Here is a 72089-nt window from a genome sequence, read left to right as displayed (position 1 = left end):
GCGCTCCTCCTAGGCTTTGGTTGTAGTGGTTTTTGCTTGACATGTACCTCTTCCTCTTCATCTTCCTCTTTCTCTTCCTCTTCATCGTCCTCTTCCTCTTCATCATCCTCTTCCCCTTCCTCCTCGCATTCCACTTTCTCTTCCTCTTTGTCTTCCTCTTCTTCGATGGTGTCTTCATCTTCGTCTTCCTCTTCATCTTCCACCACTTTCTTGTTGGTGGCTCTAGGTTTTGCTTTCTGTTTCTTCTCTGGCTTTTTGCTTGTATTTTCAGCATATGTGTGCTTTGGGCATGTTCTTGCATTATGTGGTTCATACTCCTTGCATATGCTACAAAGTCTGCTGCTTGCTTTCTATGGGTGTGGTCCCTTCTTTTGTTCTATAACTTTGGGCTGCTGTTTTTGAACTTTGGGTTGCTTGACCTCCTCGGCATTGTTTCTTTCTAAGAGTGTTGGACATGTGAGCTTGTTGTGTCCTGCAACCTTTTTGCACACACTACACTGCCTATGTCCAAGTGGCACTCCATTCTCATCGAGCACGATGACTCTTCCTGCAGGTGGTGCCTTTGTTGGTTCAGCAGCGGCATGGAGCATTTCAGCTGCATAATAATGAAGGTCATCTTCAATTTCAGCATCCTCTTCAGCCATCCTTTCGTCAGCATCCACTTGATTTTCTGAATGTATTGCATCAAGCTCTTCCACGAGCCTCTTGAGAACATAGAAGGCTCTGTCATATTGCTGGTCACATCTCATTGCTTTCTGGTTAACCATGAAATTTAGCTGCAGCAAGATGTCTTGCTTCGATAGTCTTGAGCTGCCAGCCGATGCAGTTGTGTTGTAGTCCCTTGTATCAAAGGTTGGTTGTGATTTTGCAGTCTTTGTGTACCGTTTGAGAATATACTGCAGTATGAATGTAGTATGATGTGAAGGCAGAACATGCCTGCATTTTGTGATGAATGCAGAATACATAGTTTGTGAGCCAGCAATGAGTTTCATATATTTGATATGATACTACTAGTTTAGCTATTTAATGAGTTTGTTTTTCCGCTCACATGTGTCTGTCCAAAGCTTGCATTCACACTCGTATATTTCATTCTCTGGGTCAGCTACAACCTGGAATTCATGCTTTGACCAGGAAAATATGTCTTCATCATCATGGCCAGCCTTGTTGTGGTAGTACACTAGATACTTAGTGGGCTCTGTTGTAGGCTTTGCGCGAAATAGCGTGGCTTTTCTCATCCTAGTCCTCATCTGGTGTACACAGCTCTCGTGTACTTGATAGACATGTCTTCCTCGTAGCCATAAGTTGTTTTTGTCACATGATTGGTCTGCACATGTCAAAAAATAAGATATTAGTCGAAGCAGAGTCATGGGTTTCAATTTTTTAAATTCAAAGTGCACATGTTGAAGGAAAACACAATATGATGGGGTGTTTTTTTATCTTCATACCATGCTGGTCATTGTTTGCTCGTTCTCCTTCTGCATCCGAGTTTGTATGCAAGCATTTACCCGCCTAGCAAACTTGTGTAGGTTCTGGGTCCCCTTGACAAATCCTCTCTTGAGCATGTCGCTCATGCTCTCGCTTCATTCTGTGGAAGTCATTCTAGCATAGAAAATGTTCTTGTAATATGCTGAAATCCACATTTTCCTATCACTCCACAGCTGGATCATCATCTGGTCGTTCTCCAGGTTGTAATTGTGCACGAGTTCAGCCCAGGCAGCTTCAAACTCCGTTGGCATCAGCGGCCAGTTTAATATAGTTGTGAACTCCTCTTTGAATGTTTTATACTTTTTGTACAGCAACGCAAGGTATTCCTTGTACTTCTTCAGGGTGTGCCAACGGCATAGCTTGTGGATGGTGTTTGGGAATGATTGTGGTAGAGCTTTCGCCATCGACGGGCACTGGTCTCCATGAATTAAAAAATTGTAACTTGCTTTCTTTTTTGCACTGATGGTGAACTTGTGTTGTACAAGTACTTGATCTTCACAGGTAACAGTATGACTATCTAAAAATGTCACATGTATTTTTCCTTACAGAAGTGTTGTTGAACTTCTGTGGCACCAGTGCTAGAACTTCACAGGTAGCAGTAGGACTACCTAGTAGTGTCACACACAAAATTTTCTTACAGCACTGTTGCTGAACTTCTGTGTTACCATTTCTTGAACTTCACATAAATAACTATATTTTACTGAACATGGTACATATATTTTTCTTACAGCTTTATCCTGGAACTTCTATGAGTCCTGTATTTGAACTTCACATTCATAACTATTTTTTTTTCTAAACACATGACACATAATTTTGCTTTCTTTAACTGTTTGTTGGACTTCTGTGCTAATAGTGGTTGAACTTCTTGCTTTACATTATTTTCAGATAAAACCAAATATACCCAATACAAACCCATAGACTGAAAAGATGATGAAACTTGTAGAGTTTTTTTAACTCACCTGTTAGAATGCAAGTTGGGTGCTTGTTGTTCATGCACCATACAAATGTATCGAACAGTCACTTAAATGACTTTGCATATTTGTCTCTGATAAGGGCAACAACAAATATTGTTGACTACAAGTGGTGATTTGTTCCAACAAACACTCCTAGAGGCATATGAAATATGTTGGTCTTCTAAGTTGTGTCGAATGTTATGCAATCGCCAAAGTCTTGATACGCTCCTCGGCAGCTCGCATTGGACTAGAAAATGTTTTAAATTGACTTGTCCTTGTCTACTTGTATGTCATAGAAAAACTCATCATTGATTGCCTTCATGTCTTTGAAGAATGATACAAGTTTCAATACATCATCCAAATCATCTTTCCTTGCATTCATGGCTTTCCTACAAATTACATGCAAACATGCATTTGTTATTTTTGCTAGCAAAGGGTTTTGACTTAGGATGCTATGCACATTGCAGTATGTGCATGTTTGAATACGTACTGGTTTAGTAGGTCTCGTCCGATCATGCTTAGGAAGTAGCTTCCATCTTCATTTTCAGATAGCATGGACATGATTGTTGTGTACTTGACATCATGGTACTGCAGGAGCTTTACGTACTCCAAAATAGTGGGGTCATAATTCGTGTGTGAGTGCAAGAATACCAGCATGTCATCAGTTTGCATGAGTTGGTGATTATGATTGTACTCAATGTCCACTGCCACGCATGTGTTATCCTCCTGCACCTTTACCCTCATTCTTGCATTGCAGCCTATCCTCTGCGATGTTTTGTTTCGCTTCCTGTCAGCCTCTGAAACAGAAGTTGTGTGTTTCCCTTGGAACGCGCAAACAAAATACTTGTGATTGTCACTCCCTCCTGTCTTCCTGACTCCAAAACCAGCGTGTCTGGCGTATCTGTTGTAAAATTTCCTTGCTTTTTCTACATCTTGGAATCGCATCTTTAGTCTTGGTATTAGATAATCCGGGAGATCCAGCATCTGCAGAAAAAGAAAAAATAATCCAAACGACATGTTAAAATGCAGTTTATGAACTTGTTATCCTCGAGGGAGCAGAAAATTTGCAGATAATACAAGATGCGTATATAAATTATTTTTTCACTTATGTGTGTGTATGATCGCAACTCCACCGGAGTCTACTGCTGTCCCTCTAGGATGTGGCACGGCGGAGTAATCATAGCAGGATGCAGGAGTGGATCACGAGGAGGAAGGAGGGCTGAAGATGGCCTCTCTCTTGTTTGCGTCCTTTTTTCTTGAGGTGGTTGTGGAGGTATTGCGATCCTGGTCTTGGTTTGCTTTTTGTTTTGTGAAGCAATCCATCTACCTTATGTCCCGTACAATTCTGACTTGTAGTAGCAGCAGGATCCAACGGTGGTAGTGTGCAGAGCACTCTCCTCCGTGTGTGTGTTCCTGTTGGATTTGTCCTGGGATCCGGTTTAGTTGCTTCCCTTTGGCATTGATGAGGCACACCAGGATAACCTCCAGAGTTACACGCAGGATTTGAGCTAACTCCCTCCTCCATCGGCGTGGTTGGGAGTCTGGTGGTGGATACAAAGAATCCGCGGGGGATTTCCGGCGTCACCCAATTAGGTGGAGGCGCAAAGTTGTGCGGATAGGGCTGTGACCCAGCATCTTGGAAGTCTCCATGTATTTCGGGTGTCATCCATTTTTGGTCTGGAGCAGGTTGGTAATGTTGTTGGTGTGTTTGAGGTGTGACCCATTGAGGGGGTGATACAATGCGTACAGGCTTAGGATTGTGTACTTGCTACTGGGAACTTCTAAGCTTCTTCATGCGTCTCTCGTCCTGCTGACATAAAAGAAAAAAATGTTTATTGGCACACAAGTTACATCTGCCTATACCTTTGTAACTGAACTTAGCATTATTCACAGCCTGAAATTCTCATATAAAAGTGATGTTCATGTACATATTTTTCCCCTAGGACAGGCATCACACTCTGCACTGAGCTGAGCATCTATCAATACTTTTGTACCTGAACTGAGCACCCTTCACAGAATGAACCTCACATTCTGTTAATCCTACACTATTTGATTACTTATATGTACCTGAAATGAGCACTCTCCACAACCTGAACTTCTTGTTTTGCAAAGGGGAAATATTGTCTACAGTTAAAGGACCTGAACCTTCATGAGTATGAATGGTTGAACCACTAGTGCATACCAACCTGACCTTCATGTGATCACATGCATGTTCTATCTTCCTTTTATTTTTTGCACACAACCAGATACATACCAACCCGAACTCTAGCACACTTAATAGTTGAACTTCACATGGCTTTTCACATGTGAATGTGAAAAGCAGGCAGATTTTCTACTATTTGTAGCCTGGACTAAGGCTCACACACTACCAGAACTTCACATGGATGTAAGCAGGCAGATTTTCTACTGTTTGTAGCCTGGACTGAGGTTCACAAACTACCTGAACTTCACATGGCTGTAAGAAAATGACAAACAGAAGGAAGTTCAACCATACACTAGCTAGAAGTTCGACCAAACTTTTTCCAACAGCTGATAGGCCACCTTAAGAGCAATTCGTCGGGAAGGTAGGAGAGGAATTGCATGGCAATCCATGCCCTGCAGAGGGCGCGAAGTTCATCTGCACGAAGCAAGAAGGTCAGGCAAGGAAAGATTGAAGAAGGCAACAAGTGGGAGGAAGTTCATGTACCACTGCTGCATTTGAAGGCGCCGCCAATGCCGCCTCTACCGCGGAGTTGCTCCGTTGGCCGCACCATTCGTCATAGCTTGTGTTGGGGCCGTCATCTACTCTGCCAAGGCATCGAGCGGTGAGGATGGAGGAGGATGAGGCTTCCGGAAGTCCATGGCGGCTCCACCGCGTCCAGGCGACGCGGGCTCCCTCGCGCCGGCATCCGCCAGCGCTCGCTCACCCGCACCGGTGGTCGGACAGGAGGTGGGATGGAGGGGTGGAGGCGGATTCGGTCGACCAGGAGCTGGAGACGGAGGGGAGGCAACGGATCCGGACGGCCAGGAGTTGGAGACGGGGGGAGGAGCCGGATCCGGTAAAGATCGGCGGCGAAGCACGGGGGAGGTCGGGGATCGAGGGGAGGAGTGGCGAAGAGAGGGGTTTGGTCGGCTCGGGATCTGGAGATCAGGTGGATCCTGTCGGGGCAGCCTTGGGATCCTGTGGGTCGGGCCGGGCCATTCAGAAGTTCGGGAGGGGTTCTATTGGGCCCTTATAGGGGCTGCTGTGATCCAAATAACTATTCTAATCCTGGGATTAGAATAGTGATGTCCTATATATATATATATTTGTGGGTGTGTGTCAGAAACATTTTGCTTACATCAATGAAATTTACATATGTCTGTGTTGCTGGTAAACTGTACCTACTTGTTACTTTAATACGTTGCCAAAAACTTGTTAATTTTACTAGTTCATGTTTAATTAAATATGTTTCCAAAACTGGTTAGTTTTACTAGTTTTATGTTAGTTTCATATGGCTCTTGCACCACTTTATTTATGCTTGCTAACTTTCAAGTTTTCGGGATCCAATTGCAACACCGATGGCACAACAGGTATGTTTTGAAAAACTTCCTTGTTTAACTGGTTTGCTGCTACAACTTGTTGCTCTAATCATGTTACCAACTTCAACTTTTCAGGATCCAATTGGAACTCCAATTGCACAACAGGTACATTTTCAAAAACATATTTTTGTAATAGGTTTGTTGATGTAAGTTGTTGCTCTAATCAAGTTACCGACTACTCAACTTTTCAGGATCTAAGAGAAACTCCAATGGCACAATAGGTACCTTTTGTAAAACTTTTTTGTTTAACTGATTTGCTGCTGCAACCGGTTGCCCTAATGATGTTAATAACTTATACTTTTCAGCATCCAATCGAAAATCTTTAATTCCTTATTTGTTTAACTGGGTTGCTGTTCTAACTCCCAGTTGAGATGTTTTGCTAACTTCAACTTTTCTGAATCTAATCAGAACTATAATGGCAAAACAGGTTAGCCCAAGATCAAAGAGCGACATCCCCATGGACGTTGGATCATCCCAGAGCAGTGGCACCAGCCCAACCGTGGATCATGAATTGCCAACTATTGATGCTCTAGAGGCTAAACTATTGGCAGAAAGAGGGTGTGCTTTTGCACTTAGAGAATAAGTTGACATGTTGAGGAAGCAAACAGCAAAACCACAAGTAGTACCCATGAAAACCATTACATATTTGCTGGATTTCAAAACAAAGCAAGCTAAGACTGACCACATTGTTAAGGTCCTAGAGGAAAAAAGGAAATTAAAATCCCACTTGGTAAATCATACATGAAATATTTTTTCCATCGTTGAATGACCTTTGTGTTGTTTGTTCATGTGATTGATTGGCCATTTGCTTTAGAGATCATGTAATAATTGTTTTTTTGTTTTTTGTGTGTTTTTTTAGCACGAGTCTGTAATAACTGATGACTGTGTGACATTTCGTTTTTTTGTTGAGGAAAAGACATTTCATTTTTTTTGTTATGCTAGACCTACAAATATGCCAATCGGGATGAATGTGCATTTAGCGAAATAGTAGTATAGATGAGCCTTAAGTGGCACACATCTCAAAGGGCCAAGATGCTATTATAGCTTTGCTAAAAAAAGATGCTCTTCTAGCCAAAAATAGTACAGCAGCCTGGCTTATGTATGTTAGTTGATATTATTGATCCATATACTCTATATGTGGTCATATGTCTGTTAGTTTTCTATATTATTGGTTGGTTGACTCGGTATTTTGAATTTTGAGATATCGCTTAGCTTATGAAATTCATATCTAAATGGGAGTACAGTATATTGTGTATGTCACAAATGTTACACTTATGTTGAACATAAAGTGATTTCAAATATTCAAATTCACCTTAAACTGGATACAACCTTCTGAATTCAAGTATCATGGCATTTGCAAATCATATTAATATATAAAGGGGGAATACATCTTTGTTGGGCTTTTGAAGATGTATAAAAACATAGAATGATTTGTAAAGATTCGTATAAGAATACAAAATGTATTCGAAACGTGAATGCTTATTCTCCCAAAATTTGAAGAAGCGGCAAAACACCCACTCCCACGTCGGTTGTCTGAAACCAGTGTTTGTGACATGGAAATTACTGTCTACCCCTGACACGCAAAACCTATCGGCCCGATTTCCACTACTCTCAATAGGGGTAGGTTTGTAACTTCACTCAGACGTGACATGACCGCCTCTCACCCCATTCATACACGGTAGGCGCCAAAACTCATTTGGTCCAAGCTCATCCAAAAGACCTCTCTCTGTCTCCCTCTATTTCCCATTCATACACGGTGGGCGCCAAACAAACTCTCATCGTCCAAAATCGATCTCGTTAAATATTTTAAATAGGGCAGGTTTGTAACTTCTCTCATACGTGACACAACCGCCCTACCTGTCAGCCCCGTTCATACACCGTGGGCACCAACCATGGGCGCAAAAACACCCTCTCCTCGCCCGAAATCGCTCTCGGCAAATATTGGGGAGATGCGAGATTACCCTCCTATCCCCAACCGACAAGACGTTCGAAATTTTAAACGGTGGCTAAGTTCCTAACATTCCCATATTTCAGAGAAGCGCATCCCAAAGACATGTTTCCCCCTACCCCTATCCCTCCATTTTCCCATTTATACACCATCGGTGACATAACACCATCTCCACACCAGCCTCCTCCGTCCGCCACCCCATCCATCACCGCCCTCCTCCACCATGACGGAGCACCTACCGAAACCGTGCCATCCACTTCAAGAGATCAACGTTTCTCATCCACGACGCCGGACCAGGAGCCTTGTGATACATCTCCAATGTATCTATAATTTTGATTGTTCCATTCTATTATAGTATCAATCTTAGATGTTTTATATAAATTTTTGTGTTAATTTATATCATGTTTTGGGACTAACCAATTAACCCAGTGCAAAGTGCTAGGTGCTATTTTCTACTTGTTTTTTGTTTTCCAGGAAATCAAAAGCAAACGGATTCCAAATGCTATGAAACTTTTTGACGATTTTTTTCTAAACAAAAGAGACCATAGAAGCTTCGGGAGGAGACCTCTAATGCCCGGATAATTAAGCTACAGTAATCCTCTACTAATGATGCCATGTCACCATGATTTCTGTTGTTAAACTCTCGTTGATTCGAAACCGGTTGAAATTCAAATTTAAGATAAAGTGAAAAATAAAAGTTTTCAAATTTCAAAACTATAATGTGCAAACTTTGGCAATTAATTCATAAGTATTGCTGCTAAAGAAAGCAAGTTTTTATATAAAAAATTAAGTGCTCAAAGATAATTAAAACAGTGGCTTAAACAATCATTTAAATGCCTTTCATAATTTCTACAATGTTAAACTATTTTAATTGTGAATGAAACTTTTTGTGGCAGTTGGTTGAATTATAACACTAATTTAGAAAATGGATTTAAAACTATAGAACTCAAAGAATAAAAGGTACTAAATTAAAACAGTAGAGAAAATAAATAAGTAAATAAATAGAAAGAAAGAAAAACAAAACACAAACAACAAAATAAAAGGACAACCCCCCCCCCCCCCCCCCCCCCCCCCCCTCCTCCGTTGGGCCTTGGCCCAACTGGCCACTGGGCTGCCACCGCCTACAAATAAGGCCGATGCCCCTCCCTCGGCTAACCCTAGCCCTACCTCGCCCCTCCTCTCTCTCTCTTCCCCGGGGCGAACAGGAGCCGCCTCCCCGACCCGACGCCTCGCTCGCCGGTCACCCGAGGGCGCCGCGCCGACAACCGCACGCAGCCATCGAGCCTTCCCCGTGCACGTTGTTGCACACCGCGCGGCTCTGGTTACTGCTTGCCGCCACGCCCCGCCACTCGAGGCCGAGCCTGCCTCTGGCCGCCACCCCTGGTCCTCCCCCTAAAGCCCACACACGACCGCGACGCCGTCGAAAAGATCATCATGAGCCACCATCGCCGGTGCCTCCGAGCTCGCTATGAGCTCGTGCTCGTCGCGCCCGTGCCCCTGCTCTGCGTGTCACGCTCGTGCTCACCTCGGGTCAGCTGCATCCTACAGGCCTCCCCACCGAGCCACGGCCTTGCTCGCGCGCCCCGTCGCTCGCTGCATCGTTGCTGCTTTTGCCGCCTCCAGCCTCACCCCGTTCGTGCCCTGTAGCAGCGCTCCACCCGCACAGCTCGCTCACTGACTCCACCCTGGTTTCGCCCCGCCTCTACCCTGCTCTGCTGCTCGGGCCGCGCCCCTGCACCTGCTGAGCTATTGTTGCCGCCTCTGTCCGCGACTGCGCCTCCGCTCCGCCCATGGCCTTGCTGCAGCCCCGCGCACTCCGCCGCCCGCCCTAGCTACCTGCCGCGCCCCTCGGTGGCCATGGCCGATCTGTGCCTGGGCTTAGCCCCTGGGTGGCTGGCTGGTTAATTAGGGGAGCTAATCCCCTTTTTAAAACAAACCTCCCCTCGTGAGTATGACTAGTGGGGCCCGCCCACTTAAAAAATAGAAAATACTATAAATAAAATAAGAATTAGTTAATTTTTAGTTAATTAGCTTAATTACAATGTGACACGTGGGTCCCACCTGCCTAGTTGACCGGTCAACCATGGACCAGTCAACTATTGAGTCAGCAATTGACTAGACCCACAGATCCGGTTTGCTATTTTTGAATTTGATGCATGTTGCACTATAGGAGTGCTACGGGTTTGCAAGTTCGACTTGAGTACTTTTAAATTGTTTCCATGGTTTAGTGCCGAAATCTTCATCACAAAAGAACACATCTACAATACCGATCGCATATAGGAAAATTGAACTTTCTGTGTCTACTGTTGTTTTTTATAGAGTGGACTTATGTTTTTCTTATGTACTTGAACTATTAAAAGTATTTGAAAATTGCCACTGTCACACTTGTCATACTTGAAAATTTAACCACACTAGGCACCCCCCAAATCCTGCACAACAAATCATGTTATATGTATTTTTCATGAATTGGTGATTGTTCACGTACTGAACCGAGAGCACCTAGTTTGTGTTTCAGAAATTAAAATAGACATCCTGAGCACCTCGTTTCAGAAAATGTTTGTCCTAGAATTCAACAGTAGAGAATATAGATAAGCAAACACCTATTTTTATGGACAATATACCATTTTTTATAGTGTTCACGTGACTAGCGGCACCGGAGGTGACCTCGTGTCTCCTGCTGCTGTAGGTCACGAGGAACAGGTGCTGGATCCACAGGGAAAAAACATGTGCAAAACATTTTCAAAACCATCTAAGTGCCACAAACCAAAACAACTAAGTTAGCTCTGAATATCCCATCTTCTACCTGTGAACCACCATGAGATACATAACCAGGAGAAATCAAAACCTGTGTTGTCAGTAGGTTCAATCGGCAGCAATCAAAACCCCCATTCTGGACACAAATCCCCTCAAGACCGAAATGAACTACAAGATAACAATTGAAGACAGGTCCATGGATTATGGTCTTACCAATCTCATAGCCTAAATTCAACATTTAACCTATGAAATGAACACCCGAATGGGTAGCCTCACAACTTGACAAATGCCAAATTTGAGAAAAAATGGTCAGGCATACATCTCCAAGTGATGGAACGAATAATAGAGTGACCAAAATTAACATAGGGTATCTTTCTTCACTGTTGTTTTGTTCCAGTATGCTATCTCTTTTGTTTACAAAGTTACTACAAAATACATTAGCAGGGGCACGGAATGATCATACCAACAAGATGAAGTGAAAACGCACACTACGATGAACTGAAGAAGCACCAGATGTTGAACTGAATATACTGAAGAGAAGGAGCATGAACGTCCAGGGGAGGTTGGGAAAAGTTGAGATGGGCACCTCTGGAGCTGCGACATCGAACGGCTTGCCGCTGGGTCATTGAACGACCCAGGGTGGAGGATGTGAATGGACGGGGTGGTGTGGCCATGGAAACGACGGTGGTGTGGCAGCGGAAGCCAGCGTAGGTTGGGGCGGGCCAGCGGCCGAAGCTGGGTTAGAAAAGGTGGCAGACGAGGGAGGTGGAGGGGTGAAGCCGCCTTCCATGCCGGTGGTGATGGCGTGTGGTCGTGCCGGCGTGTCAGAGGTGGGAGGTGGGTCGGCCGGCGCAGGTAGCCGGCCAGCAAGAGATGGGGCGGGGAAAGCTGGCGCAAGCTGGGGCGGGTGCGGACCAAGGCCATGGAAGGTTTGGTGGCTGCGGGCATGCCAAGGCCGGAGGCCGGGGCAGCCAGCGGTGGCCGGGGGTGCCGGATCCGCGTTGGCGGTGCAGAGGGAAGGTGGCGGCCGCATCGAAGCGCTGGGGGAGTGGATGGGTGCTGTCAGATTATGGGTTCCGGCAAACCCTTGAGAGGTCTGAACTCTAGGGTGCGCACGAAGAACACTCTGTCCCCGACTCGCTCGCTCAACGATCCCACGGCCTAGCTCGACGAACCCAAAGAACAAGAGACACGGGGGTTCATACTGGTTCGTGCCACCTTGCGGTGTAATATCCTACTCCAGTTTGTGGGTGGATTGCCTCGAGGGGCTGAGGATGAACTAGTACAGTGGATGAGCACCCTCGGGAGGTGAGGTGTTCTTGAGCTCGATGAGCTGGTGGGTGTGAGGGTGATCTGAATGATCCTCCTCGCTACGGTGGTGGCTAGGTCCTATTTATAGTGGCTTTGGTCCTCTTCCCAAATGTTTAGGCGGGAAGGGATCCCACAACATCCAAGTTTGAAGGGGGACAGCTAGTACAAGATATCCTGACAATAGTAGTCTTCGCTAGCCAAAGGCTTCGGTGGTGACGCTGCTGTGGACTCCGCGATGACCTCCGTCCTGCCGTCCTGCTGGTCTTGGTCTTGTTGCACCGATATGGAAACCTTTGCCTAATGCCTTGGGACCCCGCGCCTGCGCTTTCCTCCTTAGCACCAAAGAGGAAACTGGTACACTGCGCCCGCGGGCGCCCGCCTGGCCTTGGTCGTCATGCCTCACGTCATGCGAACCTCATGAGATGCCCCTTGCATAGATATCTCCGCTCCTCGGGAGCCAGCCTAGTGAGGCTGCCCCCAGGGAGGTCTTGGTGTCATCCGCCTCGCGAGGGTCTTGAGTTGTCGCTTCTGAAGCTGGGCCATACCGGGCCATTGATGGAGCCACGCTCGCGGGCGGCAAGCAGGCAAGTCTGGGCACCCCTGTTCCCAGGACACCGACAGTAGCCCCCTGGCCCAAGGCGCACTCTAACTTGGCTTCGAGGCGAAGCCAAAGGGCAAGTGCGGAGCGCCGCGGGCCCCAACCACCTACGGCCTCGATCGACGCATGGCGATAGATGGTACGTGGGCGCCTCCACTTCCCCACGCGGCCTTGATATCCGCCAGGCTAGGCGACCGCCGTTGTCAACACAGCTCCCCCTCCATCGCTGGGAGCGCGCTCCCACATCTCCTCTATCTTCCAGAAAACGGCGGTTTCCTCCCCTGGCCTGATCTAGCACCAATCCTTCCCATCGCCATGTCGCCGAGTCAGAAGAAGAAGGGAAAGAAGAAAACCCGCACCTCAGCCCAAGCATCGCCGGTCTTCAAGCCCGCTCGCCAAGGTTCGCCCAGCGCTCGCCACCGATTCCAATGAATGGAGGGCGACGGTGGCTTGGCCTACTACCCGCGCCGCGATTGATAGGATGGCCACCGAGATCCCCATCCATCTTCACGCCCTCTGGGCTGGCCTAATTCCCCCTTCTTTGATTTCTGCAACATCATGCTCTCGCATCATCAAGTCAATGCGCTGCACATGGACCCTTGGTCCATCATCATCCTCGCCGTCTTCGCCTTCGTATGCGAGGCTATGGTGGGAATTGCCCCTTCCGTGGCTTTGCTTCACCAGTTCTTCTCGTTGCATCTGACGGATGCCCACCAGCGCTCGGGGTGCGTGGCTTTCCAGTCCGTTACGGCGACGGCCGGCTCAGGGATCAACTTTGAGATCTCACCAGTCGTGGATGGATTTCGGACGCGCTGGGTATTTCTGGATGCTGGTGTGCTCAGCCCTCTGCTACTTCTCCCACGGGCGTCGGCCGTCCCGAGCTCCAGCTAGGGGCACGCGAAGCTCGTTGACCGGCAGCTGACCCACGTCTGGTGTCGGCTGGCCAGATTGAAGGGCCTTGGGGTGACGACGCTCATGGTGGTGGAGTTGATCCGGTGCCGCATTGCTCCGCTCCAGCGTCACTCCCGACCGATGTGGACCTTCTCCGGCAGCAGGGACCCCATAAGGCTCCACGTGCCCGCGCTCCCTCCTGCAGTGCTGCAGACGGTGCTTGAGCTCTTGACGGGCGACCCGGGGCCGGCCGACCTGCCGGAGGAGGGTTGCCTCTTGTACTGCTGCTCGAACAAGGTGGAGTTCGTGAGGTAGATGCCCCCCTTTGATGAATGGGAACTGCACCCGGTCGGCCTTGAAGGGCCCCGCGAGAGCCCCGTTCTTGTGGTTCCCCTGCCTACCGCCACCTTGGCGCTCACCCCGGAAGCGGGTGCAGGGGGGCGAGCACCGTCGACTGCCAGCGAAGTGTCCGCCGAGGAAGCGATGTCGGTCGTGGCCCCCGAGGTGGCGGCTCCTGGGGATCGGGCAAGCTATCCCGAGGCAGCAACCGTGGGGACGGCACGGTCCGAGGCTCCTGGGGTGGAAGCCCCCGAGGCTCAAGTGAGCTGTCCTGAGGCGGAGGCTGAGGGGCCAACGCAGCCTGACACTCCCGAGGTCGTCCCCTCAGGAGCCCCACCAACTGCCCCAGGCGACGGCGATCGCGCCCAAGGCTTCGGCCAGCTCTGCCTGAATTTCGGAGCACTCCGCAAGAGGAAGGTGCCTCCAAGCTGCAATGGTAGTGCCTACCGGCCGTTGAAACAGAGGAAATACATTGCCAAAGACGAGTAAGTATCTTATCTGCGTGATTTCCTGAGTGCCGCATCCCCTCCTGACCACAACTCTTCAGGGTCCCTTCGGTTGGAGCGGCGAGATCTCCTGAAGAGCGGCCCCCGCCAGTCATTGGCTCGCCACAGACTATGAGCTCCCCTCAGCAGGCCACTACGCATGGCTCGGGGTCCGTTCCTGAGGAGGGTGCACCGACTAGGAGTCTTGATCCTGCGTTCTTGTCGTCCCTCTTTCACTGCCCTGTCTGGGGTGCTGAAGGCGTGCCTGGGGCTCCTCCATTGGTCATCGCCCGCAGCTGGGCAGCCTTAGCCCTGGCTTCTTCTTCAAACCGCGAGGCCTCGTGCTGCAGTGCCTCTGCCGAGGCCCGAAAGGTAGCAGGGAAGGCGCCGGCCTCCAGCCCCCTGCTAGGAGAAGGCCAACCACATCAGGCCTCCCCGATGGTTCCCGACGCGGAGGACGGACCCGGACGCGCATTTCAACTTACTCGCGGGTGCGGTGCTGTCCGCCACGAGCTCTTCCGGGAGGCAATGGGTGTGCTGAGCCGGCTCGGGGAAGAGCTTGTCGATGTTGACGTTCGCCTTGAGACAGAGGGCCTTCGGCTGGTGGACGAGCGGCATCAGTTGAAGGTGGCCATCAACCTCGGGCGTCTTCAGCACGAGCAAGCCCGTGCGAAGGCCGAGGTGTCCCTTGCGATCTCACGTGAGGCTAGCGCCTGGGCCTTGGATGAGGACAGAGAGGCTGATCGCCACCATGAGGCCGCCGAGGAGCGCGAACATGAGCTCCGGGCCTTGAATGCTACCCTTGAGCAACAGGTCGAAGCACGCAGGGCCGTCTTGGCATCAGTTAGGGGGGAGCCTTCCGAAGAGAAGGAGATCCAGAAGCATGAGGAAGCGCTGATGTTGGAGGCCTCGGAGCGCGGCCTTGAGCTTGAGCGGCTGGAGACAAGGGAGCGCCATGTGGCCATGTCCGAAGATGCCGTCGCTGCACGCGAAGCCATATCCAGGAGGAGGTTGACCAGAGGGTAGCGAAAGCTCGTGCGGATCTTGTCAATGAATACGACCTAAAGTTGAAGTTCTTGGAGGCCAAAGCTGAGGGCAGGACAACCGCCCTCAGGTCAAGGCTGGACGAGGCGGAGCAGCGCGAGAGGACCGCTGCGGCAGCCCAGACCTCTGCCCTGGATGATCTGGCCGAAGCTCGTGCTGATCTGCTCTCGCTCCAGCAGCAGATTGATGGCGCCGCGTCCCTTGCGCAGCAGAACATGGAGGAGGCGTGTCGTCGGCAGACACTGCAGCGCGAGCACGCCCCCATGTTCCAGGCCCTCAGAGTGAGGGCCAACCGAGCACTGGGTGTCATCTGCGAGGAGAGCGTCCCTCATCCCCGCGTGGAAGACTACGCCAGCCACCTCCATTTCTTCACTGAGATTGTGACGCGCCTGGAAGATCGGGCTGTGAGGGCTCGCGAGCTTGTTAAGGAGAGGACCTGGGGCCTCCTTGGGCGCGCGTTCTCACGCGTCTTCAGCCATCTCCAGAACCTCAACCCCCACTTTGAATTTGACATTGCCATTGCCCCAGTGCCCGAGGCTATCCGGGACAACCTATCACACTAGGTGGACAATCACGTGGACGCCCTGGTCAGGGCGTTCGCCACCATGGACGACGCGGTGGTGGTCGTGGTGGATGAAGACGGCGCAGTCGACGACGGCAAAGACGACATTAGCGACAGTGCCGGCAGCGCTTACGACAGCGACCAGGACGACGCTGCGAGCGGCATGTCCAATTAAGCCCACATTCCTTCGCTTGAACCTGCACACAGAGACTTGGACACGGCCCCGCAGGGCGTGAGAGCATTTTGGAGGAGGAGCCATTCATGTATGTAAATCGATGTTTCTATCTTTTAGGCCGAACCTGAAATGCGCTTTTGCGAGCTTGCGACCCCCTCACCAGGGTTGTTGTTGTGACTTACCCTGATCCCAGCAGGCCTTGAGCGGGCTTTGAGGTTGATGATGCGCCCTTCTCCTGAGGGGGGCCCTTTAGGGGCTCGCGGAGTTTTAGATCTCCCAAGGAGCCTACTGATCCACCCGAGAGAGCCTCACGAGGAGCAAATGCCAGACTATGGCAGGGTGGGCGCATGGTGGTCCTGTGGCGATTGTACTCTTGATCCTGGGGGGGTTCGCCACCCGGGGTTGCCCGAGCGCGGTCGACGTGCGCGTACCATGCTTAGCCCCCACTTGTGAGGCACTCGCAAGGGGAGGGGTAACAGGCGCGAGCCTCGAAATAAAGCACGCAACCAAAATGCAAGAAATCGACAAGAACAAGATAAGACTCGCCCCACGCTTGACAACAAAAAAGACTTCAAGTTCAATCCAAAAGGGCGGCGAATCGAGTTATAGAAAAGGGGAGGAAAGCAAATGGTCGCGTCTGGCACCTAGCAAGTCTTCTTGTCTTCCCACCAGCGCGGACCTAAGTGCTTTCACTGGCTATGAGCATAGTCATTGGGGGACAGTGTCGATGGTCAGCGTGGAGCATGGTGCTTCCACTAGGACGTGGGCGGTAGACCCCGAGGCCCGAGGGCGGCACTCCAAAGACTTCGTGGCGTGTACATCCCCACTCATTATATGTGAGAGTGTCACTAGCGGAGACCTTCATGGGCGTGAGCCTTGCTTCATATCGCCAGATGAGGGCCCCACTCTGCGCCACCCCCGACCACCGTTGGGGCGTCCAGAAACCAGGACGAGGCCAAGGGGCAAAGGGGACGCTGGCGGCGCCCTCAGCGACCACGAGCCCTTTGTTGGGGGGAAGGGCTCGCCGGCACTTCCCCTGGCAGAGGACCTACGTCCGTGCAATGCCTTGCACCGTGCGGCGCAGGGGAGGCCCTGGCTCCAGTCCCCTCCCGTGCAGCCCCCAGTGCACCACTTACGCCGAGGGCTGAGCCTCAGCCCTGGGGTCTCCGGCTGCTGCTGCGGTCTGGTTCACCTGCAACCCATGGTTAGCGTAAACTTGCTCTCGAGATATTGGATGTACCCCGCCGTTGTCGTCGCTGAAGGGGTCGGCGAAGCCTCCTGGCACTCATGGAAGGCTCCCGCCACGGGTGTTCCTCCCTCCCATCCTGGCTCGGGGAACGGGTCGGGGTCTTCCCCCGGCATGTACCGCAGGTTCACCATGCGGGGCATGTAGGCGTCCTCGGTCGCCCGCCGGAGCTATCGCCTGGGTCCCCCGCGCCTTGAGCCACTAGCCGTGGTGCCTCGCCCTGGTGGCCGCTGGGTGGCACTCCAGCGCATCCTCGTGGTGGTCCGCCAACTCTTGTCCCTCCTGGCGACGGCGCCGTCGCGGCAGGACGGGTTGCATCGGGGTCTATGTTGGTGTTTCCTGGTCCCCATAGCGCTCCAAGGGGCGCGCGAGCTCGCCGGGGCCTCGTGCGCGCTTCTGCCACAACCTGAGGCGTGGGCAAGGAGGAGAAAGGCAGCATACCTCTAGAGGCAGCGTCCAGCAACTCGGCGACGCGTTCCAGCAGCGCATCGCGGCCGCTCTCCGCCAGCAGGCATCGCAGTAGCTCCCGCGCCACGATGAGTGCGACTCGCATGTTCGCCTGCTCCCATCGGGTGTGCGGTGTCGTTGCCGCAGCGTAGCCTAAAGATCACGTGGTGGCACGCGTGCGCCACGGCGCAAGGGTGGAGGTTGCCGGTCCGCGCCGCCCACGCCTGGCGGTGTTCGGCGGTGTGCAGGACGCCGGAGCGTAGAGTTGAGGTCTTCTTGAGTGGACAGCGCCGCCCGAACGGGCCAAGCAGCCCAATGGTCGACGTGAGTCCTTGGGTCGTCAGACATCGGAACCGCGGGGTGTTGGCGGGTCGATTGGCGGAAGAGCGGCTTCGGCGCACCCCTACCTAGCGCGCCAAATGTCAGATTACGGGTTCAAACAACCCCTTGAGAGGTTCGAACTCTGGGGTGCGCATGAATAAGACTCTCTCCCTGACTCGCTCGCTCAATGATCGCATGGCCTAGGTCGACGAACCCAAAGAACAAGAGACACGGGGGTTTATACTGGTTCGGGCCACCTTGCAGTGTTATACCCTACTCCAGTTTGTGGGTGGATTGCCTCGAGGGGCTGAGGATGAACTAGTACAGTGGATGAGCAGCCTCAGGAGGTGAGGTGTTCTTGAGCTCGATGAGCTGGTGGGTGTGAGGGTGATCTGAATGATCCTCCTCGCTACGGTGGTGGCTAGGTCCTATTTATAGTGGCTTTGGTCCTCTTCCCAAATGTTTAGGCGGGAAGGGATCCCACAACGACCAAGTTTGAAGGGGGACAACTAGTACAAGCTATCCTGACAAAAGTAGTCTTTGCCTGCCAAAGGTTCTGGTGGTGACGCTACTGTGGGCTCCATGATGACCCCCGTCCTGCCAGTCTTGGTCTTGTTGCACCGATATGGAAACATTTGCCTGATGCCTCAGGACCCCATTCCTGCGCTTGCCCCTTAGCACCAAAGAGGAAACTGGTACACTGCGCCCGCTGGCGCCCGCCTGGCCTTGGTCATCATGGATCACGTCACGTGAACCTCACGAGGTGCCCCTTGCATAGATATCTCCGCTCCTCGGGAGCCAGCCTAGGGAGGCTGCCCCCAGGGAGGTCTTGGTGTCGTCCGCCTCGCGAGGCTTGGCCCCTCTTGAGGGTCTTGAGTTGTCGCTGCTGAAGCTGGGCCATACCGGGCCGTTGATGGAGCCACGCTCGCGGGCCGCAGGCAGGCAAGTCTAGGCACCCCCGTTCCCAGGACGCCGATAGGTGCGGCGGCGTGCTAGGTGATACGTCTCCGTCGTATCTATAATTTTTTATTGTTCCATGCCAATATTATTGAACTTTCATATACTTTTTGGCAGCTTTTTATATTATTTTTGGGACTAACATATTGATCCAGTACCCAGTGCCAATTCCTGTCTGTTGCATGTTTTTGGTTTCGCAGAATATCCATATCAAACGGAGTCCAAACGGGATAAAAATGAACGGAGCTTATTTTTGGAAAATATGGAAAATTCGGAAGGAAAATCAACGCGAACCAGTGCCCGAGGTGGTCACGAGGCAGGGGGACGCCCCCCCCCTTAGGGCGCGCCCCTACCCTCGTGAGCCCACCGTAAGGTGGTTGACGCTCTTCTTTTGCCGCAATAAAGCAAATATTCGGGAAAACAATCACGGCGATGGTTTCAGGCCAATCGGAGTTACGGATCTCCATATATATACGAAAAGGTGAAACAGAGCCAGAAGAGAACGCAGAAACAGAGAGAGATAGAGAGACAGATCCAATCTCGGAGGGGCTCTCGCCCCTCCCACGCCATGGGAGCCAAGGACCAGAGGGGAAACCCTTCTCCCATCTAGGGAGGAGGTCAAGGAAGAAGAAGAAGAAGGGGGGCCCTCTCCCCCTTGCTTCCGGTGGCGCCGGAGCGCTGCCGGGGCCATCATCATCACCGCCATCTTCACCAACAACTTCACCGCCATCTTCACCAACTCTTCCCCCCTCTATGCAGCGGTGTAACCTCTCTCTTACCCGCTGTAATCTCTACTTAAACATGGTGCTCAATGCTATATATTATTTCCCAATGATGTATGGCTATCCTATGATGTTTGAGTAGATCTGTTTTGTCCTAATGGCTATTTGATGATCGTGATTGGTTTGAGTTGTATGTTTTATTATTGGTGCTGTCCTATGGTGCTCTCCGTGTCGCGCAAGCGTGAGGGATTCCCGCTGTAGGGTTTGCAAATATGTTCATGATTTGCTTATGGTGGGTGGCATGCGTGACAGAAGCACAGACCCGAGTAAGTAGGTTGTTTGCGTATGGGATAAAGGGGACTTGATACTTTAATGCTATGGTTGGGTTTTACCTTAATGAATCTTTAGTAGTTGTGGATGCTTGCTAGAGTTCCAATCATAAGTGCATATGATCCAAGTAGAGAAAGTATGTTAGCTTATGCCTCTCCCTCAAATAAAATTGCAATAATGATTACCGGTCTAGTTATCGATTGCCTAGGGACAAATAACCTTCTTGTTGACAAAAGCTCTTTACTAAAACTAATTTAGTTGTGTCTTTATCTAAACAGCCCCTAGCTTTTATTTTCGTGTTCTTTACGTTCTTGCAAGCTTACCCAAAAACACCTACAAACTACTTCTAGTTTCATACTTGTTTCCGGTAAAGCGAACGTCAAGCGTGCGTAGAGTTGTATCGGTGGTCGATAGAACTTGAGGGAATATTTGTTCTACCTTTATCTCCTCGTTGGGTTTGACACTCTTACTTATCGAAAGAGGCTACAATTGGTCCCCTATACTTGTGGGTTATCACTTGGGTAGGAGAGGCCGGGCGGCGTGCTGTTGGAAGGGGAGGCAACGGCGGCGCACTGGAGAAGGGGAAGGCTGCGACGGCGCGTGGGGAGAGGGGAAGGCCGCGGCGGTGTGCTGGGGGTGGGGGATGACGCGGTGGCGGGGCGGTGTCCCGGATCTGGTCGGGGAGACGGGGTCGGGGCTTTTTTAGTTTGTAGATTCCTCGAATCACTCCTTATAGGGCCAAGGGTAATAGAATATTATTCTGTTAGTAGTAACAGAATAGCATATATATATAGGACAAATTTTATCTACCACCAGTGGTAGTTACCACCACTTGAGTTTTGTATGTTGTATGTACTATCTATCAAACCGGAGAGTATGTACGCGTAGTATGTAGTATATAAAAATGTTTGGGTAGTATATATATTATTTTTTGGTATTATGTATCATATTTTGAGTATGCTCTTTTTTATGTACAAATATATACGTATTTCACAAATATAATAAACACCATGTGCCAACTTGCAATTTTCTCATGTAACTCACTTTGAAGTATCTTATAAATAGTATATGAACATACTTAAAATGATAAAGTATAATATATACTACCATAAGGTAGTATATGAGACATGTGGGGTAACTACCCCAGGTGGTAGGATATATATATATAGGGCTGGACTATTCTGTTACCAGTAACAGAATATTATTCTGTTACCCCTCGGCCCTATATAGCACGCGCGACACAGCTACAGCTTCCCAAATCCAGCCCACCAGCTTGAGCCCGCACAACACACTAACCCCCCCTCCCCCCAAACCACCCACTTCCCGATCCCATCTCGCTGCTGCCCATGCCCCGCCGCCGTGCGCTACCACCTCTTGCCCCACCGCCGCGCGCCACAACCTCTTGCGCCGCCGCTGCGTGCCACCACCCCTTCCGATGCCGTCGGGCGCCACCACCCCTTGCCCCGCTGTCGGGAGCCACCAACCCTCGCCCCGTCGCCGCACGCCGGTAGCCCCCGCCCCATGGAGAACTACGCCTCAACCACCGACATAGAGGACGCAGCGGTCACGTTCGCGCTAGGGATCCAGAGGACACGCACGACGCGCGACGCAAGATGGTGGTAATGGGTGGTTATGCCTGTGCGCCGCCCCATCCATGGCTGACCGACGCTCGAAGCTGCCCCCTGCTTCCTCCCATGTGGCCTTCTTCCTCTGTACACTACTGGCTCGTCGGTAGTTCTTCTTTGCCAACACCTGAAGGTCGTGTTTCATCATCTCATCCCCACATCTCCCATATGTTTAATTGCTGCTCGCTTGACAGTTCATACACAAAAATTTGAGCGGTGGTCTCTAGATATTCTCCTGGTATATGTCTAAACAGGACCAAAATCTGCATGTTTTATGCTTGTATGTATGTGGTTGAACTATTTAGCTTTTCAGCGAAGTTCAAACTTTCTATGTGTGAAGGTTCAATCAAATTCATTTTTGTAGCTATGAGGCTGAGCCAATTTTCTCGGCTACTGAAACCGATCGATTGATAGGGAATTCAAAAGAAACAACATATATGAGCATATGTGAAGTTCAAAAGTTCTGGTTCAGGGAAGTAGACATCCTGCAGTTTTTGGGAATTAGCAGTTCACCTTTGCTAAGTGTAGCAAGTTCTCTAGTTGCAAAATATATTTCACTTTGCAAAAACTCTGGAGGTCAACAATTTCTTTTGTTTGTTGTAGATGGAGATGTGTGTATGTACACATGTGTTCTGGAGACAGGAGAACTTATCTAGTGGTGTGTGCGTGCTGCTGCATCCTCTTCAGCCGCTCTAATTCACACCCTTAGTACAACTTCTGTATGCCCTCGTGTTCACAAATCTTGTAGTACTTTTTTCCATTAAAAATCTTGTAGTACTATGTAAAGCAAGTGTGTCCAACACATAGTTTAGGTTTCGCAGTAGTACTCACTATTGATGGTGGCCTTATTTTGTGCCGCTACTACTTTGCCACCTAGGGTAGTACTGCTGCTACTTATCATGTTGATAAAACCTCACGAACAGTACATCTATTTGATTAATGATTCTGTAGGGAGAAAAATTTCACCAATATATAATCTCTAAGCTCAATATACCAAACTTTTTGTTTATTAGTTGGTACTGCTCAAGTTTATCTCTAAGTTCAAAAATGTTAGCACATACCCAGTTCCATATGTGTTATAGAAGAACAAACACTATGTGTGTTGTGATTCATATATATATATATATAATTAAGTATCTTTGCCACAGCTATTGGTTTTGATGTGTCAAAAGATTAGCATTTTCTGCTAATCATGGACATGTGGACTATATACAACAATATGAACAACAGATTCATATATATAATTAAGTATCTTCGCCACAACCATGGACATGTGGACTATAAACATTTGATATAGTTCACCTTCAATAAATTTGTAAGTACAAAGATATCACCCAGATGTAATATGTGACTATTTATTGCAATATGAGGAATGGATGTGTATATTGTAGTCTCTACATGCACAGTCGAGATGTGTTCAGTCCAACCCCATGGCATTAGGGAGGTCGAGTTCATTGCGAGCAGCAGTACATGGTTGTTGGCTTACTCCAGCAGCCAACCCAGCCTTCCCTCCCGCTCATCAGTCCAACTTCTTGCTCCGATGCCGGTCACTCAAAGAGCCGCGTGCAGGCCACCCGTGTTTCACCTTCTGATCCAGCTCAACTTTCTCCTTCTTCAGCATTTCTGGTATGAATTTGCTGAATCTTCCTGATACTCTGTTCTTACTCATTTAGAGCTAGTTTTGTTCCTGCATATATGTATCACTTAGTTTTTAGACGGCTTAATTTAGAGAGCTTCCAACTCTGAAACTTGCCATGCATATTTGGGGATGGAATGTAAAATGGATGATCCTGTGATGGATTGATGTGTAAGTTCTTTGTGTACTTAATTTTGATAGAATTATTGTAGTACTCTGTAGTGGTATTAAATTGGGAACCTATGGTGCTTCAGTTAGAAGATCATTGATGCTAGCTTCTTCAAGTTTGTCTGCTATTTCAACTTTTGTTTTAACCTACATCTTTTTTTGTTTACAGATTGTCGCATGATACTTGTATTGGGTGCTAGAGTTCATGTATTACTGCTAGGTAAGTTCAAAAAATAAACCGTAGCTAGTTCAAATATAAACTCCCATGAGGATTTTGGTCAAGCTTCCAGTGTGGTTCACCCTTGAAGGCGTGATGCAGGAATTCAATACTACTTCTTATAGCGTTTTTATTTGTCGCTAGGAAAATCTTCGCACAACAGAAAATCTAGATGTTTGGAATCACGAGAACCGTAAGTTCAAAAAATTGAAAAACATTTAAATAAATTCCTCCTATAGTATATTATTACCTTTGTTTGCAAATTGTTGACGTGGTTTTAGTTCAGTACATCATAACTAAAATTCTTTTCAGAAACTCAATTCTCATGTGTATATGCTGTGGATTGTTCAAGCTCTTCCATTCGCTCTATTCTATGGTTGGCTCACTAGTCTGCAACTCTACAATTGATTTTTTTACCCATTGTCGTGCCTTCTAGGTGTTTGTTTAAAATACATAAGCGGTTTGTTATGAGTCCATGGCAGTCATGCAGCCTGGGATTGGGATATACAAGATGGAAGCTACTACTATTGCTAGCTTTGGAGTTCACATGCTACAGCACATGGATCCATGGACAAAGAGTTAATATGAGAGAGAGATAGGTTTGTTTCAATTTGAACATTTGCTACCCTAGTCATTTGTTTTTTGCTAAAATGTCAGAGTCGTACTTCTCATTCTTGCATGAATTTTTTCTATACCATCGTCTTTATTTCTAAATGTCAGTCACTTTTTTGCCGTTAGGTGTTTGCTTAAATGCCTAAACAAAGATGTATTTTAGTTCAGTTCAAATTGTAGTTTTAATTCAGTGTAAATCTTATTTTAAGTTCATTACAATTTCTTATTTTAGTGTGAGCAATCCTTCAACTGTCTTGCCTTATATTACTGCTATGTTAGTACACAGAACAAAAACAATACATCAAATTGACAATGTTTAATCTCTTCTATGTTAGTATAGGCTACATGTATACAACATTTAATCTATAGTAGTAGTAGTAGCAGTCCTGCTATGTAAGGGAGCAGCCAAACTCCAGTAATTTATGAGAATATCACTTTGGATACATGAGTGCATGATTAATAGATTATTGATTATTGCAGGTAGGTCAGACCTTAGAAGCCACTTGCAGCCACACTTGCCGGCACCCACGACGCACCACCCCACCGGCCCCCAAGGCGCGCCATCCCATGGTCCGCTGGGCGTGGCGTCCTCCTGAGCTCTGCCTTGCGCGGCTGCTCCTGCTCTGCTTTCCAGGTGACCAATGTGTCTGCCTCCGTGTGCCGCGTGGATGAACGTGTTATGGAACCGAACGATCTACCCAATCTGAACAGTAGGGAAGGTGCATCATGTACACTATGGTGCATCAAATTCCGCATCAATCTGAACATTAGGGAGCGTGTTATGTCATTCATGTATGAAAATGTGCGGTCTGTGCGGTGTATATGTCATTCTTGTACATGTATTATATGTGGAAAATTTTCTGTCTGATGATATAATTGCTGCTTCTTGAAAGAAGGTATACATGACAGTTTGATGTGCGTGCAAGAATGAACAAAATGGTTTGAATTAAAAACATTGATCAATACAAATTAGAAATAATGATCAGTTTGAAATAAAAGAAATGGTCAAATTGAATTAAAAACCATGATTAGTTCGAATTAAAAAATGAATGATCATTTTAAAATAGAGAGAATAATCAGTTCAAATAAAAAACAATGACCAGTTTGAATTAAAAAACATTTTGAATTAAAAACAATGATATGTCCAAATTAAACACAAGAAAAACCGGTTTCAAAAAATAGAAACATAGAAGTCTAAATTAAAAAATGATGAGTTCTGTGTTTCGAAAAGATTTTAATGCAAAATCCCAATAAGTTCAAAATAAAAAAAGATTCCATTTGAAGCGTTTGAAATGTTTGAAAAAAGGTTTTTGCTCAATTCCAGCAAACTTTCAAACTCTTTAGGTGGAACAGTTCGAAGGTTTAGAAAAAATGGTGTTAAAAAATTTAACTTCACGAAAACTTATTGTTTATTAAAAATGTTGCCCTCTCACACACCTACCCCACGGCCACAGCCACACAAAAAAGTTGAAAATTAGGAAAACAAATTATAACAGTTTTTTTCTATTTAGAACAATGTGCTGCCAAATTATATTTGAAAAAAACACAAAAAATGGATAAATAACATGCATAGTACGAGTTGAGCTTCACCAATTAGAAAAGGTCCAAACTGCCAGAAAAACTATAATAAAGAAAGCAACATGGTCAGTTCCTTGGCCCGGCCTTCCCGTGTCCAAGTTTGTAGTCTAACCAGAATTGCAGAAAATTGTATCTATTCACTTACAGGTGACGTTCACTTATAATGAAAGCTAAAGTTTGACTGGTTCTGTTTCTTCAAAAATCACAAGCGACCGCGTACGCAATGATTTATTCTGTTTGTTCCAGCCATGAAATAGCTCAGAACATTGCACATGGACGTTATACATGCTCTACATATGCGACTTCAAACATCGATCCTCAATGACCCGAACAGGCTAGTGAGCCACGGCTTCCTCGGAATGTCACCGCCTCAGCGCAAAGGCCGTTCACCTACGCCACCCCAGGCCGTTCACCATAATCACCAGAGCCCGTTCAATGCAGCAGCGCTCAAGCCGTTCACCCCCAACAATCCCACGCCGCAACGCTCAAGCAGTTCGAAGATTGTCGTACCACAAGTTCAGAAGTGTGGCTTCGGGAAAGAGAAGTGTGGGTTTCTAGCAGTAATTTTGGCAGAAGCTGCGTGTGATTCGTAGAGCTTTATATAAAAAATGAGCAATTGTAGGCCTATAAGCTGATGGACATGACTAGTATTGACTATTGAGGCATGACATAAGTAGGCATGAAATATGGTTAGGTTTCTGCACTCATTTTACAGAAAAAGCAATTCGTAACACATGCTAACTTTCACGCTAGAAGAAGGCAGTACAGTTTAGCAGAGTGTTGTGTTGACTGACAGTATTCGTGTAGCAGTGCTGAAAAAGCAGAGGAGAGGAATGGCAGCTTACAGAGGTAGGCGACGCGGCGGTTGACCGCCTCGACCTCGTTGGCGACACGAAGGATGGGCGCGATCTCCACGAGGGACGACGGCACCACCTCACTGTCGAAGATGGGCTCGCCGAGGTTGCCGGCGGTCTGCATCCTCAGAATCCGGCAAGGCCCCGACGGCTACATCGGGCCGGCGCGGGAGAGTGTCCACGACAGGGACGTCATCACGATCAGTCTCTCTTCCTGTCACTGCCCTAACCTGAACGGGCGCGCACATACACACACACAGAGATGCAGAGCTGAGCATATAGTACATCGAGATAACTCTAGAAGGTTCTAGAAGGCAGGGCATTACCTTGCTCCTCTGGCTAACCGATTCCACCAACAAAATTCGGGCATGAGAGAAACTGGATTCCCCAAACAATTCCATCGCCTGGAAACAAACGGAGCTCCAGGCCTAGCCCGTGCGTGAGATTCCCGGAATTCCAAAAAAGTTAGTGCGCTCCACGGCGCGCGCTGCTCTCAATGACCTGGAAAGAGATGAGAAGCTCAGCGGGGGGAGCTGTAGAACCTCCTCGAAGCTTCTAGAAAAGTAGCAAGAGGCGAGGCGGAGGTCGCCGAAGCGAGCTATTACACCGGCACGTGCGGCTGGAAAATCCAAACCCGCCAGCTCGCCGCCTCGGCCACCGCGACGTCCTTGCATGCCGGCGCATGAGAGCGGAGCACCGGAACTGGTAGAGGCCTCCGCGGAAGCTTCGTGCGGGGAGGTGGGGTGGCGCGGCTAGTCGCGGACGAGGTGGTCGGTGGGAGACGGAGGAGGGAGGATTTATTTTTCTGTTAGGTGAAAGCATCAGTTCAACCGTCTTGAATTCATCAGTTCAACCGCTGGCATTCATCAGTTCAACAATAGTAACAGAATAATATTCTATTACGCGAAACAGAATAGCCTAAATGTGTGTGTATATAGGATGGGTCTATTCTAATAACACACCTTGAAACCTTATTCTGCTAACACGTACGAACCACAGACGTAGCTAGACTAACGACGACAGAACTGCACTGAACAAACCCCTACCCCCACCTAATCCTATCGCCCCCTCCCCACTCCCCTCACCTAATCCTATCGCCCCCTCCCCACTCCCCTGTTCTCTGCTCCTAGACCCACGCCGCACCACCTCCACATCCCACCCCATCGCCGCACCACCTCCCTCCCCCGTGCCGCCGGACCCCCTCCCTCCCCGCACCGCCGCACCGCCTCCCACGCGCGCCATCACACCACCTCCCGCCCCGCGCCACCGCAGCAGCTCCTCCTGCCGGCCACCGCTGCTACCTACTACCATGTGGAGGGAGTGCTCCGCCAGGCTTCCGTCGGTGAGCTGGGATGTAGGAGGTGCATCCACCTCCGTATAGCACTCCGGTGCATGGATCCAGTCGTCGCCCTATTAGATCCAGCCGGCCATGTTCCCTTGCAGCCGAGGGATTTCGAGCGGCCGCCCCCAGCCCCAGCGCCGCCGAGGGTAGCTGTAATCTCCCCACACGGTGGCCTCCCTGTCCCCGTCCCACGCGGATCCAGTGAGTCCCGCAACTGGCGCCCCCAACCCCAGAATCCTTGCCGCGGCGCCGCCCTGGAGGCGTTGCAGGAGCTGCGCCCTGCTTCCCCCTATGACTCTCCGAGGCTGGATGGAGCGGGAGGAGCTCCACCTTGCGTCTCCTGGACAGATCCATCACGGGTAAGGCTAAGCCATGGCCACCCCTCCTCCTCCCTCCCACCCCATGTCCCCTTCTCCATCTCACCCACCACCATGATGTGCAGGCACCAGGAGGCCACCTACCTTCCTCTCTCGATCTTCTCTGCAGCCGAGCACAAGGAGCACCTCCCAGTGAGCACGGGCTTCGGCCGTGGGATCTCAACCCTCCCTCTGTCATGGATCCTCACTGGGGCAGCATGGTAATGCAGTCCGGCATGCGCGCGCGTGCAGCACGATTGTGTTGGCGAGGCAGCTCGTGTAATTCCTTCAGCTAGTGGAGCATTGATCTTTAGTTCCGAAAGAAAATGTTCAGATTTTGCCGATGCAGTGCGGTGTGAAATTCAAATGTGTGTATGCTGTCGTCAACGAGCCACCGGAAGCAGCTCTCTGCTCAACTTGTTGCGGTTCCCTACCGGCGGGACAGAAGTGCAGTTCCATAGGGTGCTCTCCTTCACGGGGGCAGGTGGTCAGCGCTGTGGTGCAGCTCAAAAACATGTGCCAGGCGGTTCGGTGCTTTGGCCAGGATGGCGACGAGTGCTCCTCCGGGTCAACGCCATTTTGCCTCCTTCTGCCGAGTGCAGTACTCACCTCACCGCGCTGCAGTCCGTATTTCCAGTGCATGCAGCTCGCAACCCCCGCCAATGTGTCGTCTAGCAAAAATTCTGCAGTGCACTTGCCCATGAGAAGTTCACTTCTTTTTCTAATGCACTTTGTTTTGTTTGTGGCTCTCGAACACATGCATAGAAGAAAAGAAAAAAATTAAGTGCAGCTCACTTGTTTCATTGTTGTAGTGATCTTCTATCTCCGAGCGGTTCACTATGTTGCCAAGTGCAAAAAAATGGAAGAAAACAAACTGGAAAAAGTTTATTTTTTTAATGCAGCTCACTCTGTTGTTTGTGTGCAGTAGAAAGAAAATTGGAAAAGAACAATTGATGCAGTACACTCACCTTGTCCCTGTAGTGCATACTCGTTGATAAAAAACATTACGGGGGTGATAAAAGAAAAATAATGTGGTTCACTTTTCATAGTATTGAGGTTCACCAACGCTCGACATGAAGTGCACTCCACCTCATTTGGAAAATTTTACGTCTCACAAAAAATAAATCATGCAGTGCACTTGCCAGTCCGATGAAGTGCAGGTTTTAGTCTAAATAAGTGCACTCCACCTCGTTTGGTAAAATTTACGTCCCACAAAAAAGAAATCATGTAGTGCGCTGGCCTGTCCAACGAAGTGCGGTTTTTAGTGTAAATAAGTGTGGTTTTTTGTCTGATGCAGTACGGCCCATTTACGGTAGTCTCGAGGTTCACTTTTCATAGTCTTGCGGTTCACCAACACTCGACATGAAGTGCACTTCACCTCATTTAGGAAAATTTACGTCCCATAAAAAAGAAATCATGCAGTGCACTTGTTTGTCCGATGAAGTGTAGTTTTTAGTCTAAAGTAGTGCATTTTTCTGTCTAATGCAATGCATACGACGATTTTGGTGTCGCGAAAAAACAAAGTGTCCGTATTTCGTTAAAATCAAAATTGCTCCTAAACCGTAAGGAATCGGCGAGAGTGTTCTACATGAAAAAGTTGCGCCTCATCGATATCTTTCCAACAGCGCATAATTTCAATCATTTTGAGCAGCGGTTTGTAAAAATTTCGCGAAAAACGGCCGCTGTCTCTCGTCCTTTGCCGCACGATTTTTAAAATTAACTAAAAACAGTAAGGAATCTCAAAAACATTTCAACATATGAAAGTTGCGCCTCGTCCCTAGCTTTCCAATGACGTATCATATGCCTCATTTCGACAAACGCTTGGAAAACTGGAGCAAAAACAATACCAAAATTTCAAAAAAATTGAAAAACAAAATTCGGCGATTTAGTAAATTTGAAACTGCTCTTAAACCATAACAAATTAGAGAAAATAATAAATATGAAAAAGATGCGCCTCGAAGATAACTTTCCAACGGTGTATCATTTGCTTCATTCCAACTAGTGGTTTAGAAAAAAAACGCGAAAAAACGCTCGCTGCCACTCGTCGTCTGCCGCATCATTTTTAAAACTACTCTTAAACTGTGGGGAATCTCGAAAAATGTTCAACATGGCGAAGTTGCGCCTAATCCATAGATTTCCAATGGTATATTATACTTCTCGTTCCGATAAACGGTTAAAAAACTAGAGCGAAAACAGTATCAAAAAAACACTGCATGTAGTTTTTTCGACACGAAGTTCACTCGTCTGAGTACTGCAGCACACTTGGTTCAAACAATGACGTACACTTGCGTTGAGCGTGCAGTGCAGAAGTGTTATCAGAATAGTTATTCTGCTAATATTAGCAATATATATATATATATATATATATGAGAATATTATTCTGATCACAACCAGACATGCCGAGGCATTAGTACGTTGAACGTCCCCCAGTGCTAGGTTGAACTTTCGCAAACATTGCCCAAATGGGGCTTGCGATATACCGTTGGAAAGCTATGGACACGAGCATCATGACCAGAGTTAAAATTTTGCAAAATATAAGCGGTTTAAGAGCAGTTCTGAAAACCATTTTTTCTTTATACAAAAAACATGAATCGTATTTTCGATCGCATTTCTAAACCGTTTATTGGAATGAGGCGAACAATATGGCGTTGGAAAGCTGCTGCAAAACCGCTCCTTCCACATGTTCAAAGTTTTTTCTAATTCCATATGAATAAAGAGTAATTTGGAAAATCGTAGAATTTCGCAGACGGAACAACCGAGTTCATATTTTCGATGCCATTTCTAAACGGCTAATCCAATTGAGGCAAATGATATGGTGTTGGAAAGATTATGAAAATGAGCTACATTTTCATGTTGGAAGTTTTTTCTAATTTTAAACGGTTTAAAAGTAATTTAGAAAACAATACAAGTTCCACCGACTTTGTATTCTTGAGCTAATTATTTAACTGTACGTCCGAATGCAGCAAATGATATGGCGTCTAAAAGCTTGAGGAAATGCGAAACTTTTTGGTATATATTGTTTCTCCCAATTCCTTATGGTTTTAAGTCAATTTTGCAAATGGCTAAAGACGTATTTTCACCGTAATTTCTATGAACTTTATCGGAATGGGGCAAATAATATACCGCTGAAAAGCAACAAAAAATGCAAAACTTTTTCAAGTTGATGTTTTTTCTCTAATTCCTAGCTGCTTACAAGTAATTTCAAAAACGGCGAGATCATTTGTTCTGACTTTATCGCGAAACAGATTCTTCGAATATGCAACGCGTGAAGAACTTGAACTTCTCGGCATGTCTACTTGAATTTCACTCTATTTTTTCACGTGCTTTCTTTCCTCGTAGCTCTCCATCCACTCATCGAAATTGAGCAAGTGATATACCGGTGGAAAGCTGTTGTAAACATGCAACTTTCGCGTGTTGATCATTTTTTCATGCTCGTGATAATTTTAAAAGTTTTTCATCTGAAATTCATTCAGTGTAGTTGGTGAACTTCCTGCTGTTTCACATTGATCTTCTGTGACATATTTTTTATTGTAATTTTCTCATCCATTTTGTCAGTGTTACACAAATGATATTATTTTTGTACAAACCTCTCTCACAATATATTTTTAACTTTCTCCGACCGAGGACTTGAACTTACACAAATGATATTCCTGCTGTTTTGAAGTAAATTAGAAAATGACGAGATCATGATTTCCGCCTTCATCGCGAATGGAAATGCACTGCATGAAGTAGTTGAACTTCTCGGGCATGTCTGTTTGAACTTCACTCTATTTTTGACGTGATGTTTTTGACATGATGTTTTTTGCACTGCGTGAAGTAGTTGAACTTCTGGGGCATGTCTGTTTGAACTTCACTCTGTTTCACTTTATTTGTATTTTTCTTATATGAAATACACACGACGTAGTACGTGAACTTCTGGTTGTTGTCACTTTGAACTTCTCTCTGGTTTGAGATAATTATTTTAAAACACAAAAAACAACATATTTTTTTATGTATTTTGGACATCTAAATACATGGTGAACCTCTCCCACAAGATTTTTTTTACTTTTCCTCACCGAGCACTTAAACTTCTAGCAACCATTGTTTTCGTTTATGAGTTGTTTTTAAAAGTGCAAAAAATGGTCTTGTATTTTTTTATTTTTTGAACAAGTAAATCCTACGTTTTAATAAACTCCGAACTTCTTTGTTATTTCAATTTGAACTTCACCTTTTTATATTTTGAGTAAAGAATTGTATTCAATTTTTATACGGAAAAAATCTTAGTTTTGTAATAAACATTATATAACTTCTTCTATATTTTGAACTGAACTTCTTGGTTTATTCGTTAGCAACGAGAAAAAAAATTAAGTTTTTGTGATAAATATTGAACTGCTCCATTTTTTGAAATTGAACTTTTTGGTTTATTATTTAGTATCGGGGAAAATCTGAGTTTTTCATATGCATTGAACTATTGTATTTTTAAAATTGAACTTCTTAGTTTTTTCAATTTGGACTTCTTGGTGTTATTCATTTACAACAACAACAACAACAACAACAACAACAACAACGACAACAACAACAACAACAACAACAACAACAACAACAACAACAACAACAACAACAACAAAGCCTGCAGTCCCAAACAAGTTGGGGTAGGCTAGAGGTGAAACCCATAAGATCTTGCAACCAACTCATGGCTCTGGCACATGGATAGCAAGCTTCCACGCACCCCTGTCCATAGCTAGCTCTTTGGTGATACTCCAATCCTTCACGTCTCTCTTAACGGACTCCTCCCATGTCAAATTCGGTCTACCCCGCCCTCTCTTGACATTCTCCGCACGCTTTAGCCATCCGCTATGCACTGGAGCTTCTGGAGGCCTGCGCTGAATATGCCCAAACCATCTCAGGCGATGTTGGACAAGCTTCTCTTTAGTTGGTGCTACCCCAAATCTATCTCGTATATCATCATTCTGGAATCGATCCTTCCTCGTGTGGCCACACATCCATCTTAACATACGCATCTCCGCCACACCTAACTGTTGAACATGTCGCCTTTTAGTCGGCCAACACTCAGCGCCATACAACATTGCGGGTCGAACCGCCGTCCTGTACAACTTGCCTTTTAGCTTTTGTGGCACTCTCTTGTCACAGAGAATGCCAGAAGCTTGGCTCCACTTCATCCATCCAGCTTTGATTCGATGGTTTACATCTTCATCAATACCCCCATCCTCTTACAGCATTGACCCCAAATACCGAAAGGCGTCCTTCCGAGGTACCACCTGGCCATCAAGGCTAACCTCCTCCTCCTCACACCTAGCAGTACTGAAACCGCACATCATGTACTCGGTTTTAGTTCTACTAAGTCTAAACCCTTTCGATTCCAAGGTTTGTCTCCATAATTCTAACTTCCTATTTACCCTCGCCCGACTATCCTCAACTAGCACCACATCATCTGCAAAGAGCATACACCATGGGATATCTCCTTGTATATCCCTTGTGACCTCATCCATGAACAATGCGAAAAGATAAGGGCTCAAAGCTGACCCCTGATGCAGTCCTATCTTAATCGGGAAGTCATCGGTGTCGACATCACTTGTTCGAGCACTTGTCACAACATTACCATACATGTCCTTGATGAGGGTAATGTACTTTGCTGGGACTCTGTTTCTCCAAGGCCCACCACATGACAGTCCGCGATATCTTATCATAGGCCTTCTCCAAGTCAATGAACACCATATGCAAGTCCTTCTTTTGCTCCCTATATCTCTCCATAAGTTGTCGTACCAAGAAAATGGCTTCCATGGTCGACCTCCCAGGCATGAAACCAAACTAATTTTTGGTCACGATTGTCATTCTTCTTAAGCGGTGCTCAATGACTCTCTCCCATAGCTTCATTGTATAGCTCATTAGCTTAATCCCATGGTAATTAGTACAACTCTGAACATCCCCCTTGTTCCTGAAGATTGGTACTAATATACTCCGTCTCCATTCTTCTGGCATCTTGTTTGCCCTAAAGATGAGGTTGAAAAGCTTGGTTAGCCATACTATCGCTATGTCCCCGAGACCTTTCCACACCTCAATGGGGATACAGTCAGGGTCCATCGCCTTACCTCCTTTCATCCTTTTTAAAGCCTCCTTGACCTCAGACTCCTGGATTCTCTGCACAAAACATGTGCTGGTCTCATCAAAGGAGTCATCTAGTTCAATGGAAGAACTCTCATTCTCCCCATTGAACAGCTTGTCGAAGTACTCCCCCCATCTATGCTTAATCTCCTCGTCCTTCACCAAGAGTTGTCCTGCTCCGTCCTTGATGCATTTGACTTGGCCAATATCCCTCGTCTTCCTCTCTCGGATCTTGGCCATCTTATAGATGTCCCTCTCGCCTTCCTACGTGCCTAACCATTGGTAGAGGTCCTCATATGCCCGACCCCTTGCTTCACCAACAGCTCGCTTTGCGGCCTTCTTCGCTATCTTGTACTTCTCTATGTTGTCTGCGCTCCTATCCAGGTACAGGCGTCTGAAGCAATCTTTCTTCTCTTTAATCGCCTTCTGGACATCATCATTCCACCACCAGGTATCCTTATGTTCGCTTCTCCTTCCTTGGACACTCCAAAATCCTCCGAGGCCACCTTACGAATGCAGGTCTCCATCTTCATCCACACATTGTCCGCATCCCCTCCTTCCCCCCAAGGGCCCTCCTTAATGACCCTCCCTTGAACGCCTGAGCTACCTCCCCCTTGAGCTTCTACCACTTTGTTCTAGCGACTTTGGCAAGCTTATCCCGCTGGACAAGAATCCGAAAGCGGAAGTCAACAACCACCAGCTTATGATGGGGTACAACACTCTCTCCCGGTGATGTATCACCTTATAGTCTAGGCACGCACGCCTATCTTCTCTTCTCGAGAGGATGAAATCAATCTGGCTAGAGTGTTGGCCACTATTAAAAGTCACCAGATGTGATTCTCTCTTTCTAAAGAGGGTGTTAGCTACAATCATGCTGTAGGCTAGAGCAAAGCTTAAGACATCTTCTCCTTCTTGATTCCTGATGCCATAGCCAAAGCCCCCATGCGCCCCTTCAAAACCTGTGTTAGATGTACCCACATGGCCATTGAGGTATCCTCCTATGAAGAGCTTCTCACCAATCGGTACACTCCTAACCATGTCTTCCAGGCCTTCCCAGAACTCCCTCTTGGTGTTCTCATTGTAGCCTACTTGCGGGGCATATGCGCTGATAACATTGAGAACCAAGTCCTGAACTACCAGCTTGACCAGGATAATCCGATCCCCATGTCTCTTGACGTCTACCACTCCATACTTGAGGCTCTTGTTGATCAAGATGCCTATGCCATTTCTGTTTGCAGTCGTCCCCGTGTACCACAGCTTGAAGCCGGTATCCTCCACCTCCTTCGCCTTCTGTCCTGTCCATTTGGTTTCTTGGACGCAAAGGATATCAACACCTCTCCTCACCGATGCATCAACAAGCTCCCGAAGCTTCCCTGTTAGAGACCCTACGTTCCAGCTACCTAAGCGAATCCTCCTAGGCTCGGCTAGCTTCCTTACCCTTCGCACTCATCGAGTCAAATGCGAAGACCCTTGCTCATTTTCCACTACATCCGGGCGCCGATATAGCGCGCCACTAAGGATGCGACGACCCGATCCTCGCTCACTTACCACCGTATCCGGATCAAGATACGACGCGCCACCTGGGGGGTGACGGCCCGGCCCTTGCCCATTTTCCACCACACCCGGGTTCCGATGTGGCGCGTCACTGAGAGGGTTACGCCCCAACAAAAATATTTTGGGTTTCATCTCCATAAGAGTGGCTGAGTTTTTACGTTGGCTCGCCAAGCCTATCACAACCCTCCTCCTTTACCCGGGCTTGGGACCGACTATGTTGAGACAACATAGGCAGAGTTCTTGGTGTTATTCATTTGTAACGGAAAAAATCCTAATTTTGTAATAAACATCGTACAACTTCTTGGATATTTTCGAACAGAACTTCTTGTTTTTTCGTTAGTAATGAGAAAAATTATGAGAAAAATCTGCATTTTTATAGACATCGAAATTCACCATTTTTTAAATTTGAACTTCTTAGTTTTATTTGTTAGTAATGGGGAAAATCCATTTTTGAACTTTCCCAGGCAGGTCACTTGAACTTCGAGCAACTAAATATTTAGACTTTGGCTTTTTATACTTTTTTTCTCATACGAAATGCACACCATGCAGTACATGAATTTTGGGCAGTTATCAATTTGAACTACTCTCCGTTTGGCTTTACTAACGGAAAAAATCTGGGTTTTTATGGACATCGAACCGCTCTAACTTTTTTTATTTGAACTTCTTTGTGTATCTTTAGAAATGTGAAAACTGAAGTTTTGTTAGAAACATCGAACTTCTTCGTTATTTCAAATTGAACTTATTGGTTTTATTCTTTAGTAACAAGAAAAATTGTTATAAATATCAAACTCCTCCGCTTTTTCTAATTGAACTTCTTGGTTTTATTCTCTAGTAATGAGAAAACCTGATTTTTCTTGATTTTTATTGGTTTTTTCACCATGAATTACTCAAGTCTAAACCGTTGATTTTTCTCCTCTGCACATCACATCTCTTGAGTCTCGACTTTTAAATCCCGCCCTTGAATTATTAAAGTTTTTGTTACATGAAATAAACAAGTTTGTTCTTTTTTGTGCCTAAATATTTTTTATTCCTCTAATTTCTTTCGTAGCTCCCTCTAAACTTCTACACATATGTCATGAATGTTCCCTGGTTTTTTTAACCTTTTCCGTTTATTTTTTGAACTCTAGGATTAGTGGGGTTTTTGTTGAACTTCACTGGTTTTCATTTTTGGACTCGAAGGGGTTGTCATATCAACTAATATTTTTATCATTCCTCTTGAGCATCTTTTTGTTGAACCTCTGGTGTTGACGAAACAACCAAACTTTGGGAACTCCTCGTTCTTTTATTTTTGAACTTTTTCAGCAGCAATAATACTTGAACTTCACTGACTTTTTTTGTGAAGCAACCAAATGTGCAGACCACATAGGGAATAGGGCACATTTTCTTTCATTGTGGACATTTTGTAAAAACACAGGGAGAGCACACAATCACAAAGAGGAAAATTAAGAAGGAAAAAATTATGCATTTTTCCCTTTTTGCTCATACATAGAAAATGTGTGTATCCACATTTTTAAATTTGCTATGTTTTTTCTTTGATCTACATCACAGAAAATAGTCTTTTTCAATTCGGTGTACTGCACACACACACACGCACAACATATCCACATTTTTTGGCGGACATCAACTGAAAAAAGTTTCAGTCTCACAAGCATACACAAATCGAACTTCCATGAATTTCTTAACTTTTTACAAAAAAAAACTTTTTTACGAGAACTTTGATAAACTTTTGCCCATGAGCAGTACTACATTAACATCTCCTATACAAAATTGTTTGTCTTTTACATTAGCGGGTGGAACGTCACAAGAGGATGGCGGTGCACGTTGGTGAACAGGAGAAGGAAGAATGGTGATGCTAGTGAAGGTCGGATTCGGTCGTCGCTGCAGTCCACATGTGACAATAATCTCGGTCATTTGCGGACACGGGGTCAAGGGGAGCGGAATGCAGCGCTCCACACATCTCTCCGTGACCGGATGCCCTCACCTGAATCGATTTCACATGGAAAAATAAAGAGTTTGTGATCAGATCTGCATCGATGAACATGGTTAGGCACTCGTGACACAATTGAGTTTCAGATTTTCAGTTAGAGCATCTCTTGTTGTCTGCTAGAGCAGTGTGCAGAGTATCAGCTTCACAATTTTGAGCTCGATGCCTACTGATTTAGGCTAACCAACTACTAAAGAATTATGTAAAAGTAACTAGCAGTAGCACCGTTTCTAGACCAACTATCTTACTGAGCTGAAGGAATATATGGATGGTCAACTAACAGTAGCACCAGTTTCTTCATAATGTATTTTTCAGAAGCCAAAGCTCACACCCCGGAGCGAACACACGAGTGGTAAGAAAAAACAGAGCGCACATATATGAGCTCGCAATACACATGAGAACACGCGAACAACTATAGAGTGAGCACCCACACACAAGAGACATCACACTCAGCACACACGCACCAAACACACTAATCTTTTTTAGTAATAATACTTCGTAAAGCTCTTCCTTGAAATTGAACTTTTCATGAAACTCAACTTTTGAACTTCTGAATATCTTCATATAACCTACACTCTAACTCTGAAGTATACTTACATGTTTGACTGCATGAACATTCGGTTATCTACATTCTGAAGCCTGAAGTATACTACTCTAGTTTCTAGAGCAACCTCTGTCATTCGATTATCTAAACTATAGCTAAAGTTGTTGAATTCCATTCCAAATTGCCGATGTAGGAGTAGCAGGGAGGCAAAGCTTCATGGTCAGCTACATGATTTGCCACATGACATGGGGGCTAAAAATGACGACGACAGGTGCTGCAACCTACATCAACTACAAAAAACGGAGCAGATAAACAAACTGGATAGGGGGCAGTACAGCTGAACTTCAGACATCAAATTCACTTAGAGAACAATACAAAACAGGAAAGGGGGAAGGAATCGACGCTTTGACTTGGATACAGTTTTTAAGATAGGTGGGAAGGAACCAACTTCAGACATCAAATGAGGCCACCTGCCACAAGCATGGCGCCTTGAAGCAGAGCAAGTTGCAAGACGCGGCGAAGTTGCACGGCCTGAGGCGGCGAAGTTGAACATCCTGGACACTGCGGCTATACAGGCAAGGAATCGTGAGTTCAAAAAAATGTACGAGCAAGGAATCCAGCGAGCTCACGTTCCCTGCCATGACGTCCATCACGCGCAGCGGAAGCTGGAAGGAGATGGGGGAGAAGCTAGGAGGGGCGGTATTTGTAACACCCTCGATGCGACTATATCTCCCACGTGTCGAGGCACGACTTAGAGGCATAATCGCATTGAAGGCATATGTCGCAAGTGAGGTAATCTTCACACAACCCATGTAATACATAAGGGAAAGAGATACATAGTTGGCTTACAATCGCCACTTCACACAAATACATGAATAAAGCATTACATCATACAAATACACTCAAGGTCCGACTACGGAACCAAAATAAAAGAAGAACCCCAAATGCGACAATGGTCCCGATCGACCCCAACTGGGCTCCACTACTGATCAACTAGAAAGAAACAACACAACGGACAAAGTCTTCCTCGAGCTCCTCCTGAGCTTGGTTGCGTCATCTGCACGGTCTCATCGGCACCTGCAAGCTGGTTTTGGAAGTATCTGTGAGCCACGGGGGACTCAGCAATCTCGCACCCTCGCGATCAAGACTATTTAAGCTTATGGGTAAGGTAAAGGTATGAGGTGGAGCTGCAGCAAGCGACTAGCATATATGGCGGCTAACATACGCAAAAGAGAGCGAGAAGAGAAGGCAAAGCACGGTCGATAAAGTATGATCAAGAAGTGACCCTAAAACAACCTACGTCAAGCATAACTCCAACAACCGTGTTCACTTCCCGGACTCCGCTGGAAAGAGACCATCACGGTTACACACGCAGTTGATTCATTTTAATTAAGGTCAACTTCAGGTTTTCTACAACCGGACGTTAACAAATTCCCATCTGCCAATAACCGCGGGCACGGCTTTCGAAAGTTCAAATCCCTGCAGGGGTGTCCCAACTTAGCCCATCACAAGCTCTCGCGGTCAACGAAGGAATAGACCTCCACCCGAGACATTCCGATCAGGATCGGTACCTCGGTACAACAAGACATTTCGACAGGGTAAAACTAAACCAGCAACACCACCCGAATGTGCTGACAAATCCCGATAGGAGATGCACATATCTGTTTCTTAGGGCACACACAGATGAGCAAGACGTCGGTTAGGCCAGCCCAGAGTTGCCCCTGGTTGCCCCGGACATCGCTCAGTTGGACCAACACTCAGAGGAGCACTGGCCCGGGGGGGGGGGGGAAATAATGATGACCCTTAGGAGCGCGACTCCCAAGGGAAAAAAAGGCTAGGTGGCGAATGGTAAAACCAATGTTGGGCATTGCTAGAAGAGCTTTACTTAAGGCGAACTGTCAAGGGGTTCCCATTATAGCCCAACCGCGTAAGGGACGCAAAATCCGGGAACATAACACCGATATGACGGAAACTAGGGCGGCAAGAGTGGAACAAAACACCAGGCATAAGGCCGAGCCTTCCACCCTTTACCAGGTATATAGATGCATTAATTAAATAAGATATATTGTGATATCCAAACAAGTAAACAAATGTTCCAACAAGGATCGGCCTCCAATCTTCACCTGCAACTAGCAACGCTATAAGAGGGGCTGAGCAAAGCGGTAACATAGCCAATCAACGGTTTGCTAGGACATGGTGGGTTAGAGGTTTGACATGGCAATTGGGAGGCTGACAAGCAAATGGTAGGCATCGTAGCATTGGCATAGCAAAGAGCGAGCAAACTAGCATAGCAAAGATAGTAGTGATTTCGAGGGTATGATCATCTTGCCTGAGATCCCGCAAGGAAGAAGAACGAGTCCATGAAGATGACAAACGGACGTAGACGAACGGATCCTCACAATCACGACGTTACCGGAACCAACCCGAAGAAGCAACATCGGAAAGAAGCAAACAATCATGGTAAACAACCATCGCATAATCATGGCATGATGCACAGTCAAGTATGATGCATGTCCGGTTTAATGAAGCATGGCACGGCAAAGTGCACAAACAATCCTACAAATTAAGTGGAGCTCAATATGCAATGAGTTGCATATTGACGAAACACCACGACAAGTTATTTATTTCGATCTCGTTTATGTACCCAACAATATTAAATGTTGTTAAACATGGCAAGAGGGGAAGCACAACAAAACTACCTATCTAGGCAAGTTTAAATGAGGCCGGAAGCAACGAACAACAATCCGGAAAATCCTCATATGCATAATTTAAGGTTTGGTACTGTTCTGCCCTAAACAATATTTTAGAGTTGTTAAACATGCAAAGTAAGGCCATTTTAAACTAGGCATTTTTCTACCCCATTTACATATAAAGATTATTTAAATCGGAGCTACGGTTAATTAGTTATGAATTAAAGCATTTTAGCATGGCATAGGAGGGAAAATAATGCAAACATCATTTTAAACATTTCAAACATAGATGAAAGTTGGTTATTATTAATCTACACAAAATTCTGAGCAAGTTTCATATATTAAGTTTTTCAAACCGATGCACGGTTGTGGAATTATTAAATGCATGATGTATGAGGGCTTTTCTATAAAACTGCAATCCTGCGGATAATAGACAAAAACGTTTTGCGGAAAAAAAATAGGTCCCAGGCCGAATCTGGCCGGCCCAAAAGTGCACATGAGGGGCTGGGGGTTCTCACATTGGGCCAAGGCCCAGTTGATGCAGAGGCCGGTTGGCTGCTAGGCGCGCAGCTGGGCCTACTAGCCCTGCGCTCGGTCAACGCACGAGCGAGACGAGGAGGCGAGCTGCTCCTGTTCTCATTTCTGAAGAAAACAGAAACAGCAGCAGAACAAGGCAATGGAGAAGACAACAACAAGGTTCCTGGCGACGGGATCGATGGGAACCGGCCGGAACGGGCGGGTCGAGTCGTCTGGCGTCGATTCCGGGCAACGGTGGCGGACGGAGCTCGGGTGTGGGACTCCAGATCCATGGCGTACTGCATCCATGAGAGAGAGAGAGAGAGAGAGGTTAGAGACAATGGGGAACCATGGAGAGGGGTCGCTGGATTGGAGGGGCGAGGGGCCACGACCTGCGAGACTCCACTCCGGTGAGTGGCGCGGCCTGTCGGGGTCCTGGATGGCGGCTCGCGGGAGCCACGGACGGGATGGCTCTAGCAGGAGCTTGGCCGCGGCGAGACTTGCAGCAGCAGGACGGAACGGAGGAGGAACCTGCGCGGTGGAGACGTACATGGCGAGGCAGGGCGCGCGACGAAGCTGGGGCATGGCGCTCGGAGCTCATGATCCATTCGGATCGAGCCGAGGAGGGAGAGGAGGCACGGTCGTGAGCACGGCGGCGCTCAGGGAGGTAGCGCCAGCTGGGTCGAGGAAGAGCCTGGCTAGCGCTCGGGATGAACAGGGATCGAGCCCCTGGCTCTCTTCTACGGGTATTGTTGCCGCTGGTTGGTGGATCGAGGTGATCCAGAGGAGAGCGTTGGTTGGGCGGCGTTGAAAACGAGGAGGAGCGACATGGCCGTGGTTGGTTAGTTTGGATCGGGAGGGGATCCCAAGGAGGAGGAGATAGTGGCTGGCGGCGGCGGAGGATGGGACAAGACCCCTAGTTTTTAGGGTTTGGTCTAGATTTAGACTAGGAGTCCTTTTATATATGGAAAGAGGGGGAAGTTTAGGGTAGATTCGGACCCTTCGATCTAAATTGGGCGGTTGAGAAAAAAAATAGACTAGGTGAGAGCAAAACTAAACCGAAGATGATTGGATATCTAGGTGTAGCGTGATTTGGTCCCTCCGATCAAAATCGGACGGGCCGAGATAACTAGGTTGGGAAGTCCAATAAATAAAACGGAGACGTTTTGTAGACGTTTGGGGATGATCCGGACACAACGGTGATGACTGCCCGGGTCGGGTCCGGGACAATTTCGGACGCGCACGTGAGGGGGGCCGCGGGCTGACGAGAGAGGTTAGGTTGGTCCTGGCGGTAGGTAGTGGGCTGTGCGGAAGTCCTCAGGCTGAGAGAAGAGAAGAGAGAGGCCCGGCGACTGTTTCCGGAGACCGAAAACGTCCGACGAAAATACCGGCTATATTGCCGCTATAGTTTAACGGTTGGGCTATCAAACGAGCTCCGAATGCGATGAAACTTGGCAGGCGACCTACTAACAACATAACAACACCACATGCCAACTTTCATCCCATTCCGAGAACATTTTCCCGCCACTTATAAAAATAATATTTCGAATATGCCGCGGGCGCGTGCAAGTGTGTCTGGGCTCAGAACGGACAACGGAAGAAAGAAGGAGGCCGGGACGGATGCAAGTTTTGAAAACATGATGATGCAATGCACATGATGATATGACAAGATGCAACACGCAAGCAAATGACACGGCAACGACAACGAATAACTGAACGACACCTGGCACATCGGTCTCAGGGCGTTACAACACTCCACCACTACGAGAGGATCTCGTCCCGAGATCTAGAATGGCACCGGAGGGAAAACGGAAGAGAAAGAGAAGAGGTAAACTAAGTTGCTTTTCTGACAAACGAGTGAAACCACGAACCTTGAGAGGTTGAACAAATTCGAGAAAAGAATACAACGAAGGTGAACTAGGTCGAAAACACTCCATTAGAAAAGAGGGAACAAAGAGCATTGCGAAAAAACCTTGAGGTTGAAGGGAAGATATATATAGAAAAACACTCCGGTTAAGGAAGGGGATCAAGGAAGACCAAAATTCGGGCAGCACTCCGGTGTAAAAGAGAGGAATTGAATAAGAACTTGATAAGGTGATATAACTTGAAAAGAGGGCACGACACTCCGGTTAAATAGACAATCATGAAAAGAACATGATCTTGTCAACACAAGAAGATGGGTTGAAGAGAGCAACATCACAAAGCCTCCGGAACAAAAGTAAGAATGGAGTGGGATGAACGAAGGGAAACAAGATCTCGAGGGAGCACGCTTACAACAAATGCTAGAACGGAGTTGTTGGAAAACCAACAACGAAAATAATAAGCTTGATATGGGCTTGAGGAATACAACTCAAACATTATGAGGTGAAATTCTGCCACTGACGGAAGCACTAGATTGGATTGACATGAACAAGGAGACAAGAAACTTATATCACCGGGAGGATAAATGAAGAAACTTGGATCATTTATAAGCACCATAATTAGCAACAATCCTTAGGGAAGGCTATAGGTGAAATATAACCCAAGATAGCTCCAATGACGAGATTGATGGATTTAAAATATCCCAATCTTGACAACATGTGAATCATGAAAACATGAAGTCACATTATCAAGAATGACATAATACCACCTCCAATGATACATTAAAAAGAAATGCACTCCGGATAGGAAGATGATGAAAGCTTGAGTTTCTTAGAAAAGAATCTCGATGACAAAGTTGGAGAAGGAGTTATATCCTTAATGCACCATCATGTAGAGCCTCCATGAAGAACTCCGGTAACAAAAAGGATGATCAAACGAAAAGAAAGAGAAGTTGAAAATACAAGGTGAATCCTTGCAATGATTTAGATGGATCTCCGTGATAATTAGAGCTTGGAACTCCGGGAAAGAAAATATGAAACAATTGAAACCAAGAATTTTGATGAGGCTCCGGAATAAAGAATTAATCACTTGGATGAACAAAATAAGAATTACGTTATGCGTATCCTTCGCCAATTAAATTGATGACAAGCAACGGATTTGGCATACTACTTATTCTCATAGAAAGGATTAAGATGGATATAGCACAAACTTGAGAAGGTATTGAATGAACCATCGGAAGGGTTGAAACACGAATAAATTGATATGATAACGAAAGAAGAGGAATCTTGCACGAACCACCGTAAGAATTGGAGATGAACGGAATAAAGGGATGAATCACCGGGTAAGAATTGACAAATGAGCGCAGATACATGAGAGAATTCAGATCCATGAGAACGAAGGGATCACGAACTGATTAGAGATCACTTGAATGAAGCGCCGGTAAGATAGGAGAACAATAACTGACAGCTGAGAATGAATAAACTCTGAGATGATGGGCTCCGGAGAAGCAAACTGAAAAGAATCTTGAAATGCTCCGGATAGGTGAAATGAATTCTCACAATCGAAAACAATTACGAGAGGATGGTGACAAGCTGGAATCATGAATCTTGAAGAGGATGGACCAAGATTAAAGAGAAACTCTTCTTCGGTCTTCAAAATCTGAGAATGATGACGAGAAACACCACCATGAATTATTTAGACACTCCGGAAGAATCAAAATGAAGAGGTTGAGCCAATGATCAAAAGAATTTGAAAGATCTTGGAGAAACGTATTTGACTGATGATAACTCATTCTTACGTCAAACTTGGAAAAGAATTTAGGATAGCTCCGGGAAAATTAGAAGAGTCAGGTAAGATCCTGGGAAAAGACCTGTGGGTTAGGGCCCACTGAAAAGATACACCGTAGAACGATTTCAAAGAGAGATTGCACCGGTTGAATTTAAATGGCTTGAATGAGATAACATCCTTGAAAGAGCTTGAACGAAAGCAGAGTGTAAGCACGAATCTTCGGGATTTCTTGAGCACTCCGGAACAATTGAATAGCAAGAGGTGGATGATTATGAGGTGCAACGGTATGAGAAAAACATTGAAATACGGAAAAGAATATGATCAACACCGAAAGCTTGAATTGGTTCCACCGGAGAAGAAAAAGAATGAAGAATGATGAACTAGAAACTTCGTTAGCATCTTCATGAGCATCACCGGATAAGAAAATTGACGAAAAGGAATGGAGATGCTTTCCCTCAATAAAGGATACTTGGATAAGAAATCTGAATCCTTGGAGAAAACAAAGGGGAGGGAGGGTGGGAAAAACAAAGACAATTTGGAATGGATGAAACGAACACCGTTGAGAGGAACTGATACTTGATCTTGCGGATGTTGAAATGATTGGATCCACTTGAGGAGAAAAAAAACACGCCGGTTGAAAAGGATTGACAAGGCAATCTTGATGATCAAGAAGGATTGGTATTCACACCGAAGTATGAGAACACCATTTGGGGAAGGTACGGAATCAACATTTGACTTTGAAGCAACTTGAATACCAAAACTCAAAACAAAACAAAGGATTGGCTTGCGGAATAAGCCAGAACAAACATATGATAGAAATTTCGCCCGAAGTTTTCGTGGTGGGGCCTACACGGGCTCGATCGTACAGCACCATCATGTACAAGGCAGTGCACATGACATACGAAGCGTCCCCGAGTCGGCATAGCCAAGGACTCTTTAAGACACAACGAGACCACTGTAAAATAGACCGTGAATAGGCGGACCACTAGACGTCGAACCCCAATTTCATATCATACATCTGTCAGAAAGATATCCTAAGAGCTACTTGAATTCCCACCTATGAAACTCCCGAACCTTTCCGGTTATGCAATCAGGTGTTGGGGATACAGGGGAAGCATAATATCTCACCCAAACTAGCAAATCCTACATCCAGCTGTATCCATCCTTCAACACATAACCAAGAAACCTTCGGAAATCATCTACCTCAACCTTCGAAAAGCATCCGTTATACAAGTTATGGCAATACTCCCGAACTCCCGCCCCAGTACTGGGTGGCGTCGAGGTTATCTCACCAACGAACTGCATAAAAGAGATTTTCGATGTTGGCATACTAAACTCAGGTATTCCAGAACTGCAACGATAAAATTATGATGACAACACCTCAGAGCTCAACTCCTCGGGACACTTCCACTAAACCCCTGACAGGAGGCACCAAGACAATGTTCTCATCACAAAACCATCGGAACGATTCCAAGATACCCGCGTGATCCTAAATTTTTTTTAGTGAAATTTGAGAAGAGAAGAGTCAAAACTCTACGTCAGGATGCCTCACCAGAGCGACGAAGGGACTGGGGAGTAAAAAGAATTCCTAAACTCTCCGATATATAATTCCTAAATGACTCAAAACATTTTTCTAGACACAACCCGGCTGCTAAAACGATCAAGCAATGGGGCTCCTAAGGTCGGGGAAGGCTCTGATACCAACTTGTAACACCCTCGATGCGACTATATCTCCCACGTGTCGAGGCACGACTTAGAGGCATAATCGCATTGAAGGCATATGTCGCAAGTGAGGTAATCTTCACACAACCCATGTAATACATAAGGGAAAGAGATACATAGTTGGCTTACAATCGCCACTTCACACAAATACATGAATAAAGCATTACATCATCCAAATACACTCAAGGTCCGACTACGGAACCAAAATAAAAGAAGAACCCCAAATGCGACAATGGTCCCGATCGACCCCAACTGGGCTCCACTACTGATCAACTAGAAAGAAACAACACAATGGACAAAGTCTTCCTCGAGCTCCTCCTGAGCTTGGTTGCGTCATCTGCACGGTCTCATCGGCACCTGCAAGCTGGTTTTGGAAGTATCTGTGAGCCACGGGGACTCAGCAATCTCGCACCCTCGCGATCAAGACTATTTAAGCTTATGGGTAAGGTAAAGGTATGAGGTGGAGCTGCAGCAAGCGACTAGCATATATGGCGGCTAACATACGCAAAAGAGAGCGAGAAGAGAAGGCAAAGCACGGTCGATAAAGTATGATCAAGAAGTGATCCTAGACTACCTACGTCAAGCATAACTCCAACAACCGTGTTCACTTCCCGGACTCCGCTGGAAAGAGACCATCACGGTTACACACGCAGTTGATTCATTTTAATTAAGGTCAACTTCAGGTTTTCTACAACCGGACGTTAACAAATTCCCATCTGCCAATAACCGCGGGCACGGCTTTCGAAAGTTCAAATCCCTGCAGGGGTGTCCCAACTTAGCCCATCACAAGCTCTCGCGGTCAACGAAGGAATAGACCTCCACCCGAGACATTCCGATCAGGATCGGTACCTCGGTACAACAAGACATTTCGACAGGGTAAAACTAAACCAGCAACACCACCCAGATGTGCCGACAAATCCCGATAGGAGCTGCACATATCTCGTTCTCAGGGCACACCGGATGAGCAAGACGTCGGGTAAGCCAGCCCAGAGTTGCCCCTGGTTGCCTCGGACATCGCTCAGTTGGACCAACACTCAGAGGAGCACTGGCCCGGGGGGGGGGAAATAATGATGACCCTTAGGAGCGCGACTCCCAAGGGAAAAAAGGCTAGGTGGCGAATGGTAAAACCAATGTTGGGCATTGCTAGAAGAGCTTTACTTAAGGCGAACTGTCAAGGGGTTCCCATTATAGCCCAACCGCGTAAGGGACGCAAAATCCGGGAACATAACACCGATATGACGGAAACTAGGGCGGCAAGAGTGGAACAAAACACCAGGCATAAGGCCGAGCCTTCCACCCTTTACCAAGTATATAGATGCATTAATTAAATAAGATATATAGTGATATCCCAACAAGTAAACAAATGTTCCAACAAGGATCGGCCTCCAATCTTCACCTGCAACTAGCAACGCTATAAGAGGGGCTGAGCAAAGCGGTAACATAGCCAATCAACGGTTTGCTAGGACATGGTGGGTTAGAGGTTTGACATGGCAATTGGGAGGCTGACAAGCAAATGGTAGGCATCGTAGCATTGGCATAGCAAAGAGCGAGCAAACTAGCATAGCAAAGATAGTAGTGATTTCGAGGGTATGATCATCTTGCCTGAGATCCCGCAAGGAAGAAGAACGAGTCCATGAAGATGACAAACGGACGTAGACGAACGGATCCTCACAATCACGACGTTACCGGAACCAACCCGAAGAAGCAACACCGGAAAGAAGCAAACAATCATGGTAAACAACCATCGCATAATCATGGCATGATGCACAATCAAGTATGATGCATGTCCGTTTTAATGAAGCATGGCACGGCAAAGTGCACAAACAATCCTACAAATTAAGTGGAGCTCAATATGCAATGAGTTGCATATTGACGAAACACCACGACAAGTTATTTATTTCGATCTCGTTTATGTACCCAACAATATTAAATGTTGTTAAACATGGCAAGAGGGGAAGCACAACAAAACTACCTATCTAGGCAAGTTTAAATGAGGCCGGAAGCAACGAACAACAATCCGGAAAATCCTCATATGCATAATTTAAGGTTTGGTACTGTTCTGCCCTAAACAATATTTTAGAGTTGTTAAACATGCAAAGTAAGGCCATTTTAAACTAGGCATTTTTCTACCCCATTTACATATAAAGATTATTTAAATCGGAGCTACGGTTAATTAGTTATGAATTAAAGCATTTTAGCATGGCATAGGAGGAAAATAATGCAAACATCATTTTAAACATTTCAAACATAGATGAAAGTTGGTTATTGTTAATCTACACAAAATTCTGAGCAAGTTTCATATATTAAGTTTTTCAAACCGATGCACGGTTGTGGAATTATTAAATGCATGATGTATGAGGGCTTTTCTTAAAACTGCAATCCTGCGGATAATAGACAAAAACGTTTTGCGGAAAAAAAATAGGTCCCAGGCCGAATCTGGCCGGCCCAAAAGTGCACATGAGGGGCTGGGGGTTCTCACATTGGGCCAAGGCCCAGTTGATGCAGAGGCCGGTTGGCTGCTAGGCGCGCAGCTGGGCCTGCTAGCCCTGCACTCGGTCAACGCACGAGCGAGACGAGGAGGCGAGCTGCTCCTGTTCTCATTTCTGAAGAAAACAGAAACAGCAGCAGAACAAGGCAATGGAGAAGACAACAACAAGGTTCCTGGCGACGGGATCGATGGGAACCGGCCGGAACGGGCGGGTCGAGTCGTCTGGCGTCGATTCCGGGCAACGGTGGCGGACGGAGCTCGGGTGTGGGACTCCAGATCCATGGCGCTGCAAGGTGCAGAGAGAGAGAGAGAGAGAGAGAGAGGTTAGAGACAATGGGGAACCATGGAGAGGGGTCGCTGGATTGGAGGGGCGAGGGGCCACGACCTGCGAGACTCCACTCCGGTGAGTGGCGCGGCCTGTCGGGGTCCTGGATGGCGGCTCGCGGGAGTCCACGGACGGGATGGCTCTAGCAGGAGCTTGGCCGCGGCGAGACTTGCAGCAGCAGGACGGAACGGAGGAGGAACCTGCCACGGTTGGAGACGTACATGGCGAGGCAGGGCGCGCGACGAAGCTGGGGCATGGCGCTCGGAGCTCACGATCCATTCGGGATCGAGCCGAGGAGGGAGAGGAGGCACGGTCGTGAGCACGGCGGCGCTCAGGGAGGCAGCGGCCAGCTGGGTCGAGGAAGAGCCTGGCTAGCGCTCGGGATGAACAGGGATCGAGCCCCTGGCTCTCTTCTACGGGTATTGTTGCCGCTGGTTGGTGGATCGAGGTGATCCAGAGGAGAGCGCTGGTTGGGCGGCGTTGAAAACGAGGAGGAGCGACATGGCCGTGGTTGGTAGTTTGGATCGGGAGGGGATCCCAAGGAGGAGGAGATAGTGGCTGGCGGCGGCGGAGGATGGGACAAGACCCCTAGTTTTTAGGGTTTGGTCTAGATTTAGACTAGGAGTCCTTTATATATGAAAAGAGGGGGAAGTTTAGGGTAGATTCGGACCCTTCGATCTAAATTGGGCGGTTGAGAAAAAAAATAGACTAGGTGAGAGCAAAACTAAACCGAAGATGATTGGATATCTAGGTGTAGCGTGATTTGGTCCCTCCGATCAGAATCGGACGGGCCGAGATAACTAGGTTGGGAAGTCCAATAAATAAAACGGAGACGTTTTGTAGACGTTTGGGGATGATCCGGACACAACGGTGACGACTGCCCGGGTCGGGTCCGGGACAATTTCGGACGCGCACGTGAGGGGGGCCGCGGGCTGACGAGAGAGGTTAGGTTGGACCTGGCGGTAGGTAGTGGGCTGTGCGGAAGTCCTCAGGCTGAGAGAAGAGAAGAGAGAGGCCCGGCGACTGTTTCCGGAGACCGAAAGCGTCCGACGAAAATACCGGCTATATTGCCGCTATAGTTTAATGGTTGGGCTATCAAACGAGCTCCGAATGCGATGAAACTTGGCAGGCGACCTACTAACAACATAACAACACCACATGCCAACTTTCATCCCATTCCGAGAACATTTTCCCGCCACTTGTAAAAATAATATTTCGGATATGCCGCAGGCGCGTGCAAGTGTGTCTGGGCTCAGAACGGACAACGGAAGAAAGAAGGAGGCCGGGACGGATGCAAGTTATGAAAACATGATGATGCAATGCACATGATGATATGACAAGATGCAACACGCAAGCAAATGACACGGCAACGACAACGAATAACTGAACGACACCTGGCACATCGGTCTCGGGGCGTTACAGTATTGGTGGCGTGGAGCCTCGCTGGGGACAGCAAGGAGGAGATGAAGACTGGCGGCGATATGTAGCAGCCAAATAGACGGAGGTGAGTGGTGGTTGGCGGCAATGGAGGCACGTCAGGGAGCGTTGACCTCGCCGGATCCAGTCCGCTGTGAGGGATGGTGGACTGCTAGTGGTTGATACGTCTCCAACGTATCTATAATTTTTTATTGTTCCATGCTATTATATTATCAACCTTGGATGTTTTATATGCATTTATATGCTATTTTATATGATTTTTGGGACTAACCTATTAACCTAGAGCCCAGTGCCAGCTTCTGTTTTTTCCTAGTTTTTGAGTTTTACAGAAAAGGAAAATCAAACGGAGTCCAATTGACCTGAAACTTCACGGAACTTATTTTTGTACCAGAAGAAGGCCATGGAGTAAAAGAGTTGGGCCAGAAGAGTCCCGGGCTGCCCAGGAGGGTGGGGGTCGTGCCCACCACCCTTGGGTGCGCCTCCCTACCTCGTGGACAGCCCGGGGACCCCCCTGACTTGTTCCCGACTCAAACACCTCTTATATAACCCAAAACTTCCAGAAAGAAACCTAGGTCGGGAGTTCCACCGCCGCAAGCCTCTGTAGACACTGAAAACCAATCTAGACCCGTTCCGGCAGCCTGTCGGAGGGAGGGAATCCCTCTCTGGTGGCCATCTTCGTCATCCTGGCGCTCTCCATGACGAGAAGGGAGTAGTTCTCCTTCGGGGCTGACGGTATGTACCAGTAGTTATGTGTTTGATCTCTCTCTCTCATGTTCTTGATTCGGCACGACCTTGATGTATCGCGAGCTTTGCTATTATAGTTGGATCTTATGATGTTTCTCCCCCTCTACTCTCTTGTGATGAATTGAGTTTTCCCTTTGAAGTTATCTTATCGGATTGAGTCTTTAAGGATTTGAGAACACTTGATGTATGTCTTGCATGTGCTTATCTGTGGTGACAATGGGATATCACGTGATCCACTTGATGCATGTTTTGGTGATCAACTTGCGAGTTCTGTGACCTTGTGAACTTATGCATAGGGGTTGGCACACGTTTTCATCTTGACTCTCCGGTAGAAACTTTGGGGCACTCTTTGAAGTTCTTTGTGTTGGTTGAATAGATGAATCTGAGATTTTGTGATGCATATCGTATAATCATACCCACGGATACTTGAGGTGACATTGGAGTATCTAGGTGACATTAGGGTTTTGGTTGATTTGCGTCTTAAGGTGTTATTCTAGTATGAACTCTAGGATAGATTGAACGGAAAGAATAGCTTCGTGTTATTTTACTATGGAATCTTGAATAGATCGATCAGAAAGGATAACTTTGAGGTGGTTTCGTACCCTACAATAATCTCTCTATTTGTTCTCCGCTATTATTGACTTTGGAGTGACTCTTTGTTGCATGTTGAGGGATAGTTATAATGATCCAATTATGTTATTATTGTTGAGAGAACTTGCACTAGTGAAAGTATGAACCCTAGGCCTTGTTTCCTAGCATTGTAATACCGTTTACGCTCACTTTACCACTTGCCACCTTGCTGTTTTTTTATATTTTTAGATTACAAAAATCTTTATCTACCATCCATATTCCACTTGTATCACCATCTCTTCGTCGAACTAGTGCACCTATACAATTTACCATTGTATTGGGTGTCTTGGGGACACGAGAGACTCTTTGTTATTTGGTTGCAGGGTTGCTTGAGAGAGACCATCTTCATCCTACGCCTCCCACGGATAGATAAACCTTAGGTCATCCACATGAGGACAATTTGCTACTGTCCTACAAACCTCTGCACTTGGAGGCCCAACAACGTCTACAAGAAGAAGGTTGTGTAGTAGACATCAAGCTCTTTTCTAGCGCCGTTGCCGGGGAGGTTAGCGCTTGAAGGTATATCTTTAGATCTTGCAATCGAATCTTTTAGTTTCTTGTTTTATCACTAGTTTAGTCTATAAAATAAAATTACAAAAAATGGAATTGAGGGTACCTCATATGCTTCATCTTTTTAATGTCTTTCATGAAAATAAGGATTCCAATAATTGTGCCAAAGTGTTAGAAGAAGAATGCATTAGAATGTTTGGCACTAAATCTTTGTATGATGAGCATGATTGCAATGTTGTTAGTATGAATTCCTTGGATATCTATGATGCTAATGATATGCAAAGCCACAAGCTTGGGGATGCTATGTTTGATGAAGATGATATTTTTTGTCCCCCAAGTTTTGATGAGCAAATTTATTATGATGATAGCATGCCTCCTATTTATGATGATTATATTGATGAAAGTGGGTTTGGAAGAGTGTCAACTTTAGGAAGTGATGATCCCACTATTTTGGAGGATGTCGAATCTTATTGTGATAATTATAAAAGTGGATTTGGAGAGGTCATGACTTTATTTAGTAATGATTCCACTATTTCGGAAGAGGTTCCAATTGATTATGAGAACAAAGTTGCCATCTATGATGATTATTGTGATGACATGTCTGCTATAAAGAATAATGATATCCTTGAAACTTGTCATCATGATTTTAACTTTTAATTGGATTATGCCTCACATGGTAATTATTTTGTTGAGTTTGCTCCCACTATTATCCATGACAATAAATTAGCTTATGTGGAGAGTAATAAAATGTCTATGCTTATGCATCATGAAAATAATGCTTTATGTGATAGCTATATTGTCGAATTCATTCATGATGCTGCTGAAAATTATTATGAGAGAGGAATATATGCTCGTAGGAATTGCAATAATATCAACTTTCCTCCCTATGTGCTTAAAATCTTGAAGTTATGCTTGTTTTACCTTCCTATGCAAGTTGATTCTTGTTCCCACAAGTTGTTTGTTCCCAAAATCCCTATGCATAGGAAGTGGGTTAGACTTAAATGTGGTAGACATATTGTTCATGATGCTCTCTTTATGTTTCGTTCTCGTCTTTTATGTGAGCATCATTGAAATCATCATGCCTAGCTAGGGGCGTTAAACGTTAGCGCTTGTTGGGAGGCAACCCAATTTTTATTTTTATTTTCTTGCTTTTTGTTCCTGTTTAGTAATAAATAATTCATCTTGCCTCTGTTTACATGTGGTTTTATGTTTTAACTAGATCATTGTTGGCGCGCGTTGCCGCACCCGTCTATTTTAACTCTTAATTGTTAGAAATAAAAAGCAACTTGTATACATTTGTTTAGTACTCCCTCTATCCAAAAATAAGTATAATGGTTTTAGTTAAAATTCATGTTAAAGGTTTGTGAAATATAAGTACACCAAATGGATAATAATCAAATCATATAACAACTTTTTTTTGAAACCAAATATGGCGGACTAGTTTATAAGGAAAATCAAACCAAAAACCGCACAAGCAACGAAGCCTCATCGCCCATACGACACAAGGCTACAGTCGCCTCAACACACACACCCAAGTTCGGAGCCACCGCTCCGAAAACCACCGCTCGCACGTGAACCACAATGCCGCACGGCACGGACACCCTATAGCCCTAGCTACAAGAGACAACCGCCCGCAGACAACACCCCCAAATCATATGACCATTGTTTTCATAGTTGCTTATCATGAAACATTTGCCCAAGAGTTCTATTAACAACGTACCATTTTAGGCCAACTTAGAATTTTGTATTAATTCCTTTGAACAAGAGAAGTTTAGATATTTCGCAAGAATACTACGCCTATAGAGAATAAGATATACAATTCACCATATCAACATTGAATTGTCAAGTTATAGAAAGGTTTTCCAATACGTAGATAACTCTGCAAACCCTGATCTTTAAATATCACACGCTAGTATAATTATTATTTTTTCAAAAGAGAACCAAAGTGCCCAATAGCTCATAATGTAGATGCCACCACATAGCCAAAGTACATAGTTACTGCAAGAATGGAGAAATCCCACACATTGGTACTACTGGAGTAAAAAAATCATTTTGCATACCGAGCAGCCCTTGTCTTGGATCAAGTAGACTGAACACCATAAATCATCAAAAAGTTGTCTAATTTTAGCAGTTAAACAAATCCGTAAATTCAGCAAGCCAAATACACATATGATGGGAGATAGCAACAAACTTACCACTTGTGCATCAGAAAGAATAGGATCCAGTTATCATGCATGCCAATAATTTCCTAAAAATAAGTTAGAAAATAGAAGCCATGAAGAGAAAATTAAATATACAGTTCACGATCCAACAAGTACTGATGCATCATTCGCCTTAACAAAATCCGGTGAAATTCATGCGAGACTATGATCTTGCAGGAAAGGAAAGAAGAAAAGATTATAAGTAAATAAGAAGAATTGTGCTGGTGGTAGCGAAGGATAAACCAAACAACATAGGTGAGATAACCGTGCATGAGCTCGTAGTTGTTCTGCCTGCCATTTCCCTAGCCTTTGCATGCAGAACTATAGATGGATTACTGCGTCGGTGATGCCAAGGTGAAAGGTGGAGACGGGAGAGACATCAAGGGTGGTGGTGAAAGGTGGAGACGGGAGAGACATCAAGGGTGGTGATGATGAATCAGCGGGTGGGGAGGCACGAGCTCCCATGATACTCCACTTTGTTCATCGTCCTCCAGTCTGTTCCCCCTCACCGATCGCAGTCGGGGTCATCCCGCGCACAGGCTCAAGCCTCTTCGTCCACTGTGTCCGCTGGCCGCGGCGTCCATGCAGACTGAGGGGAAGGGTTGGCGAGTAGGGGATCGAGGAGACGGAATGCAGGAGTACCTCCATTTAATCATTCACGATAAATGCCCTGCTGAAACGGATGATTGATTGTCCCCAATACTGGCGGATCAGTTCCACTCACCCGCCTCACCGAACAGACCACGACGCTTCGCCTTTATCCTGCATCGGCGTCCGGGCCAGGACTCTGGGTGGCCCGAATCAAGATGCGGGTTTCGGGGCCCATTGCCATCTTGACGGCCTGAACTAGCTCGGTGTATGGTCGCGTCTCATGACGGTAAATGCCACGTGGCCTCGCCAGCAGCATAGCCACGCTCGCAGGCTCGCATCCAAATCGACCGGCGGCTCGACCGATCCGCTGGGTGGTTGCTAAACATGGAGATGTTGCATGTTCTCTCGATTTTTTTTCAAGAATGCGCATGTACTCTTGATGGGAACGCAGGCTAGAGTCCTTCGTTTTTATGGTGCATGGCAGACATTCCTCGATGGAACAGCCCATTGGCCCAATTCAATCCAGTACGTCCAAAAAAGCTACCGGAGCAGCGGCCCATGGCGTTGAGCGATCAGAGTTAGTGAACGACAAAAGATTAGCTGTGATTCACGGCTCATCTGATGGCCAAAAATGGTTCAAATTGGCAATCGGATGGTTGGGAGCACTGATGGCCTGGGAGGCTGGAAAAGTGTGCAATTCTAATGTCTTTAAATTAGTGTTTGTGCCAAGTATAACCTTTGGGAAGACTTGGGTGAAGTCTTTGCGATCTTGCTGTAAAAACAGAAACTTTAGCGCTCACGAGATTAGCTGCCAATTTTACTGGAGAGTGAGATTAGGTTGATTCTTTTTGCAGATGATTAATAGACAAATTCCACAGGTCCACCAATTTATTTCAGAATATTTGTAGTGACAGAAGTATACATTTGATACATATTACTACAGACTATTCTATTTTCGACGGATTCTGTTTTCATTGTGTTGTTTGCTTACTTTGATGAATCTATGAGTAGTATCGGAGGGTATGAACCATAGAGAAGTTGGAATACAGTAGATATTACACCAATATGAATTTAGAATGAGTTCAAAACAGTACATAAGTGGTGATTTATTTTGTCATACTAACGGAGCTTACGAGTTTTCTGTTAAGTTTTGTGTTGTGAAGTTTTCAAGTTTTGGGTAAAGATTCGATGGACTGTGGAATAAGCATTGGCAAGGGCCCAAGGAACCTGAAAGTGCGTTATATCGACTAGAGGGGGGGTGAATAGGCGATTTTTATTAAAGTCTTCAAAACTTGGGAGTTATGAAGACAAACAGTGAAGATTATGCCTATTACTATGCAGCGGAAGTTAGATTACACTAGGCCAGCCATGGTCATGTATTCAATAGAGTGAAAGCACAGTGACAAACAGCTTCAGTGTAATAAGGATCAAGTAGGAAGAAGTTATGAAGCCAAACAGATCATGCATTCACGTTGTGAAGACAAATGATAAAGCAAGCACGCAATGACTTCACAATAAGTAACAGCAAGAGAAGGAAGTGAAGATGAAACCAGTGACTCGTTGAAGACAATGATATGTTGGACTAGTTCCAGTTGCTGTGACAACTATACGTCTGGTTGGAGCGGCTAGGTATTTAAACCTTAGGACACACAGTCCCGGACACCCAGTCCTGAACACACAGTTCAGGACACCAAGTCCTCACCGTAATCTCCTTGAGCTAAGGTCACTTAGTCCTCGCCCAATCACTCTGGTAAGTCTTCAAGGTAGACTCCCAAACCTTCACAGACTTCATTCACTGGCAATCCACAATGTCTCTTGGATGCTCTGAACGCGACGCCTAACCGTCTGGAGGATTCACAGTCCTCAAGTGTAATAAGTCTTCAGATCACACAGACAAGAAGACTTAAGTGATGCCCAATTTACTCTGGCTCTGGGTGGTTAGGGCTTTTCTCCTCACTAGGAATTTTCTCTCAAAGGCTTCGAGGTGGGTTGCTCTCAAACGACAAAAGCCGTGCACTGAAATCTGAGCAGCCAACTGTTTATGGTTGTGGGGGTGGGCTATTTATAGCCACTTGGCAACCTGACCTGATTTGTCCGAAATGACCCTGGGTCACTAAGGAACTGACACGTGTCTCAACGGTCAGATTTCGAACTCTCATGGCAACTTTACTTGGGCTACAATCAAAGCTGACTTGTCCGGCTCTGGACAAGATTTGCTCTCATTGTCTTCACTCGAAGACATAGGTTTTTGATTTAGGCATCACTTAAGTCATTCTGACTTGTTCTCCTGGACCCCACTTAACAGTACGGTGGTTCCTATGACTCTACAAAAATAAAAAGAACTACGAAAGATCTAAGTCTTTGAGTTCCATAGGCTTCATAACGTGTCTTCTGTTGTCATAGTCTTCAATGTGAATATCTTCACATACCACCTTTGACTTCTATGTCTTCATTCATTTTTAGGGGTCATCTCTGGTAGTAAACTGAATCAATGAGGGACTTCTACCTGTGTTTTCCTGCAATTCTCACAAACACATTAGTCCCTCAACTAGGTTTGTCGTCAATACTCCAAAACCAACTAGGGGTGGCACTAGATGCACTTACAATCTCCCCCTTTTTGGTGATTGATGACAAACTAGTTGAAGTTTTCAACGGGGAATATAAAGTGTGAAGTCTGTAAAGGAATTGTCATCATAAGTTGCAAGTGCTCCCCCTGAAGATGTGCATATAAGTTAATTTGCTTTTGGAATGCAAATGCACATGGCAGGTTGTACTTGTGGAGATCAGCTTCAGCTTATGATGACAATCTACTATGCATGTGAAAGTATATGAAGATAATAACATGCATAATGGAAAATGGACGTCTACAGAATGAGATGAGTGCGGAATTTATCGTCGCACATGCGGAATTTATCTTCGCAAAAGGAGTGGTAAAACAAGTAGCAGACGACCATCGAGTTTTAGTGTTTACAACTCAAAAGAACCAAATGAAGCAAAACAAGAGTTGCAAACACGAAGCAAGTATAACAAAACAAGGCACCCACCCATATTGACCCGCTTGAAGACTATAAACATCATATGCTTCTCCCCCTTTTGTCAGGAATGACCAAAAAGGTTTGAAGACATAGAGTTTTCTACGCGTTCCCAGGCGCAGCAGGGTCGGTGGAGTTGTTTGGCGGTGCTGAGCTTTGAGGTGCTGAAGCGGGTGATGGTGAAGTAGCATCATCATCTTCATCAATGATCCTCGCAGTGATGGTGGCAGCAGATGAGGAATATTCAGAGTCTTCAAGTGACGGTGTGTTGCGCATCACAGCCCTCCTAGGAGGTGTGGTGTCAAATTTGAAGCGCTCTGTGAAGCCATCCTCTTCAAGTTCAGCTTCAGTGCAGATCATTGAGAGCCCTTTCCACGTACGACGGCAAGTCTCATGCGTAACGAAGGCATTCTTGGTGGCCAAGTTTCAAAGACGATTGACATCCACCAAGAGGCTCTTCATCTGACGTTTCAGCCAGTCATGATGCCTATCTTGCTTTTGGTGAAGGGCCACAAGAAGCTCTCGGTCAGTGAGGACACGAGCACGCTTCTTGGGTCTTGGAGCGTTTGTGCTATCTGTGGCTTCAGTTGATGCTGGTGCACGTGTAGTGCCAGCCATAGGATAGACCCTGGACATGGCTTCAACACCTTCAACATTCTGCGTGAAGCTCTGGTGTTCGGCATTCTGAAGACTTATTGGTTGCTTGGCAGGCTCAGGGTATATTGCTTCAGCAGAGATATCCACATCTGGCAGGAAGATGCGATGGTTTCGGGCTGAGGGCTGATACAAAATTGTAGAGTGCAGTTTGATCAGCCTCATCACCCAAGGGGCATAGATTTTTAGACCAAATAAGTCCGAGCCTGACGCAGCAAGTTGTCGTATGAAAAGTGTTGGGGAACGTTGCAGAAAACAAAAAATTTCCTACTCGTTTCACCAAGATCCATCTAGGAGTTCATCTAGCAACGAGTCATCAGATGCATCTACATACCTTTGTAGATCGCGTGCGGAAGCGTTCAAAGAACGGTGATGATGTAGTCGTACACGACGTGATCCAAATCACCGATGACCAAGCGCCGAACGGGCGGCACCTCCGCGTTCAACACACGTACGGGACGGGAGACGTCTCCTCCTACTTGATCCAGCAAGGGGGAAGGAGAGGTTGATGAAGATCCAGCAGCACGACGGCGTGGTGGTGGATGCAGGGCGTCACAGTAGCAGGGCTTCCGCCTATACTACGAGAGGAGACGTAACGGGGAGAGGGAGGCGCCAAGCTTAGGTGTGAAGTCCCTCCTCTCCCTCACTATATATAGGGGTGCCAGGGGGGGCGCCGGCCCTAGTAGATGGCATCTACTAGGGGGGCGGCGGCCTAGGGTGGGGGGCTTGCCCCCCAAGGCAAGGGGGCGCCCCCTCTAGGGTTTCCCCTCAACCCTAGCCGCATGGGCCCTAGGGGGTGGCGCCCCAGCCCACTTTGGGCTGGGTTCCCTCCTCACTTCAGCCCATGGGGCCCCCCGGGATAGGTGGCCCCACCCGGTGGACCCCCGGGACCCTTCCGGTGGTCCCGGTACAATACCGGTGACCCCGAAACTTGTCCCGATGGCCGAAACAGCACTTCCTATATATAATTCTTTACCTCCGGACCATTCCGGAACTCCTCGTGACGTCCGGGATCTCATCCGGGACTCCGAACAACATTCGGGTTACTGCATACTCATATCTTCACAACCCTAGCGTCACCGAACCTTAAGTGTGTAGACCCTACGGGTTCGGGAGACAAGACATGACCGAGACGACTCTCCGGTCAATAACCAACAGCGGGATCTGGATACCCATGTTGGCTCCCACATGCTCCGATGATCTCATCGGATGAACCACGATGTCGAGGATTCATCAACCCCGTATGCAATTCCCTTTGTCAATCGATATGTTACTTGCCCGAGATTCGATCGTCGGTATCCCAATACCTCGTTCAATCTCGTTACCGGCAAGTCACTTTACTCGTACCGTAATGCATGATCCCGTGACCAGACACTTGGTCACTTTGAGCTCATTATGATGATGCATTACCGAGTGGGCCCAGTGATACCTCTCCGTCATACGGAGTGACAAATCCCAGTCTTGATCCATGTCAACCCAACAGACACTTTCGGAGATACCCGTAGTCACCTTTATAGTCACCCAGTTACGTTGTGACGTTTGGTGCATACCCAAAGCACTCCTACGGTATCCGGGAGTTACACGATCTCATGGTCTAAGGAAAAGACACTCTTGACATTGGAAAAGCTCTAGCAAACGAACTATACGATCTTGTGCTATGTTTAGGATTGGGTCTTGTCCATCACATCATTCTCCTAATGATGTGATCTCGTTATCAATGACATCCAATGTCCATAGTCAGGAAACCATGACTATCTGTTGATCAACGAGCCAGTCAACTAGAGGCTCACTAGGGACATGTTGGTGTCTGTTATTCACACATGTATTACGATTTCCGGATAACACAATTATAGCATGAATAAAGACAATTATCATGAACAAGGAAATATAATAATGCTTTTATTATTGCCTCTAGGGCATATTTCCAACAGTCTCCCACTTGCACTAGAGTCAATAATCTAGTTACATTGTGATGAATCGAACACCCATGGAATTCTGGTGTTGATCATGTTTTGCTCTAGGGAGAGGTTTAGTCAACGGATCTGCTACATTCAGGTCCGTATGTACTTTACAAATCTCTATGTCTCCATCTTGAACATTTTCACGAATGGAGTTGAAGCGACGCTTGATGTGCCTTGTCTTCTTGTGAAACCTGGGCTCCTTGGCAAGTGCAATAGCTCCAGTGTTGTCACAGAAGAGCTTGATCGGCCCCGACGCATTGGGTATGACTCCTAGGTCGGTGATGAACTCCTTCACCCATATTGCTTCATGTGCTGCCTCCGAGGCTGCCATGTACTCCGCTTCACATGTAGATCCCGCCACGACGCTCTGCTTGCAACTGCACTAGCTTACTGCCCCACCATTCAAAATATACACGTATCCGGTTTGTGACTTAGAGTCATCCAGATCTGTGTCGAAGCTAGCGTCGACGTAACCCTTTACGACGAGCTCTTCGTCACCTCCATAAATGAGAAACATTTCCTTAGTCCTTTTCAGGTACTTCAGGATATTCTTGACCGCTGTCTGGTGTTCCTTGCCGGGATTACTTTGGTACCTTCCTACCAAACTTACGGCAAGGTTTACATCAGGTCTGGTACACAGCATGGCATACATAATAGAACCTATGGCTGATGCATAGGGGATGACGCTCATCTCTTCTATATCTTCTGCCGTGGTCGGACATTGAGCTGAGCTCAATTTCATACCTTGTAACACAGGCAAGAACCCCTTCTTAGACTGATCCATATTGAACTTCTTCAATATCTTATCAAGGTATGTGCTTTGTGAAAGACCTATGAGGCATCTTGATCTATCTCTATAGATCTTGATGCCTAATATATAAGCAGCTTCTCCAAGGTCCTTCATTGAAAAACTCTTGTTCAAGTAGGCCTTGATGCTGTCCAAGAGTTCTATATCATTTCCCATCAAAAGTATGTCATCTACATATAATATGAGAAATGCTACAGTGCTCCCACTCACTTTCTTGTAAACGCAGGCTTCTCCATAAGTCTGCGTAAACCCAAACGCTTTGATCATCTCATCAAAGCGAATGTTCCAACTCCAAGATGCTTGCACCAGCCCATAAATCAAGCGTTGGAGCTTGCACACTTTGTCAGCATTCTTAGGATCGATAAAACCTTCCGGCTGCATCATATACTATTCTTCCTTAAGGAAACCATTAAGGAATGTCGTTTTGACGTCCATTTGCCATATCTCATAATCGTAGAATGCGGCAATTGCTAACATGATTCGGACGGACTTTAGCTTCGCTACCGGTGAGAAAGTCTCATCGTAGTCAACCCCTTGAACTTGTCGATAACCCTTAGCGACAAGTCGAGCTTTATATATGGTCACATTACCATCCGCGTCTGTCTTCTTCTTAAAGATCCATTTATTTTCTATGGCTCGCCGTTCAACGGGCAAGTCAGTCAAAGTCCATACTTCATTTTCATACATGGATCCTATCTCGGATTTCATGGCTTCTAGCCATTTGTCGGAATCCGGGCCCGCCATCGCTTCTTCATAGTTTGAAGGTTCACCGTTGTCTAACAACATGATTTCCAAGACAGGGTTGCCGTACCACTCTGGTGCGGAACGTGTCCTTGTGGACCTTCGAATTTCAGTAGGAGCTTGATCAGAAGTATCTTGATCATTATCATTAACTTCTTCTCTAGTCAGTGCTGGCACCTCAGGAACATTTTCTTGAGTTGCGCCATTTTCCGGTTCAAGAGGTAATACTTCATCAAGCTCTACTTTCCTCCCACTTACTTCTTTGAAGAGAAACTCCTTCTCTAGAAAGGATCCATTTCTGGCAACAAAGATCTTGCCTTCGGATCTGAGGTAGAAGGTATACCCAACAGTTTCTTTGGGGTATCCTATGAAGACGCATTTCTCCGACTTGGGTTCGAGCTTTTCAGGTTGAAGTTTCTTGACATAAGCATCGCATCCCCAAACTTTTAGAAACGACAGCTTAGGTTTCTTCCCAAACCATAATTCATACGGTGTCGTCTCAACGGATTTCGACGGAGCCCTATTTAAAGTGAATGCGGCAGTCTCTAAAGCATAGCCCCAAAAATATAGCGGTAAATCGGTAAGAGACATCATAGATCGCACCATATCTAATAGAGTGCGATTACGACATTCGGACACACTGTTACGCTGAGGTGTTCCAGGCGGCGTGAGTTGTGAAACTATTCCACATTTTCTTAAGTGTGTGCCAAACTCGTGACTCAAGTATTCTCCTCCACGATCTGATCGTAGAAACTTGATTTTCCTGTTACGTTGATTCTCAACCTCACTCTGGAATTCCTTGAACTTTTCAAAGGTTTCAGACTTGTGTTTCATTAAGTAGACATACCCATATCTACTCAAATCATCAGTGAGGGTGAGAACATAACGATAGCCACCGCGAGTCTCAACACTCATTGGACCGCACACATCAGTATGTATGATTTCCAATAAGTTGGTTGCTCGCTCCATTGTTCCTGAGAACGGAGTCTTGGTCATTTTACCCATGAGGCATGGTTCGCACGTGTCAAATGATTCATAATCAAGAGACTCTAAAAGTCCATCAGCATGGAGCTTCTTCATGCGTTTGACACCTATGTGACCAAGGCGGCAGTGCCACAAATATGTGGGACTATCATTATCAACTTTACATCTTTTGGTACTCACATTATGAACATGTGTAGCATCACGTTCGAGATTCATAAAGAATAAACCATTCACCATAGGAGCATGACCATAAAACATATCTCTCATATAAATGGAACAACCATTATTCTCAGATTTAAATGAGTAGCCATCTCGAATTAAACGAGATCCCGATACAATGTTCATGCTCAAAGCTGGCACTAAATAACAATTATTAAGGTTTAAAACTAATCTCGAAGGTAGATATAGAGGTAGCGTGCCGACGGCGATCACATTGACCTTGGAACCATTCCCGACGCGCATCGTCACCTCGTCCTTTGCCAGTTTCCGCTTATTCCGCAGCCCCTGCTTTGAGTTACAAATGTGAGCAACTGCACCGGTATCAAATACCCAGGAGCCACTACGGGCACTAGTAAGGTACACATCAATTACATGTATATCACATATACCTTTTGTTTTGCCGGCCTTCTTGTCCGCTAAGTATTTAGGGCAGTTCCGCTTCCAGTGACCGCTTCCCTTGCAATAAAAGCACTCAGTCTCGGGCTTGGGTCCATTCTTTGGCTTCTTCCCGACAGCTTTCTTGCCGGGCGCGGCAACCTCCTTGCCGTCCTTCTTGAAGTTATTTTTACCCTTGCCTTTCTTGAACTTAGTGGTTTTATTGACCATCAGCACTTGATGTTCCTTCTTGACTTCTACCTCCGCTGATTTCAGCATTGAGAACAACTCAGGAATGGTCTTTTGCATCCCCTGCATGTTGAAGTTCATCACAAAGCTCTTGTGGCTTGGTGGAAGCGACTGGAGGATTCTGTCAATGACCGCATCATCCGGGAGATTAACTCCCAGCTGACACAAGCGGTTATGTAACCCAGACATAGTGAGTATGTGCTCACTGACAGAACTATGTTCCTCCATCTTACAACTGAAGAACTTATCGGAGACTTCATATCTCTCGATCCGGGCATGAGCTTGAAAAACCATTTTCAGCTCTTCGAACATCTCATATGTTCCATGTCTCTCAAAACGCTTTTGGAGCCCCGGCTCTAAGCTGTAAAGCATGCCGCACTGAACGAGGGAGTAGTCGTCAACACGTGTCTGCCAAGCGTTCATAACGTCTTGGTTCTGTGGGACGGGAGGATCACCCAGCGGTGCTTGTAGGACATAATCTTTCTTGGCAGCTATGAGGATGATCCTCAGGTTCCAGACCCAGTCCGTATAGTTGCTGCCATCGTCTTTCAGCTTGGTTTTCTCTAGGAACGCGTTGAAGTTGAGGACTACGTTGGCCATTTGATCTACAAGACATATTGTAAAATATTTTAGACTAAGTTCATGATAATTAAGTTCATCTAATCAAATTATTGAATGAACTCCCACTTAGATTAGACATCCCTCTAGTCATCTAAGTATTACATGATCCGAGTTAAATAGGCCATGTCCGATCATCACGTGAGACGGACTAGTCAACATCGGTGAACATCTTCATGTTGATCGTATCTTCTATACGACTCATGCTCGACCTTTCGGTCTTCTGTGTTCCGAGGCCATGTCTGTACATGCTAGGCTCGTCAAGTCAACCTAAGTGTTTGCATGTGTAAATCTGTCTTACACCCTTTGTATGTGAACGTCTGAATAAAACACCCGATCAACACGTGGTGTTTCGAAACAGCGAACTGTCGCAACGGTGCACAGTTAGGGGGAACACTTCTTGAAATTATTATGAGGGATCATCTTATGTACTACCGTCGTTCTAAGTAAACAAGATGCAAAACATGATAAACATCACATGCAATCAAATAATAAACGTGACATGATATGGCCAATATCACATAGCTCCTTTGATCTCCATCTTGGGGCTCCATGATCATCTTGTCACCGGCTTGACACCATGATCTCCATCATCATGATCTCCATCATTGTGTCTCCATGAAGTTGCTCGCCAACTATTACTTCTACTACTATGGCTAACGCGTTTAGCAATAAAGTAAAGTAATTTACATGGCGTTTCTCAATGACACGCAGGTCATATAAAAGAATAAGGACAACTCCTATGGCTCCTGCCGGTTGTCATACTCATCGACATGCAAGTCGTGATTCCTATTACAATAGCATGAACATCTCATACATCACATATAGATCATTCATCATTCATCACAACTTTGGCCATATCATATCACAAACCACTTGCTGCAAAAACAAGTTAGACGTCCTCTAATTGTTGTTTGCAAGTTTTACGTGGCTGAATTAGGGTTCTAGCAAGAACGACTTCTTACCTACGTTAAAGCCACAACGTGATTTGTCAACTTCTATTTACCCTTCATAAGGACCCTGTTCATCGAATCCGCTCCAACTAAAGTGGGAGAGACAGACACCTGCCAGCCACCTTATGCAACTAGTGCATGTTAGTCGGTGGAACCGGTCTCACGTAAGCGTACGTGTAAGGTTGGTCCGGGCCGCTTCATCCCACAATACCGCTGAAGCAAGAAAATACTAGTAGCAGCAAGAAAGTTGACAAATCTACGCCCACAACAAATTGTGTTCTCCTCGCGCAAGAAGAACTACGCATAGACCTAGCTCATGATGCCACTGTTGGGGAACGTTGCAGAAAACAAAAATTTTCCTACTCGTTTCACCAAGATCCATCTAGGAGTTCATCTAGCAACGAGTCATCAGATGCATCTACATACCTTTGTAGATCGCGTGCGGAAGCGTTCAAAGAACGGTGATGATGTAGTCGTACACGACGTGATCCAAATCACCGATGACCAAGCGCCGAACGGACGGCACCTCCGCGTTCAACACACGTACGGGACGGGAGACGTCTCCTCCTACTTGATCCAGCAAGGGGGAAGGAGAGGTTGATGAAGATCCAGCAGCACGACGGCGTGGTGGTGGATGCAGGGCGTCACAGTAGCAGGGCTTCGCCTATACTACGAGGGAGACACGTAACGGGGAGAGGGGAAGGCGCCAAAGCTAAGGTGTGAAGTCCCTCCTCTCCCCCACTATATATAGGGGTGCCATGGGGGGGCGCCGGCCCTAGTAGATGGCATCTACTAGGGGGGGCGGCGGCCTAGGGTGGGGGGCTTGCCCCCCAAGGCAAGGGGGCGCCCCCTCTAGGGTTTCCCCTCAACCCTAGCCGCATGGGCCCTAAGGGGGTGGCGCCCCAGCCCACTTTGGGCTGGGTTCCCTCCCACTTCAGCCCATGGGGCCCCCCGGGATAGGTGGCCCCACCCGGTGGACCCCCGGGACCCTTCCGGTGGTCCCGGTACAATACCGGTGACCCCGAAACTTGTCCCGATGGCCGAAACAGCACTTCCTATATATAATTCTTTACCTCCGGACCATTCCGGAACTCCTCGTGACGTCCGGGATCTCATCCGGGACTCCGAACAATATTCAGGTTACTGCATACTCATATCTTCACAACCCTAGCGTTACCGAACCTTAAGTGTGTAGACCCTACGGGTTCGGGAGACAAGCAGACATGACCGAGACGACTCTCCGGTCAATAACCAACAGCGGGATCTGGATACCCATGTTGGCTCCCACATGCTCCACGATGATCTCATCGGATGAACCACGATGTCGAGGATTCAATCAACCCCGTATGCAATTCCCTTTGTCAATCGATATGTTACTTGCCCGAGATTCGATCGTCGGTATCCCAATACCTCGTTCAATCTCGTTACCGGCAAGTCACTTTACTCATACCATAATGCATGATCCCGTGATCAGACACTTGGTCACTTTGAGCTCATTATGATGATGCATTACCGAGTGGGCCCAGCGATACCTCTCCATCATACGGAGTGACAAATCCCAGTCTTGATCCATGTCAACCCAACAGACACTTTCGGAGATACCCGTAGTCTACCTTTATAGTCACCCAGTTACGTTGTGACGTTTGGTATACCCAAAGCACTCCTACGGTATCCGGGAGTTACACGATCTCATGGTCTAAGGAAAAGACACTTTGACATTGGAAAACTCTAGCAAACGAACTATACGATCTTGTGCTATGTTTAGGATTGGGTCTTGTCCATCACATCATTCTCCTAATGATGTGATCTCGTTATCAATGACATCCAATGTCCATAGTCAGGAAACCATGACTATCTGTTGATCAACGAGCTAGTCAACTAGAGGCTCACTAGGGACATGTTGGTGTCTGTTATTCACACATGTATTACGATTTCCGGATAACACAATTATAGCATGAATAAAGACAATTATCATGAACAAGGAAATATAATAATGCTTTTATTATTGCCTCTAGGGCATATTTCCAACAAAAAGATCCTGTGCATTGAAGCATTTGCCATGCATGATATAGAATATGAGAGTCTTCATTGCACCCTCAATCTTGGCATGTGGAGAGTGTCCCTTAATGGGCCAGAGAGTCCGCCGGATAATATGATATATGGTCCTGGGCAGGTACTCTAGGTCTTCAACGAAGAACTCAGTTGGATAGGGTGCATCTTGAGGCAATGGCTTCATCATTGAGAGCATCTGACTCATATTGGGTTCAGGTCTCTGAAATATGCTCTCAATAGCTTCAGAATGAAGTTGACACCCTTCCTCGAAGAATTCGCCTGGAGTGGGCAGGCCAGTGAGCTCAATGATATTGAATGCATTGGCTTCATGATGGACATTTCCGGTCATCCACTCCAGGATCCAAGTCTTAGGATCTCTGTTGTAGCCTTTGATGTGGAGAGTGGCATAAAACTGAAGCAGAAGCTCTTCGTTCCAGTGCTCTTCATCAGTCACGAACGGCAGCAGACCCACTTGCCTGAAGCAGTCCAAAGCTTCCTCAAGACATGGCAGACCAGCAATAGCTTCAACCTCAAGGCGCTTGTGTGGGAAGATGCGACCTTGGTTGTATAAGATGCAAGAATAATAGCTGCGCTGTGAATAGCTCCAGAACATGTCTGATACAATCCTTTCCTTTGAATAGGGGTTCTTGGAGCTATCAAAAAATGTGTTGTCTGCCTTGAAGCTGTTTATATCAAAGGAGCCAGGTGCTGATGCAGGACCTGGGAACCTTGGAAGCCTTGGGACTGGCTTCTGGACATGAGGCCTGTGCTCTATGTGATAGTCAAATTGTGGACCTGCAGCAGACTCAGGAACTGAAGTGTCTGGCTCAGTGGCTTCGCTGTCCGCTGAAGCATTTGGTGGGGCGGGCTCCACATTGGCTTCAGTGTTAGTAGTTTGAGGGACATCTTCAGGCACGTTCTCTTGGGGAACTGCATCTTGATGGAGCGAGGGAGTGAGTTCTGGAGGTGCTTCTTCATTGTCTTCGGCTGATGCAGCCGGAATTTCTGCAGACTGGACTTGAGGCCGTGGACCTTTGCGAAGCCTACGGAACGCAGACGACGCTTGTGGTGTCGGAGTGGGCTGGGCCTGAATGTCTTCTTCCTCCTGAGGGCGATCCGCCCATGACTCATCTTGTGCCATTGGCGTTAGAGGACGACCAATGCTGATGGGTTCACTTGTTTCAAGCTGAGGAAGGGCTGCATCACCTTGCACATTGTCCTGATGACCAATGTCTTCAGCAGCTAGTGGGTCGGCTGCTGGAATATCTTCAGCGTCAGGTGCCTCTGTGGGAGCAGGCTCATGAACTGTTAGTCTTCTTTCTGCATTGGGGTGAATGACAGAAAGGGGTTCAACCATCAAGGGCTCTGTGGGAGCAGCCCTAGATTTCTTAGTCTTGCGCTTCTTTTTACTGGGGGCAGAAGGAGAGGCTTCAGAGCTCTTCCTTTTTCTGGCTTCAGCTTCTGCAGCTCTTGCCTTCTTTAGCTCTGAAGCTGTTGACCGGCTCTTTGGCTTCGAGCCAGTCATGGTGGTTGGGAAGACAATGGAAGTGGCTGCTTGTCTTGATGCCTCTGGTTCACTCACAGCAGGCTGCTTCTTCTTCTTTGCGGCCATCTTGGGGTCGATGCCTGGACGCCCAAGTGCCTTGCGCTTTTCAGCCTCGTTGTAGGCTTGAACACATTTGTCAGCCAATGACTTCATCCTTTCACGTGAGCCTTGAGCTTCAGCACGCTTCTTCAGAAAGTTTTCTTTGAGATCATGCAGCATGATTTTGAAGCTTCTCACTTCCTGCACGCTGAGACTGGCCATGTGCTTCTTGAACTGAGCTTTTTCGTGATCAATTTTCTGCTTCAGCTCAACAATGCGCTGAGCAATGGCCAGTTCTGAAGCAATTGCGCCTTGGAAGGTGACGCTGAGTCCAACAGGCAGCTGCAGATCATTGAAGCTTATATCTGGTGTGTCAAACCATTCATCGATGAAGCTGTGGATGATGGCGACATCAAAGAGAGGCAGATTGTTGAAGATTTCCGCTTCCTCCTTGCTTTTGATGAGCTGTTCTAGTGCGTCATCGCCCAGATCTTCATCACTTGATAGATCAATGGCTTCACTGCGCAGAATGGCAGCAGCAGTGAGCTCTTTGCCTGTGTGTTGCTGGGGCTCCCTATCCTTCAGGGGCTTGGAGATGCGGGATACATCTTCAGACTGCACACTGACTTCAGGAGGTGCAGTTTTCAATGGCTTCGCCCTTGAGATTTTTGAGGCAGGGGCCGGCTTCGAAGCTTTTGGTTTCTTTGTCTACTTTGGCTTCACAGCAGGAGCTTCATCAGACTCAGAATCAGCTAGAGGGTCATTCACAGCAGTCCCTTGGACTAAGATGTGGGTGATCAGGCCCTCAAGATTGGCAAACGGACCGATGATATTGGGTTCCGCGTCGCGTGTGCCATCTGCCCTTGGTGAGGAGGGACCAGGATTGAAGTCAAGCCCAAATTTCTTCTTGTTTAGCTTCGCAGACTGTTGAGCAAACTGAAAGTTGCATTTGAAGAGATTGTCGTCACGACACCAGAGAAGTGACGACGGATGTGCATCATCAGGCTGTGGTCCTCGGACCATGCATGGGTAGAAGCCTTGAGCAATGGCTTCATCTCTGGTTCTGGGTACAAGGTTCTTGTATAAGATATCCCCCCATGGACTCTTGATTGCATTCTTTTCAGCATACTCCTGGGTGACGAAGCGGTATTTGAACCACTGTTCTGCCCAATAGCGTCGAATCCATTGGATTCGGGTTTTGCGCTGCCCATAGCTCTCTTCTGGATCTGTTTTGTACATTTCTGCCAAGTCTTCAGGCAGATCCTTGGAAGTTCCCTCACGTCTCTGTCTGCCCCCCTTTCTTGCTGCTGCAACTGAAGCCATAAACTTTAACTTGAAAGGCTTCAAAACTTTCAAAGGCTTCAAAGGCTTTCTTTTTCTGGACAAACAGGAACTGGCTTCAGGAGAGTTTATGTGATGCTGTAGGAATTCTGCAAATGAATGCAGACTATGAGAACCGAAGGATTCTCCCACGGACATGTACCTGTGACAGCATTAAGGTGCGAGGGAAGGGGAAGAGGTCATATGCATTCTCAGAAGGTTTTGAAGATTAATCAGTTTAGAAGACATTGACCTCATTGTGCGAATACATTCACTTATAGATAAGAAGTTGGTTCCAGATTTGTACGAACCCATAGATCAGTACAAGTGAGGAA

General features: G+C 46.6%; 1 protein-coding gene across 1 annotated transcript; it reads left to right on the top strand.

Moving 5' to 3' along the window:
* The first annotated feature begins 27915 nt into the window (after positions 1-27915).
* LOC125537448 lies at positions 27916-29418 on the top strand. Its single transcript, XM_048700765.1, has 2 exons — positions 27916-28520; positions 28604-29418. Exons 1-2 carry the CDS (start codon positions 28212-28214, stop codon positions 28811-28813), a joined length of 519 nt encoding a protein of 172 aa, XP_048556722.1. The 5' UTR covers positions 27916-28211; the 3' UTR covers positions 28814-29418.
* Positions 29419-72089: the final 42671 nt, after the last annotated feature.

The sequence above is a fragment of the Triticum urartu genome, chromosome 2, assembly GCF_003073215.2.
Source record: "Triticum urartu cultivar G1812 chromosome 2, Tu2.1, whole genome shotgun sequence".
Lineage (NCBI taxonomy): Eukaryota > Viridiplantae > Streptophyta > Magnoliopsida > Poales > Poaceae > Triticum > Triticum urartu.
Note: the sequence above shows the minus strand (reverse complement) of the source record. Positions and strands in the feature narration are given on the sequence as shown.

Coding starts and splice junctions, on each gene's coding strand:
- LOC125537448 (XM_048700765.1), top strand. CDS start 28,212: ATGGATCCAGTCGTCGCCCTATTAGATCCAGCCGGCCATGTTCCCTTG. Junction 28,521..28,603: donor CCTGGACAGATCCATCACGG/GTAAGGCTAAGC, acceptor CATGATGTGCAG/GCACCAGGAGGCCACCTACC.